This window comes from Manduca sexta, chromosome 9 (genome assembly GCF_014839805.1).
Source record: "Manduca sexta isolate Smith_Timp_Sample1 chromosome 9, JHU_Msex_v1.0, whole genome shotgun sequence".
Lineage (NCBI taxonomy): Eukaryota > Metazoa > Arthropoda > Insecta > Lepidoptera > Sphingidae > Manduca > Manduca sexta.
The window spans coordinates 11497720-11550499 of record NC_051123.1 but is presented as its reverse complement, the minus strand read 5'-3'; the positions used below and the strand labels follow the sequence as shown (position 1 = coordinate 11550499).

Sequence of the window (52780 nt, the reverse complement as noted above, 5' to 3'; positions counted from 1 at the left end):
GGCACAAATTCCAACTTCGAACTTATACTGAATAGAAAAAGCCAACATGACTGTTCGACGCGGGGATTGAACCCGAGACCTCACCACTGCAATGATGCTGGAATACAATTATGCCATCGAGGCAGTGATTACCTACATATTTATTATTATGATTCTTAAATAAATCCAACCAAAAGTTACAAAGTATGTACCAATAGTCCTGGCTGTCCTCATTGCTTACTTTGGTCATTCCGTCAAAAAACTTGCAACGAAAATAAGCCTTAATCCGCAGCTTCACAATCGCGTAGAAATTCAAAAGTACACAATATGTATACAAATAATACAAAGATGAATGACAGTGTTTTGGAGTAATGACGGTTCGTCAGCAATCCCGCTGGAACCACAAAGAGTCGCTTGAAACAAAAATATCCGTTTCGCGACTCACTGGGCTGTGTTGGCATTACTTGATGTGGTGTTAGTTCAAAGAGCAAGCGATTTTGACTCTTATTGGATGGTAATACCGAACTTTATTGAAACCGCATTGCAGTCCCCGTGACACATCATATAAATCTCACTATAGTTAGTGGCTACAAAGCGTATGCAAATTGCTTGAGGACGAAAAAATAGAAAGAGGTTGTGCCTACGCGAAATTCGCTTTCACAAGAAATGTGCTGCCTAGTATATGGAAACAGATTCTGGTTTCATACCTTTATGTCCATATCAACAATAGTTTCTTCTTCAATAAAATATATTTTGCTTGCTAATACATGCTTTATTTTATTCTAGATAAAGAAATAGCATATTTTGATGGAACTTAACGTGTAGAAGTTTTTAGTTGATTCATCTACTTTGGTATACTATCCCAGAGCCCTACATCCCGGAACAATGAACCTGTAGACGAACGGAGCTGTAAATAAACACCAGAAACGTAAATCAACATTAAGGAATGACAAAGGTAAGGAATAATTTTCCATAAACCTACATCAATAGGAAGACTACCTCGTCTATAACTTGGACCGCGTTAAGCATTATTTCATCTGACTTGAAATTCGTGGCAAAAGTTGACAATTTCACAACGGGGCGCGGTGACCGTGCCTTTGACGAGTATTGATTTCGAATTACAACGTTCCGGTGCTCGGGGTTGCGGTCTATGAAACTTTAATCCGGTCATTAGTGAAAAACTTTCACTGGCCTTTACTGATGGTATTTTAACTAATCATTGCTTTGCTTATTCATTATCTTCCCACTGTTCTTATCAGACGCCGACAGTAAGCGCTAAAAATTTTCCACGTATGCTATCAGCGATTTGCCTGTCGTCAAATATGGGAGATCTAGTCTCGGGAAAAGTGAAGTGTATTTTCAAACCAAAAAATCTACATCAAATATCGCTTAAGGTAAGAAACGAAAGACCATGCGTTTATAATCTCAATGGTACTATTGAAGCAAAAATACGTTGTTGAAAATAATAAGACATGACGATTTCTGTTGAAGTGTTACTAAGTTCAAACGCCGTTCAACACAGACACATTCAAGAGCAATTGTTAGAAATAATAAAAAGATACAGCTCTTGTTCCAGAGTATTTTGCTGACTTCAACGTCGTCGCCCTTTATAGTAATACGTTAACTTTTATCTAAACTGGAAGAAAAACCGATCTTAATAATTTCCAATGTATCTTGAACAAGACAAAGTAACTTAAGCGATGATCCAGTAGATGTCTTATGTGTGAAAGTCGAGGTAGTAGATACAATTTTAATAGCTATTTCTGGAATAAGCAGCAGTATGGAAACCTTAACGATGATGTCCAAACATGTATACATATTTTGTGACAGTTTTAACAAAAGATTTCTTTTGATTATTTTTAATTACTAAAGATGTAATTGATAATCAATGGCAAAAAACTAAGCCTGGAAGCTGGTTCGTTTAGTAACAATATGCTTTGCTTTTTAATTTTACACAACTCTAACACAAAATGTCTTTAAACGTCCATAGTTATACTAACCTGTCATAAATGTTGACGTTGAAATTATTTTGTTATTTGTGTGTTGCTCTTTAAGACCCTTATTTTTTTACGAGACATTGTGAAACTTGAGCACAGTACAGTGCTACGCAGTGTTTTATACTTCAAGTTCAGTCGGTGTTGCTACTGTTTATGTCCTGTCGCTTTCTATCAGGCGAGTGGCTTGTTCGGCTCGTCTTTTAGTTATATAAATATGGTAGCCTATCGCAAAACGTTATGAATGGAGAAACAAGAGAGGTGATGTTCCATAAATAGGAACTTATCTGTAAAATTTTAGGAAAAATCTGACTTAAATAACATTTAGGTCGATACCTGTGATAATCACAAGACCAGTTTTATCCCTTATCAACCCATTTTATCGAACCTCTTATAAATATTACAAATAATAGAAGCCTTAAGATCAAGATATTAATAATACAATTTCGTTTCTAATTCCAAAATGTCAATTGATAAAGATCGTAAAAAACGCAAATCCGAAGATACAAGGCTTGGAATACGCGATCTTGTTTGTGTTTATTTTGCATGTTTGTAAACGGCTGACGAGGCTCGATATACTGCGGCCGTCTCAGCGGAAAAAAGAGATTCAAATAAATGTGAACCGCTGTCAGAAAATAAATCTCATGCCTAATGTTGGGAGGAATTTTTCTTTTTTAAGTTTTTGTCTGTCTGGCTAATATTACAATAATTATATTGTATTCTAAATTGTGTGTTTTTTAGAATTGAACACATGAATCGTTGAATAGATATCGCGCAAATACTCAATGGCGCTATTATTCCGGAAGAGGACTATCACCTGTGCGAAGTCATTGCAAATCCCTAACATAAGCATCTTAGGCGAATCATGTGTTTTTCACAGTTGTTTTTTTATTTCTGTTCTATAATGAGACGAGCATTTCGCTTGCCTGGTAAGAAGCGATATGACCCATAAACAGTAACACCATATAGAATTTAGATTTATAAAGTACTGCACACCACTGCTCTCGTTACCTTGATCCATTAGATGATTTCATCATCAACTATATGAAATCCACTGTTGAACATAGGCCTCCCCAAAGACAAATGGACCAGTCAAAAGTCAGTAATAATGTCCAGTAATTACAGTGCCTAGAATATCCTTCAAACCGGAACACAACAGTGCATGGATATTGTTGACGACATTACGATGGTACCAGACGTCCCCTCGCATACCAGAGACCTACCACCAGTTAAACGACTTCCCAACCTTCATTCAATTTACAGTATTACCCAATAAGGTATTAGGTAGCCGTATACTACGTTTATGTTAAATAGTTTCGCTTTATTTTCAGTTATTTCCGCAAAAGATTCTGAACCTCGCTACCGACGCGTATTGCTACAATGTTGCAAATAAGCATTACGACCTACTAAATTGTTATTTATTGACCTAGCTGTTTAAAATTTATTGTGCTATCTTTGTATTTATATTATTTATGCGATTGCATTCTTCTGTAGAAACTGGCAAGTAGGTCATTTCATAAATAATATTTATTACAAAGTATCTCTGTGGAATCGATTTTAATTACAAAGATAAAGATTGCAAGAAGTCGGTGGATGCAGTTAGATCAGTCAGACTGGATTTTTTTAAGGCCTTTGTTTAGCAGTGGACTACCTCTAGGTGATGACGATGATTATGATGACAATTATGAAATAATCTATTATTTTGTCATTCTCAAAAGTATGAAAATAGCTAAATTATTCCTAATAACTAAATACATTACAAATCTCACTCCGGTACCATTCAAGTGCATTGAGGCCGCGATGCGAGTGTGGTTTGCTAACGACGCGCTTTCATCAGAGCCTTTTCAGTAAGCGAGGGTTGCCGGACCACGACCGCTGCGGGGTAGGCAGAACAAATAATTACTGCACTCTGAATTGTAGTTAAGCTTCAATGCGAATGTGTAGGTATTTAGGTTATGTTTATGATGACGTACACAAAGCCTAATGGTATAGCGTAGTCCAAACAAATTGATCAAAGATAGATTACATTTAGAGTTGATATTGGAAGATTATATTGATACTTATTGTATGTATCCCCCCAGCTCAGAAACGGGTCGTTGATATATTCTTAATAGCTTTCAACGGAAACCCCACACAAAATTTTGCACCAAAAAGAAATAATCCGCCCATAATGAATATGCTGGAAATCTAAAAACCTTTAAAAGCAATTTAAAATATAAATAATTTACTTTGAATATGTCCGATGCATTACACTCATCACTAATCATAGCACAGGCGGGAATGGGGAAATATGTCCTCGTTTGTAACAGTGGCGAAGAGTGGGATGTTCCCAAAGGGAACGCGACACAACTTATAGATACTAATAATATGTATAAACTAGCTTTTGCCCGCGGCTCCGCCCGCGTTATAAAGTTTTTCAGGCTAAAGTTTTCCGTTATAAAAGTAGTAGTTTCCCGGGAGCCTATGTTCTTCCCGGGGTCTCAAACTGTCTCCATACCAAATTTCATCTTAATACGTTGGGTAGTTTTTGAGTTTAACACGTTCAGGCAGACAGATGTAGCGTGGGACTTTGTTTTATAATATATTTTTTAGGACTTTTTAAGAGGAACAATCTCGTCATACTTCATTGTTGCATAACTTTAACCGTTTACGCAGCGCACGCAACGGAAGCTCTCAAAACTAATAAATTGTCCCCGTTTTTGCAACATGTTTCATTACTGCTCCGCTCCTATTGGTCATAGTGTGATGATATATAGCCTATAGCACTCCACAAATAAAGGGCTATCCAACACAAAAAGATTTTTTCAGTTTGGACCGGTAGTTCCTGAGATTAGCGCGTTCAAACAAACAAACAAACAAACTCTTCTGCTTTATATAATAGTATAGATGTGGATTGCAAAACGTTCCAATGATAATTACATTTTACTTCAATTACGAAAGGGAAGCCGGCAGGAATCGGGTTATATGGACCCTTCGCCACTGGTTTGTAACCTAAGATAAAGTAAAAATTACTAACAAAGATATTGCGGGGTTTTCGGTTGTAAGTAAAAACCGTGCTCGTGTACCAGCCACGACCACCCAAAACGAAAAAAAATGGCGAAGCGTGAGTCGCACTCACACATAGACTTTTCTATAACACTGCAATATAATAATAGTTCACACATTTATTTATTTATTAAAATCCACGAGCGTTAATACCAGAGTGAAAGAATCTTATAAACCAGAGGTGCCCAAAAATTTTTTTCTCATAGACCATTTTTACATTCTGTTTACATAATTAAATAGTAAGATAAAAATTGTAAAATGTTGATAATTACCTCAAGTTTGTAAACTGCACGTTACCTAATATGGAAAACATATTTTTTGTATAAGGACTAAGAATGATACTTTTCAACATTTTTCTAAATTGGTTATTTATAAACAGCTACAAAAATACTTAATCCATAAACATTCTAACTACTAGATCAATACTAGAACTCGAAAGACTGAACAATCCACCTCAGACTTGGTTTCCATGAACACCTACCGGAACTAAAATCAAATTCAGAATCCACTTTAATCCCGGTTTTGGCGTCGATGACAAAGTTCGTTGTTTGCCTCACTGTTTGCACGCCAGCTCGTAACGACTCGTAACGTGAGAACGTTGCATTTAAATCCTTTGAAGGAATGAAGGCAAATCAGGGGAAAAGGCTTTAAAAGTGAATTTGAATTCATACTAAACACTTAAATAGGAAATGGTAAGTTAAAAGTGGCAATTATACGGTTTTTTTGGGATATCCAGCAGTCAACACCGGGGGAAACCAAGGAACGAGATACTGAAGTCCCTTCGCTAAGCGACTGCAGGGTCCTGGAGGAACGTTGGGAGAGGATAGTTGGGAAGGAAATGTAGGGGAAGTGCAAGGATTTGTCTTACAATGGTAGGAGGGGCCAGGAAATGTGCGCGAGCCCTTATAGGCCTCAATATTAATTGCAACCATGAGGTATACACAGTTAACTTTGTGCCTAGGCCCGCGACATATGTCCTTAATGGGGGTGCATTCGGTGTGCAGAACGAGCGCACAAGAATTGTCTCGAGGGTATTTGAATTAAGATTGTGAGCAGTATGATTGAAAGGACTCGACTCGATGATACAGGTTTCAAGTAGCTACAAAAGACTTTTATACAGACAAAGCAGCAAACAAAGTCTAGTTAATAAAACATCCAAAACACAAAGTAGCGAAAATGTAGACAATATCTGTGAAAATATAAATCTTCATAGACCCGCTTTGTAAATTGGAAATGCATTGCTGAAACACCCGACGTTGAAACTTTAAAAATAAAATTTTATCTCAGCTCCGTACAAGTTTTCCGAGGCGGTCTCCAATTATGTTCCCGTTTCGTCAATTTGATGAGTTTTTCTTCTGAGGAAATTTCCTCAATCGTCGGGAAACGTTTGCGTTTCCTCTATAGAGGCTGAGGTACGTAATTGGACGTAAATTATCTTCCCGTGACCTTTTTATGGCAGCAATTCTATTTGTTTGGTAATCGTTTGAATGGAGAAATTAAGTTCTGATATTTCTTTTGAGATGTCTACGAATGGGGTCGTTGATTTCTCTATTTTAATTGCAAATATAACCTAAGTTTTAATGTATTGAATCTTTATTGAGAATTTATGATTCAATTTACTTGAATTTATAATACGGTAGTCTTATGTTTTATTTTGTACATTAATATTTACCATAAAATAATATGAAAATGATTTTCTTCTGTAAAATTTGCTTCAAAATAAGTAAATAATTAATATTTTCATATTATTTAAAATTCTGTTGTGATCAAAAGTGGGAGCGTTGTAGAGTTATCGCGCTATCTCTTTTTAACGCACGAAGCGTTATAACCGTTGACACTTGGTGACGACATAGTTTGTTATTACTATTATTATTGTTGACAACAACCCCTTCCGCCAAATTTAAAACTTTTATATCTTTTTTATAATTGCGTGGATTTGAAAAATTCTTTATTTGTAAATTTTTGGATGACACATTTTTGAGAAATGTGTTTAAAAAAGTAGTCAAGTACCAATTGTTGGCATCAAGAAAGATGATCCTAAATCAAACAGTGTAATAACAAGCGTATAAAATTTTATTGTGCCAACCCCACACGAAAGTAAAACCCGGTAAAAGAAGAATATCATTTTGAATTTCATAATTAACATTGCTATACTAACTCGAAAATGTTATATATTACAATGTAAGCAGCATCAAACCCAGCGAACTTTTAATAAAAATAAACATAAAAGAACAATATTATGATACATTAAGATAAACCCAGTTCCAACCCTAACGTACCCTTTTTTCTGGATAAAAAATTGTGACCCATTTATTTTAGAATTCGTGAGTGCAAAACAGCCTAACTATATTCAAGAATGAGAAGATTGTCACCATTCTTTATAAATATCCCGCCTAATTTGACGCCACTGCACCTTCAGTTAGCCAGGTTCGATAATAGCGTAGTAAAGCGTAATATTATACAACTAATCAAGTACGAAGTTATTTCTAAACTTAATTTTAATAACATTTACAAGTGAAAAAAGCAGATGTAAAACATCAATCCACGTATAAAATTAAAAAGATCGAGTCATTTTCAATCCAATAAATTCGAATCCAATAGTAGATACAGCAAAAACGAAAAACACAGTAATTCAGATCGTTCTTATATTCACAAGCCTTCAAAGTATAGTACATTATCTTATCTTTCAACATAATTTTATAAAAATGTACATAGGCCGTTCTGCTTCTAGAGGCGTCGTTTGTAAATACAAAAAATATTATTTAACACCGGTCCCTGGTCCCTATTTAACTCTACGGAAACAATCTAAAGTTAGAATCATAACAGATTCTGTAATTTGCTAATAATTTGGAAATTCTAATTTCCAAGAGTGGAATTAATGTAGAAATTTTGGGGAACAAATTGATCCGCGCCTTTGTGCAGATGCTTTTGATTAGGAAGGAGCAAATCAAAGAAATTTCGATGTGCTGGCTTGGCTTTGAGAGCTTGAGAATGCTTACCGGACCGCAGACTTATAGTAAGACGAGAGGGTTGAGGAGCCCTTTTCAGTCAGTCGAGGAATTGGAATCCCAACTTGTGCCATGATAGCATTTATTTCCAGACTGTTCTTACAACTGAAGCAACTGGAGCGTGATTACACAAAAACAATAAAATTTATAATTAAAATTAACATTTTAAACTGTCACAAACAAGAAAATATCTCAGAAATTGAATATGAAATATTATGAAATGAAATAATTCATTTGAACCTTTAAATTTTATTTCGATTCCAACAATATTAACTCTACGAACAACTCGGAAAGCAGTTCTCACCAGAGAAGAACGGGCAAGAAACTATAGTTAAATAGAAATTATAACAGGTAAAAACGAATTATGACATACATACAAAATTTAAAAAATAGGCTAAGGAACATTCCTTACTGACTCCAACAGGAGTAAGTTACTACAGAGTACAGACATACTGGCTTGACAACATTACAAACAATACAAAATACACACAGTCCCATAGCAACGCGACCCATAGAACATTAATCTAGCTGTTAATTAAAACTTTGTCGATCACAGTGGGAGCAATAAAACTGATTACGGAGGACGGATTAATGATTTGTTCCAATGTTGGAATGGTCTTGGGTCCAATGTGGGACGTTTATGGGAACAACGTGTTGATACATTTTGTGACATAACTTTAAGTTTTATTATACAACTAAGGTTAACTGTTCGCGTGGAAGACCCTTCCCTGAATGAAATATCCACTGTGCCCTTTTTCTAAATAAAATTTCTTTCTTAATAAAAACTAGATCTAAGCAGATATTAAATTTATATAGAACATGGTGTAGTTCTATGTATTCAATTCTATACAAATCGTTGTGCGGTTTCCGCATTTTTAACTTTTTCATATATTAAGAATATATATTTTCAGTAAGAAGTCGATTTCTAACTTTAGGCATTCAGTTGTACAAAATTTGATTCGTCAAAGTAAATTTGACTGCTTTGTCTATTTTTAGCCCTGAGTAGTATTGAAATAACGTCGTGTTTTATTTTAAAGGGAATATATTACCAGTGTAATAAGGCAGTTGACTACTAGTTTTTTTTAAATAGATACAAATATCTAAAATATAACGCAATAAAAAATTTCTAAATCCACGAGATAATAAATAATTTCTATAGTATTGGTATTTGTTGGAATGGAAAGCTGTCAAATAACTGTAATAGTAAATTATGACGTCACCGAGTGTCACTCGCTACAATGAAATCATGTGCGTAAGAAAGAGATAGCGTGGTATCCCAACAACGCCTCCACTTTAACTCACAACCATATTTCAATTAGAATAACTACTTTATTTGTCAACCAATTATGATGCTAATTTCACAGCAGAATATTTTGTTTCGTATTATATTATATAACATATTACTTAGTATAAAAAAATACAAAATTAAAAATAGGTATCTACCCTATTACCGGGCATTACAATCAAAGGGAATATAAACTGCTATTTTCTGTTACTAAGTGAAATATAAAATGAATTTTCAATTGTAATGTCATTTCGGTTGTTATGCAGTGGACACGGGGTCGGTAAGTAGGTCGCCGCTTCATCTCGGCGGAGGCAGACGGCGCGACAGCTCTGGCGCCAGGCGCCGAAAACATGCAAAGATTAGGTGAGGTAGACAGATGGGGGAAAAGGTGGAAATCAAATGTACGTGTACCCAGAATAATACTGTGCATTATCAGACTTAATATATTTCACATAGTATCGAACGCACTGCCATGCAGTGCTTTGTAAACAAAAATTTGGGTATTGTTATTTATGAGCAGTTGTGATGACCATTGGGCGAGCAACCTACTTTCGTCTTCTCTTTCAGTCACAAAAAAAATATACCTTTTAATTTATAACATAAGCTCAAACCCTTATAGAAATGATAGTAGGTATATTAACCATTGAATTTATTTTTCTAATCTATGACAGAGCTACTGTACCGCATCAACCCTCGTTCATGGTTTCACTCTATTGGTCTACGATATTCAATCCACCAATCACGACGCACACTATATTATTTTAACCAATCAGCATCAAGAAAAATGTTTAAATACTCCAATAGGAGTAATGCTTGAGATTTCCCATAGAAACACCATGGCATTCGGAAATATTTGCGATTTAATTTAAAAAGTGTATTATAGTGTAAATATGGAATAGTTTTAAGTGTTAAGTGGAATTTCTGGAAAATGATCATTATTTACATAGATATTGTGCTTCTTATTATTCTAGTAAGTAATTTATTATTCTGTTTGAAAGAACGTAGCTTAAATGAAGTTCCAAATATAACATAGTTACTTTTCCTTATTATTTGTTGAAAAAATAAATAAGTAAGTTTGCATATTTGCCATTAATTTGTGGCAAGATGTAATGAGGCACGAGATGGTATTTGGTCTGATTTATTCTATGTACAAATAGTGCTTATATACTAATGTGGTACGTGTCGTACGTGAGTTAACACTCATCCAAGCATCAACGTGATACTATGTGCGACGCTGTCGCTACACATATTTATCCCAAAAATGTATATAAAAATAACCTTGTATTATAGTATACTGCTGACCAAGTACCTCTTCTACTACTGAGAGGGTGTAGGCTTTGCCACCACGCTGGCCTAGTGCTGGTTGTCAGAATTCGCTAACCATCGAACTTTGACTATTCCTAAGTTGACATAAAGCTTATATTTCCTCACCATGTTTTCCTTTATTTTAACTTTGAAAAGTCAGGACAGTGGAAGGATATACCTCTGTGCAATCGTTGCACCTAGAATTTCCTGAGTTTCTGTCCATGTAATGATTCGAAAAATATTTATCATATATTTATTTTCTCGGTGGCATAGTTGTATGACAATACTGCCACCGTGCCGAGATCTCGGCTTCGATTCCCAAGTCGGATAAATGACATTGAGTTTTTTAACTCAGTATTAGCTCGAAATATGTAATTATCTTCGGGAAATGCTATAGCTAGTTATATGTATGTGATTACACCTCTGCCTCTCTGTGATAATAGAAAAAGGCATGCAGGGCCCACATTCTGTATAATAGTGTAAACGCGTAACGCGGCCGTGTCATGTTATCTTCGAGAAATGTGCTTGGAATGGTATTCTGTAAACCAAAGGAGAATGCCCATTTTTGTATGAGAGTTAGGCTACGCTTGCGTCTGTACAAAACCTTCACAAAACTATAGGGAATATATCCTATTTTTTATACAAATTGAAAACAATTAGATATTCGATGGGAGTTCGGAGTAATCAGAATTTTTATAGCGCGGTTATTTTGAGGTTAAGTATGGACTGCAATAATGTAAGGTAGAAAGTACCTACGTGCCTGATTAAGTTCAATATTGCAGTAACTACTTGTTCTTGCTATAAGCGATTAGTGGACGGTCTTTTCGCCTAGCTTCAATTGCCCTCATAAGAAACTGATAGGTACTAACATACTTATCTGATAAGACGAAACTCCAATAAAACTTCTAACATAGTATGGCGGAATATTAGTTTTTCACGGAGCATAAATATGTTACCTAACCTTTTGTGTATATGTTTTTCTGACTTACTACTTATTCTATTACATGGATTACCTAATCTTTATTTCCACCTACCATTATCTCACTCCAATATGGCGTCAACACATATTGTAGAATAGATTCAGCTTAGTTTTTATGACCGGCCTTATACCTGACGCCAACCCTATTTGGAGGATTCCGATCCCAGGCAACTCATGTTAAAAATACCGAAATAAAATGTTGCTTGGCCTGGAAATCGAACTCAGGTATTCACTTCACAGCCTTATTAGGCTAATAGTTAATTATCATAGGGAAAGAAAAATAAAACCAGAAATACGAAATCCGATGCATATTTTTATATAGATGTATATTTTTAATAGAGGTATATATTCTTGGCTTCCCAAAATAAAAACAAGAATTTGATATAGCTGCAGCACTTTTATATATACTCCTGAAGTGAGTGAATGACTTCTTGCAGCGCTGGTCGGGTCATGTCATATTGTTGTTTGTAAACTTCTCTATTAGCTGATCTCCAGCAGGCAGCATAAACTCATTCCAGCCTTGAAACCTAAAATATAATGTAGAAGTTGAGTAAACATGCTCAGATTATTATTATTGTTAAACTGTATTCTTTAACTTTGGCAAAATATTTCCCACATTGTGGGTATGTTAATAATAATCTACATAACTTACAAACTGGACAGCTCGTCCAAGGAATATACTTGTCGTTGCTGTGGCGCCGCAAAGGTGCAGTCAATACACCGCCGGGATATGCCGTCTCGATTAACTGTCCTGGGTCTAGGCTCTAGACGACATTGTGTTGCTTACTAAAAGCCTTCCGTCTCAAAGTTCGAAACGCACACTATAAACGTTGTTTTTGAACAGAGGATTTTTCGACTCAACATTAAAATACATAAGAAAAACACTCCAATCTTGAGTAAGATAAAATATATTAAAATATTTTAATGATTTACCATTCAAACAAATCTGAAGTGTCAAAATGTCATTAATTTCAGTTGCCAGTGTAATAAAAATCTGTACCCATATATTCATTAATTAAAAATAAAGTCCAGACATGTTTTAGCTGACTATTGTATTTCTGTCAATGCAAGTACAATTCGCTATTTGTTTGTTTTTGGAACAATTAATATTTTCTCTTCTTTTACCAGCTATTTGGAGTTTGGTCATAATTATTAAGTAAAATATATTATTTTATGACAATATATTTGAGATGAATAATATTTTTAATACATATATTATAGATTAAAGTACGGGCACATTTATTGTACATAATATTTACTTTTTTATTCCTTTTAAAAAGGGTATTTGTTATGAATTGGTATCAATTCGCCATATTAGCAGTACATTATCCGGTGTTTCATTTGCAACAATTAAACAACTTTTTTTTTCATATCTTTTAAACCCCCATTCGCTTATGACTGAAATAAATACGAATGAAGTAATAATTAAAATGATGATTTTTCATGGATATTTGGTTAAGACGCATGACTGACGCAAAGATAGCCTGGTTTTGGGCATTGTCCTTTCTATAGTCCTAAACATGATGCATTGTGTTATGTGCTTGTTACGCACTGTTAAAATGCGGGATAGAGAAGAAGGTCCCTCGCCTGTGTGCAAAATATGTTTAAAGATATCTTAATATTTCAGCTATGCTTGACGGTGTTTACGTGCGGTTACTGCTTCTACAGAGTTCACAGGCTACAGCAGAATGGACAGGTATAACAATAATAGCGTATATCTCCATACCCCAGTGACGAAGGGTCCATATAATCCGATATAAATAATATAATATCAACCCTGTATATCCTGTCCCATTGCTGGGCACTGGCCTCCTCCACTACTGAAAGCGATTAGGTCTTAGTGCACCACGCTGGCCTAGTGCGGTTTGATTGATTCACACATCTTTGAAATTCATTCACAAATTCACGATGTTTCCTTCACCGTTGAAGCAAACGATAATTAACAAATATAATCCGATGCCTGCGGGCTTTTCTTTATGTAGAATCTAATTATCATCAGAAGGATTTGCAAACCGCTTTTATGGATATTAGTACCTATATTATGTTGTGTCGGGTTCTCTTTAGGAAAATTTCATCTTTTGTCACTGACATACCCACAAAGGTATGGCGGACGCATATTAGTGTTGTTAGTCATGCTTATTTTCGTCTTATGTGCTTGTAGCGAAATTATGGGTATCGCCATCAGAAATTCAGAACAATTTACGTGTCTTTGAAAATTTAATGACACAAATTTGGCCAGCATAATTGTGTCGACTGCCGTGGGGTAATCATCTCTCGTCAGTCGACATTCTATGACCCCACTCCAGTTACCATCAGGTGCATTGAGGTCAATAAGCTGAGCACGTGTAAAAAAAAAATCAAAAGCACAAAGTTTACAAACGAAATATCTATGGTACCAATATTAATATTTAAATTTAGAACGAATGTTTTTCAAACTAAATTAATAAAAACAATTTATTCAAATTTAGAACATATAACCTAATTGCAGAACTGGGTTGATGTTCTGGTAATATTAAAATATGAATTTTCGTCTCAAAGTTTCCATCGATATTAATAGTAATTGCCCAGTCATTAGCCGCATAACTTTTAAATGATCGCTAATTCTGCCGTTAAATATTAAACTGAAACTTTTTCAATTGGAATAATGAGTTTGACAAGTGTTTTAAAGTAGGTAGCTTTATAGAAACTGTCAGTCTTGTGCTGGATAATATTTAATTACTTTTTGTTCGCGACTCTGCCCGCGTTTAAGCCCGCAGGAAAATGGACTCAGATGAATATAGCTTGCTGTTAATCAAAAAATATCTCAGCATCAGTATTTTATCGCTTTGAATGACGAGACGCGTTTGCCGTTCAACAATGGTAAGTGATACGACCGCCCTAAACAGTAGAAACACCATCTAACACCTAGAATTACAAAGTATTGTTTGGTATTTGACTACGCTTGCTATCCTGAGACATGAGATGTTAAGTCTTATTATGTATAACCCATATTTTAATATGAACCCATAATTTTTGTCATTTAAAAAAATATATAAACAAATTATAGCTCGGGATTTTTGTATTCCATTCTGCTCTTGTATCGGTTTGATTCTGCCATTGTACATGTGCTCTTTGAACAGATAAATTAAAATATTGCCTATATAATTGATTAACAAACTACCCGTCATTGCGCTAGTCGCCCTAAAATATATGTTTCTAAGGTTCAATACTCAAAATACAGTAACACATATTCTATTTCTATCTATATAAAAACTATCCAAAATGAGAGATACCATTTTAAACTTTATTGACACAGATCTTTTGTTCTAGATTGCTATCTTGTTACGGCCGACGAAGGTGCTCTTCTCACATAAGAAAGAGGGCAGGACAGACGAAGAACTAAGGTAATGGGCTATCTTATTGCCTTGATGATAAGTATCTGATTACCTTAAATAAAAGGGTTGGGCAACGCTGGACTCGATGCTTTAGTTATTTCAAAACTTTGATCGAGGCTTACTTTATCTTCAAGCTGGTATCAAAAGTTAGTAGGCACGGGTAAAAGTGGACGTATGGAGCGATATAGTCGTGAAATAACGGCCAAGCTCCTTAAAGATTAAAAAAACAGGAGATTCTCTGGAATCTCATCAATCTGTATTAGACCAGGACAGCGAATCCACTTCTCTAGTCGGGAGTAATGCTATCTTGTAGTGAGCTGTGGGACAAAAATTTTCATAAAATATTTTTTTTCATTCGTATAAAGTAGTATAAAATTCAGTATTATCATACCATAATCATCGTAGAGGCTCACCAATCCTAAATTTTATACAAAATGTTATTATTTTATACCCCCTTATATAACGATCATCAAATATGGTGGATAGTTCATAATAACTAGATCACACTGTAGGATCAGTTACTGTTAATTACTCTTTAAAATTATTACCTTTAATATCTTATGTTCCTTTTTGTTCTTAAAACGCGAAATATATGTCATCAGGAGTGGTGAATTGTATATTGTGTTTCTTTTTTTTCAAAAAACGGGAAATACATGTCATCAGGAGTAGTCAATTGACTGCGCTAAGATAAAACTTACTAGTGGCGAAGAAACCATACTGGCTTCCTTTTCGTAATTTATATAAAATCTAATTATCATTACAATGATTTGCAGACCGCATTTATGCATATTAGTACGTTTATCATACCTTTCGGAAAATTTTACCTTTCGCCAATGAACTTACATACAAGTTTTACACTAAAAATTAAAATGCAGTGAATCTGAACATAACACAGTTAAAACTGAAAGCAGTAAAAACACGACTGCAAAGTGAACTGAAAATGGAAAGATGAGAGTTGAATCAAATGATAACATACAGTTGGAAGCATCCGATATTTCTGCTCAACTTGTTACTCTTCTTCGTCGAGTAGAAATAAAATGTAAAAGACTAAATGTAAAGTAACAATTCGACGTTTGTGGAAACGGATGGAATAATGGATTCTTGATACGATGCGAGTGAGTTAGTGTTGGGAGTTGTTTATGAAGCAATAGATATATCCTTAAAAAGAATAGGTAGAATAGGTATAGGAAATAATTAATTATCGAGATTATTATTGAAAACTAATAAATGATAAACAAAATATGTAACCGCTTGTTAATTACTGGTGTAATAGGTGTCATAGGACTTAAAAGTTTTATTTGAAACGAAGGCATACTTTATTTAAATATTCTTCCTTCTTTAAATATGGCATAAGAAATAAACCTAATTCACTCTTGATTTCAGGACGGTCGTGGCCTACCAGAATCCTTTTACGGGAGACTACTGCATCCACAAGAGCCGCGTGGGACCCAAAGGGTACATGAATGAGGTCCACGTCCCCGATTCTCCTGATAGTGGAGTATCAGATGAGTACGAGCCTCTGAACTTGGACCCAATAGGGCCTCAGCAACCAGCGCCGAAGATCGTCACTGAGATCCCAAGTGCGATTCCTCAGGGATTGTCGAGTTCTATGCCTCATGTAAGATTAACTTCTCTAATATTTTATATTTAGCATTCGATCTTGTTCATGAGACTGATGGAAATCTGAAAGTTTGAAGTCTGATACTGTCAGGCAGCCTATAATTGCTGTATTTTATCCTAGTTGGCAGTATGATAAAAAAGATATGACTGATAAACAGCTAAAAACAATTGCAAACATTATTTTTATATTGAAATTTCAATAAAAATTAACATAAATTAAACATCTAAACTTTACCTTTACTCCTCAATTTAAAGTCACTATATAAACATTATACGTTAATAATTTTGAAACATTTCATAGAAATGACATTTCATCGATAAAACATTCTCATCCCTACGGATTTCAAGGGGTCTTGGCGGAATTTTTTGTTCGCAAATTTAAATTTCAAATAAGAAGGATTAGTTTTAAATGGAAGCAAAGTGCTTGAGTTTTTGTTAACAAAATTGACTTTTAAACAGATTACTCAGGTACTACTGCGCTGCCTGAACATATTTTATTCAGTAAAAATAATATTTTAAGTTCTCCAGTTCTCTTGTGCTTTTGTTTTTACTTTTAAAGCAATCTTTTAAATTCTCTGGGATTTATGTCAGGATGCTGAGGTAGTGTAACGTCATGTATTAGTAGCGTTATTAGGTACATTAATATTATTTAACTAATTACATCTCTGATATCCTATTTTATATCTTAGTAAAGAAAAAATCCTGCTTTGGGGGCACCACTACAGTTCCTTTTTAACTAATTACATCTCGGACATGTAATTTCATTTCATCTCGGACATCCTAATCAGAGAAATAAAAAAATCCTGCTTTGTAGTCACCACTTTAGTTACTTCATTTTAAAGTTGACGTTGTCAGTTTCCTGTAATGATTTAGTTCTAAATTTTATTACAACACAGCGAGGTGTTCTTTTGTTTACACAACAGTGGTTTCTCTAGTTTTGAAACAGCTGTTCTAGTTTTGAAATAACATAATATTCAACTTAAAAAAACTGTTTAATATTATCATCGATTTATATACAGAGTTCGCTTGCCAAATTACTCCTGGCAAAATTATTTTGCAAATTATTAGATTTTTAAAATATCATAATGCCAATACCAGTTTGAATGTCAGTTAACTTATGATTTCGTAACAAATGATCTCTTACTTCTTATCATTTCAGCTTCAAGACACAGCATTGAAGGTGGCAGTGACACCGCAATACAGTGACAACAGCGTCAACAAATCTTGGAATTGGAACTACACTGAGTATCAGATATAAATCTTTGTGAAAGAGATAATAATCCAAAGGTCTTTTCTAAGAATAATTCATATAAAATAACGTAAACTGCATTTAACAAAAGTACAGTTACATCAATGTGTTAAATTTGGCCTGGCTCTTGAACTTGTGGACGGCAAACAAAGTACCTCTAACTACGATCTTGATTGAAGATATGTATTTTTGATCCAGTGTCTGTCTTAATTACATTGGATAGCAAGTACAGTGTAATTCAAATACAGTTAAAGAACAATTCAATGTTAGCTTTTGACCTTCAACCGGCAAGCTGTCATTAATATTATCAAGAAAAAAAAATCATATAAAAATACATACCATAACATCGCTAAAATTTTAAGAAATTGTCAATGCTCAAATTTTAAATTACAGCTACTTATTTACATATAAATAAAATTTATTAATCTACACGATAAAAAGAACTCCGTAAGGCTTCTGTCTAGTAAGTTACGCGTAAATAAAATATTTTATGGAAAAATCTCACAACGGTGCAAAATGGGAATCTCTCCATTATTTCTTGGAAAACCAATTATCTATTTATTAGTAAATATTTTTATATTTATGTCTTACGCCTAGATTATTTATTCTAATGGCAGCTTGTATTGGGCATTTCTTATGTTTTTGGGGGAAAGGCTGTAATGTCTAGTAACCACTATCATATAGTGGGAGAGGCGTCTACATTGGGTCACCGGTCACACAACCCAATGTTCAATCTGGAGACGTGGAATATATATAGAGTGGCTTTTGGTGGATTCATTAACTCTTTTCATAGGGTTTCGTCAAAGTAGCCCCACTCAACTTGATGGTAAGTGGAATAGAGCCCAAATAGTGTCTGCAAGTAGTGATTACTCCTCTCCAATGGACACAATTATGCCGCCCTATTCGAAAAAAAGTATACCTGCTCACCAAGACCCTGCAGTAGCTATCTTCAGCGTATGAGAAACGGTTCTAGATTCTTCTAGCAATATATGCTTAGACAGTAGACCCAAGTTTACCTATATGGTGTTTCCTTGATGCCGTCCAGTTGATTTTACACATTTATCATATTCGAAACAAATACTTATTGATGATATTCGTCTTGCGATGGAAATCGAATCTGTAGCTTGCTCGTCTTACCAGTCTCCGCACTACGAAAGGAGAAATATGATAATGAAATAAACATTCCACGTATTAGAACCGAAGCCTTACAAAGTTAGAGAAAAATCGTCCAATTTAAACTTATTGAATGTGAAAAAAGTTTTATCTCGTGACAAAACGAACGTTGAGCTTGTAAATTCTATATTGTTGTTCAATAGAAATGTTTATTGCTAGATTTATCTAAAATAAAGTATTTATTAAATATTATTAAGATTTTTATTGCCCTGTGAAATGAGAAAATGAATGTGCATATTTCTTCTTTAATGATCTTAGCATGATTGCTAAATAGGATACTAAACAGTTTCGCTAGTCATACATACCCAAATATAAATGTAAATAATATGGACGCAAAGTATACCTTGAAGAAAAATAATTGGAAAAAGGACAACAAATGTGTTTGCACCTCTATATAATATATTGCACAAGAAACAACAACTAGAAGTTTTTACTTTACTTTATGATTGAAATAGTGCTACTACTGCTATTAATGCGGTAATGTGTAGACTAATCAGTCCACAGCATTTCTCCACTACCTTAACATAAAACAAACAAACGAACAATGCTTATAGCTAAAAGTAAATGTTCAAATAATCAGTATACCCCGTAAAGCAAATTGCTAAAACCCAACTCTACTATGAGACTTTTTTTTAGAAAACTCATAAAATCATATTCCAAATATACCAAAATATGTTTGCTACTGAAAACTTATTTGAATAAATCAGATAGCGGAGATGCTGTGAACACAAAACTTAAGAGCGTACGTGACTGCTCCCAGATATTCAATTCATTTTCTTGATTCGACTCTTGAACCAAGGCGATGTGATGTGCAGTAAATCATCTCTAATTTTATTACAGCGAAACAAAATTCATAATTGTCTAACAGTATACCTATGTAGATTAACAATGAAGTCTCTCAACAATTATGTAGAAAATGCTTAATTTATGAATTACTTGCTAAATTGGCTGTTCTGTTTTGCGATTCCGCCGCTTTGATTCTTCAACTTAAATTATCTCTTTAATAGAGCTTAAAATTCATTTTACTTAAATTAATTTATAGAATTCTCTCACGCTACTACTTCTTGCATTTTTTTTCTCTCCATTTTGACTGTTCTGATCCTGACAAACTTTTGAAGTACTAATAACAATTATCGTTGTAAACTAAATTTTGGAGAATGGTTAGTTTTTACTAATATTGACACTACTACCATCGCAGTACAAATAAATCCAAAAAACGAACTAATAGAATCCTGAAATAACGAAACACACTTTATAGCTAATCCTTCACATATTAGATAATTAGCTTTTGCTCACGACTTCGTCTGCTTGATTTTTTTCCGGGATAAAAGTCTAGCTATATGTTTTTCCGCGATAAAAAGTAGCCTATAAACTTCCCAGGGTCTTAAACTATTTCCATACCAAAATTCATAAAAATCCGTTCATTAATTTTGAGAAAATCGATAGCATACGGACAGCTAGAAAAGGGAATTTTGTTTTATAATATCTATACCTTTATACATCTTAAATATAACAAATTAAAATTGCCGGTTTTATAAATAAAATACTTGAACTTCACTTTTGAATTCAGATAGATTGTAATTTATTTAATAAAGAAATTTGCCTGATAATTCAAATATTAGCATTTGTCCTACTGTCTTCCCAGCTCGTCGTAGTACCAAGCTTTCGACCGGATTGCGGCTGCGTCAACAGTTGCAATTCAAATGCAAGCAAAACATAGAAATCGCGACGCCGCGCCATCTCAATATTGGATTTAAATAGGTTTTATTTTCATTTGAAGTATTCAGAAGTCTATAAGTTTATTGGCTTAAAATTAGCTGTTAAGCAAAGTTATTTTAACCTGAAGTATGCTTGAATAATGAATTAATTTAAAAAGTTGACTTTTTGATGAGTTATTCAATTTATCGTTTCGTAAATGTACTATCCTTACTGACTCAGTGTACTTAGCGGTATCAGTTTACTGATTAATTTAAGTTGTATAAACAAATACTAATTTTCAGCAGTGTCAACAGGGTATTTTACTATATAAGGTACAAAAATAAAGTACTTATTACCTTTAACATTTAAAATAGTTTACGTTTGATTCATAAAAATAAGAGGTAAGTAAGTTATTTATTATTTCTATACATTTCCTTTTTTTCCTGTTTTACAAATGTGTGTAATGGTATTCGCCATTATTGTGTTGTCACTATACAGTTAAAATATTATATACTTTACGCAGTCTTTTTCCGATAAACGATCTTTCTAATAATTATTTATTAATTGAGTTGTATATTGTTTTATTTATAAGTGTCGTACAATAAACGGCAGTTTTGTGTAAGCAGAAAGTACAAATCAATATCACATTTCACAAAATATCATACTTGACAACTATTGTTCAATATTGAGTGACGTCACTGTTTTTGCTTGGAACAGTTAAATACCTGAATTTTGAAATCCGTGATGAATTCGTGTGATATATTATTTTTAGTTTTGTGTCCTGTTGGACAAATTAAAGGAAAAAAAAACGTTATAGTCCAACTATTTATTTCAAATTTCATTAACTTCTGATTCGTAATATGGTGATATAAAAGACATTATATTAAGATCTATCTAATGACAACTGTCATCTTCTCTCATTCTGATCCAGAAAAATCTGCTGACCAACATTTAAGTCGTAGTTTTTCTCAATAAACTCTATACAGCCGCAGAAATGGGGCCATAACAAGGTAATAAAGTCTCCAGATCGTCCCCAATGTCCGAAATAACGGATGTGGTAGATGCTCATCCATCAGATTGCGGCCATCGATCAGCGCCGCGACAGATGTGGGAATGGGCTGGAGGTGGGCGGGTAACTGTTCTTTTAATGTCATTTGATGAACGGATACGTTTTGAAGTAATAGCGATAGAGCTGCTAACATACAAACAATGAAAGACAGTGTATTTTTAGAAATGTGAAAATTATAAAGATATATATAAAGTTGGGATAAAAATATTTTTGTGTCAAACGCTGTAAAAACATAGCGTTTGACAGACCGAGGCTGTTGGTCGTTGATAGTCGTAGTAGTGAGTTGGTTGGTGAAATATGTGTGTGTGTGATGGTTCTTTTATTTTAATCAAAATTGCTTCAATATCCTAACAATAATATAACTTGAGTCTACCCATAAATTGGGTAATATGTTAAAAGTTTATACTTTAAAATGACAAACAAAATGCAGTGCCGCTCAATGCTTTGTAATACAAGATTTTGGTATAGTTGCTGCCAAGAGCGTCGCCAGCCGATAGCCTAGGGGGGGCAAGTTGAATGAGAAAAGTATGAATTGTAGGTTAAGTCTAGAACACATGTTCCATCCCCGCTTTAACATAGAGCTGAACGTAATTGAGTGTACAGAATATTAAGAATGGAATTGGTGAATTCATTCGAGTTTCGACGTACAGGAATGATCGATCAAGGTCAAGTCAAGTCAAAGACTTAGGACTTTAGTTACTTTATCGTTAGACAAAAGTATAACTAGTAGATGAACGACTTACTAGTATCATCAGTCAATGAAGTAAAAAATAAATAATATAATGTGCACAGTCGCATTTGTAACTCCATGTATCCGTACTACGAGCGCTCCCGTAATCGCAGGCTTCCTGAAAGAGTCAAATGGAATTATATTCTACTGCTTTCAATTTCAGCGCAATATTCAGGATCTTACGTTTATTTACAAAATTATTTTCCTGGCGCGACAAAAAATAAATCTTATCTTACTAGGCCCGATTGTGCAATATAGTATAAATGTAATGTTTATTTCATTTATTTGAATGAGTAGCTTAATAAAATTTTTGGAGTACGATTAAAGAACCTTCATTTTCTACATAGTTTATAAATGCTAACAAAGCCAAGAGAAGTATTTCATCCAAAATACATCTGTTCAACAACTTACCTTGTTTTGCAAAATGTGAAAAATTACAATGGACTCGCATAAACTACAACCCACTTAAAACATGGAGGTCTTACACCACTGCTTACCCCCCAAAATGAGAAAAAAGGCGTGATGCTATGTACTCAGAAATACGAACAACACACTACAATTAAGATTATGCCCATTTGTTAATTAACAAAAGACCAAATCTTGTGATTTCCAACAATTACTGTTTATCGTAACCGAAACTAAAAAGAATAATGTTGGCAGTGCTCCAACCGTAAATTCGCCAACAAAGAGATAAAAGCGAAAAAGTCCAAATTCAATTAATCCAGTACAGATAATGTCTGTTACATTAATGAGTCCGGCGGACCAGTTGTAACATTTCTGTAATAAAATGTCGAATTAGTGGCATTGTTCAATTTGAGAAGATCACTAACTATTTATGGTAGTCACAGTTTGCTAAGTCTTTCTTGGTCTAATCCCAGGGTATAATGATGGTGGATTGTACTCCAATTCCTTCTTGTCACCTTTTTCCTTATTTTGAATATATCAACCGTCTCTCCACATGTTTAACATTTATGTATGTTCAAATATCCTGTTTTTCCCCCGAGGCAATTCTTGTTGATCGGTCTCCACACTGAATATACGACCATCTACGGTAAGACATTTGTCGCGGCTCTAGGCACACAGTTCAGTGTGTATACCTCTTGGTTGTCACTACACACTGAGGTTTATGAGGGCTCGGGAACATTTCCTGGCCTTCTCTCCCCTCCCCTCCCCCGCCGATCCTAAGAGGGTACCTTTCCTTCCTCCACACTTCCTTACCCCAGATATCCCCAACTTACCTCGAGGTCTCTACAGACGCTAAGCCAGGATTCCAGTATCGCATTCGCAAGTTTCCCATTGCGTAGAATGCGTGGTCCGATGACAAAAAAAATCCTGTTTTGAATACTATACCAACCATCTTACTATATTTTCTCAAAAAACTCTTAACTTCCCTTCAAACATCAACCAAAAATATTGTTTAAAATGCAAACAACATTTACCACAAACACTCGAGTAAAGTTTAACGCAGTTCCTTATCTCCACAAAAGATGTCGCTGTAGCATTAGACTTGGAAATTGGAATTAACATCTTTCCAACGCTAGCCATCCATTAGGTGACCTCGCTGCGACGTTACAAAGTGTTATTAAGATTACAGGACGTCGGTGCAAAGTTAAGCGTTTCATGGACAGCTGGGAGTAAAGTGCAATAATTTATAAGGTTCTTTGAGTGAGGTCTTACTATTAACAAAGTAAAACTTAGTGGAGATGTTGAGATGTTTCTTTGAAATAAACTATTAGACGTAATAGCATGAAATTTTATACACATAAACATCATGTCCTGGATTATCATAATATTATTAAAGGATAATATATACACATACTTTAACACCTTTTGTCTCCAAAGGGGTAAACGGGGCAACTAATACACCCCCAACTAGTCACCCTATGCACTTGATGGTAGATAGAGTGGAGTCCAATAGAATGTCGAATGACGAGAGATGATTACCCCTCGACAGTTGACACAATTATGCCGGCCTGTTGGAACCTGATATACACATTACACAGGCTGATCTCGGAACGCGACACACTTACATAGCTAACCTATTATTATTATTAATATCAAGTACTCATGATTTGAGTAAATTTGACTTACTTTCTAAGGATCAGCTGCAAATGTCAGAAGAAAAATGACAGAATCTCTTAATATCGGTTCTTTTATACATGTTCCGAAACGGTGGTTGATACATAACGAGTCGCAATAGCTAGTGAAAGACTACTTAAAAAATAATATTGAATTGGAGTTATAACATGCTGGTGGACGAAACGTAATATAACGATTAATGTCTCGATCTCATGAACTTCAATCACGCATTTCTGACTTTTGAAAGTTATTACTGAGAATTGTTACTTATATTAATTTCCAACAATTCATAGAGAAACAAGGGGTGGTAGAGCTACGCTTCATTTATTACTTCTCTAACATCATATGTCTACAAAGATATGGTTGTTTAAAACGTTTATGTTTTGATATACTTGCTCGTTTACTGTGAAACATTTACCCGTTTTACAATCCAGTCTGAAAACACCCTGTTTCAATATTTTCGTATGCACACGAGCGCCACTGGACGCTCTTAGTTCCATGTTCTGCCGACAGCCGGCGTTACTGTAGAATTACATCGCGCTATCGTTTCGTTACCTCTCGTGAATAAAGCTAAAATGTTTTATATCCATTTCATTCTTGTATTGACGGATATAATATACTTCATATTATCTGTATTTTTGCAAGGAACCCGTCTTTATTTAAAGTATGCGAATAAAGCTGTGGTCCTAGTAATAATATAAATCTTTGGGCCTCTATCCCAATCTCTTTCTAGTGTGGGCTCAGCGCAACAAGTAAACTCAAACATACTGTACATGGGAGTTAAACTTCGCAACCTTCAGTAGTTATATTTTTTATTTCTAAACTTCTGTCTAAAAGTAAGCAATGCAAGTTTCAGCTATTCTTAATCCTCATAATAAACCGATGAAGACTGAAAGCAAGCTTTTAACACGTGTTTTATTTAGTTGCAAGTTTTATTGTAGTTACCACTGGATGTCCTAATAAATTACAATATTCAAAATGTGAGAGCCAATACATAAACCGACTTGAAATGGTAGTACCAGGCTTACAGAAAACCAACGTAAAGAGACCACTTTTATTTTAAGCTAAAGTGATTTAAGGAGGTCCAATTCCCACGTCCTTACTCATCAATGGATAGTGATGACGGCCTTGGAAGATGGTGAACAGGGCCTCGCACTAGCAAGAAGCACAAAGCAAAAACACATTACACTCCCTCGACAATCGGATAAAAACCTCTCAAAGACCGCTAGTTATCTATACCTCTAAGCCCAGTAGGACGTTTTAACCGACATATCGAACCAGAAACCTCAGCACACTTGTTCTTCATACGCAGTACTACTACAGCAGTGGCGATGGGTCCATATAACCAAATTCCTACCGGCTTCTCTTTCGTAATTTAAGTAAAATCTAATGAATTAGAACGATTTTCAGATCGCATTTATGCACATTATTAGTACCGATATGTTGTGTCATATTCCCTTTCAGAAAATTTCACTCTTCGCCACAGCGCCACAGACACCCAATTACGTTGAATGTTATTGTTTATTCACTATATCGATTACAAACTCGATAGCTCGATTGGTTCCAATCGTTTCGAGTTATTTGAGGCGCTATCCACTCCAGGGCTACGCTATACATTATTATATAATAATACGATTCAGTAAAGGTATACTTGGGTTGTGAAGATTAACAATCTGACTACAATTCCCAAAATAGGTAAATAAAATGTATTTACCAAAGGGAAAAGTTCAATCACCAGATTAGGCCTTAGTCCACCACGCTGACTTAGTGCTGATTGGTAGTTTTCACAAACACGCAAAATTCTTATAAATTTAAGGTATACAGGTTTCCTCACCAATTTTTCCTTCACCGTTAAAGCAAGCGACAATTCACAAAGAAAACACACATGATTTTCAGAAAAGTTACAGGTATGCGCCCTTGGGTTTTGAACCTGCGGACATTCGTCTTGGCAGTCCGTTCCACAACTAACTACGCTATCGCCGCATAGCTATCGCATCGCTTGCAGTATACCAACGCCCAGGTACTAGTTATTGGCTTCGCGTCGAGTACATATTGGCTGCCAAATCGTATAATTCCAGATCCATTTGATCCGCTGTGTAAACGTTGTGTTTGATCTCAATTGACACCAATATAACATAAATACAATTATAGAGTATTATAGAGAACTTTGAGTCGTAGGTCTTACTCATTAAGGTTCTGGTTACAAACGCACATTATAATTTTGATTTGTACTTAAAGTAATAAAACAAATAGATAATAAAAGAATAAGGCGTGAAGTTCTTAATGCCCTTCTTCGGTTTGTAGTTACTACGCTGGTATGATAGCTTGGCTAGGACATGGTGAGGTGAGGTGAAGATCGTGGCCCGTTTGCCTGTGTTATGAAATATATATCATCTCTCGTCAGTCGACAATCTATTGGAGTCTACTCCACTAACAGTGTGGCGTAGTGTGGCGTCATTTTACTGAGCCCTTATAACAAAATGTGTAAGAAATATGTACGTAAACCCTAATTGAGAAAACCAGATCCTATATCGATGTTCTAGAATAATTGCAGTTAACCAGTGCTTCTTGGTTGATTAATTGATTGATTCCTTCCTAACTAAATTTTGGCTACGGCGGCCAATCTCAACAGAAATCAGCCAAGTACACAGGAGATATTATAATTCACGGGTGAGTGCGCAATACACAGTTGCACTCTCTGTTCCTTCACTCTCATAGTTCGGTGAGACGGCAAGCCGATATTACCGGAGAGAGATTAGGCGCAGGACCAACGGTTTTACATGTTTTCCAAGACACCGCCAATTTCGTAACTGCGAGCTGCGATTGAGTTATATTTTTAAGATTGAAAAACCCAGTCACAATTATTTTAGCTCGACCCGGGAATCGAACCCAGGACCTCAGCGCGATAGTCGTACTCGTACAATGTATAACTACAACTACGCCACCGAAGCAGTCTCCAGTACCTCTTGTAAATCAGACAACTTAATATGCTCCTAATCAGATCAATAGTCGCTTCTGCTTCCCCAGGGTATACGTCACAGGTCATAAAACTAGTGCTCTAATTGATGGACGTCTTTGGTTATAACATATGACCTGTCCAAAGGCAAGTTCGACCAACTTTATTGACTTAGTTAGGCTTCTGGGAATCGCGTACGCACTGGGTTGGCAAACAGCTCGCTTACACTAATGACACTAGTCGAGTTTCGGATTATTTATAATTTTATTTAATAAATTGGTATAAACTAGCTTTTGGTCGTAGTTTCGCCCGTTTGAAATGTTTTTCCGTTATAAACGTCCTGTTATATATTTTCCCGGAATAAAAGGCAGCTTATGTCCTTCCCAGGGTTTTAAACTATCTTCATAACGAAATTCATCGAAATCCTTGCGGTAGTTTTTGAGTCTGTGGCGTTTATGTAGTATGCATGAGCATTGAGTAAGTACTTATAATTAATGTATTTAATAATTATAATTATGTGCAAAGAATAACGTGGGTTTGATAGATCTCTGTCTATAGATTTTGCAGTATGCTCATATTGCCATACCATTTTGGTGCGATACAGGCTTAGATATTTTTCTTTTATTCTAATGTATAACTTAAAATTTAAGTCCATCAAAATCGTAAAAAGTGAAACAAAACTTGTTCACAACTTATCTAAATAAACACATATTTTAACATAAAAAAACAATCCGTTACGAATGCTGTAATTTATATTCCTAACTAAATCTTTTTGCTTCACTCAAATATAATTTTTTAATACTTAAATATATTTGCTCTCTAAATCTACTTTACGCATATTTATATTAAAATTATGCTGATACTAGGCTTAAATTTAACGTTACTGAGGTGTGAAATAACTATTTGGTAGCTTATTGCATTTATATGGAAATAAAAATTAATCCTCAAAGTAATTCGTTTCAGTTAATAACAATTTTAATAATTATTGTGCGTATATTTTATTATAATAAACCTATTAGGGTCTATTCACACCCCATTCGTATAAAAGTTTTTACAGCCTAGATTATTTTTTAAAACTCATGTACTTGACAATAAAAAAGCAAATAAAACTACGCCTTTGGCTTTAAAGGGCTAGGCAGATGTGCAACTAGGGCACCACTTTTTGCCTGTGTCTTCCACCCTGTAATATGATTGGGAGCAAACCCATCGAACTTGTACTAAGAAGAAAATGCAATATTACTTTTTCACCGACAATGAAAGCTTTATCAAAATCGATTTAGCGTGTTTAGATGTAAATAAACATTACTTTAAATGATGTTAAACGTACAATAAGCGTTTAAAAACCCGCCGCGTTTCCCTGCTCAGTGCGATGTCACAACTCAAACTATGTACTTAGCGGCAGTTAACTCGCGCGAGACGGCGCGGCGTCCCGCGGGAGAGTCCAAGTTACTTGTATCGGCAGTTAGCATGTTAACTGGCTAACTATCTAACTTGCAGGACTCGGTGACAGCCGATGGTGTTATCCTGTGTTTAGACTTTGGACCACTTGGCCTATTAATAGTATCCTATGAAACTTAAATGTTTATGTTCGTGAACATTTTGGAAAAATCGATGCCTTTGTTATATTATACCTAATTGTAATAATGAATACATTTGTGAGTTTGTTAAGGGATTGAGATGAAATTTGGTTATCAAAAATCAATTAAGGCCGGGTCATTGAACTCGACACAAAAGATCAATTCGTGATCAGGCGCCTAATTAATTGTTAATAACTTTGCATTGGTAACCGTGCCTAACATTAAAGCTGAAACGATTCAAATGATTTTGTAAATGGAACCCAACACACCAACACCCGAAACACAGTCTAAACTGTTTTAGAAACACATTAAGGAAAGAAAAAGAAAATATTCCTCCGACGTTATTGTGATGCTGAGCGATCACGGCATCAAGAACACGTTAAGATAAAAATAATGCACACCTCCCGGTACTTGGAAATTATTTAAGAATTTCGTACTTAAGGTGGTAGCTCAAGGTCCATTTTCATACATTTTGTTTCGGCTTTAATCTGGGTAACTAAAAATTTCGTCATATTAAATTTTAAAGGCCGAAATATCCATGATTATTAATTATTTTTACGTTTTTCTTTCAACTGCGAGAACTAATCACTAACTAGACGTGAATTTAAATTCTTTACTTGCCAATACTTGTTTAGTTACCCAGATTAAAGCCGAAACAAAATGTATGAAAATGGACCTTGAGCTACCACCTTAATGCACTCGATGGTGACAGCAGCATAAACACCAGGGGATTCTATTTTTAAATTTTATTTTTTTATTTATAGCACTCTTAGAGCCAGTAACTTTCCTTTATTTCATTTTTTTTTGCAACCCCGTAGATAGATCTCCAGCCAGTGACAACCGTCAGGTAATTATTCCTCATTATGTTTAGTTACTGCCTTAGTGGCACAGTTGTACTGCATGCGCGGTACAGCAACGCTCTGAGGTTCTGGGTTCGAGTCCCAGGTCGGGCAAAATGATATTTGGGTTTTTCTGCTCAGTATCAGCCTGGAATTTGTTCCCATTATGGGGACAGGCCCGCCGCCATCGCATTATGAGATGGAAAACACTGTGCGAAAAGTGGATGCCCTGGTTGTGCCTCTGCATACCCCTCTGGGGATAAATGCGTGATGTGTATGTGTTATGTTTAGTTAGTTTATGCCAGAATTTAAAAAAGGTAAGCAACTTATGGCATCAAAGAGTCTTCATCCGTTAATACAAATCTCGCATTAAAGTTTTATGTACAAATTTAAGATCGGAAAGATCTTGTAAATCTCCCAAAAAAAAAAACAAGGAAGTTTGCTTTAATGCCGCAAGTTTAAAATATACCAGGGGAGCATGAATTTAAAATGGGTTATGTTATTCTGCAGTGATTCATTCTTGTTAAACCAGAATTGACGCCACAGTTCTTTCATCTAGTTTAACAGGTCATATTATCAGTTCAAGGTAAGAAAAAAATAAGAAAGGTATAGTTTCATGAGATAAACCACAATAAAATAAGATAAACTACTGCCATGATCATAAAAGGATGATAAAGATAGTCACTTCAATAGAGATTAACAATGTTAAATTAAATTATAATAAAAGCTGAATATAAATTACATTAAAAAATAAGACATAATTTTTGAAAACTCACAAGTTTCAAAAATAAGAGAACACTAGCTTTTGCCCGCGGCTCCGCCCGCGTTATAAAGTTTTTCAGGCTAAAGTTTTCCGTTATAAAAGTAGTAGTTTCCCGGGAGCCTTTGTTCTTCCCAGGGTCTCAAACTGTCTCCATACCAAATTTCATCTTAATATGTTGGGTAGTTTTTGAGTTTAACACGTTCAGGCAGACAGATGCAGCGGGGGACTTTTGTTTTTATAATATTTTTTAGAACTTTATAAGAGGAATAATCCCGTCATACATCATTGTTGCATAACTTTAATCGTTTACGCAGCGCACGCAACGGAAGCTCTCAAAACTAATAATTTTTCCCCGTTTTTGCAACATGTTTCATTACTGCTCCGCTCCGATTGGTCATAGCGTCATGATATATAGCCTATAGCACTCCAAGGAACAAAGGGCTATCCAACACAAAAAGATTTTTTTCAGTTCGAACCGGTAGTTCCTGAGATTAGTCATTACTGCTCCGCTCCTATTGGTGATAGCGTGATGATATATAGCCTATAGCACTCCACGAACAAAGGGCTATCCAACACAAAAATATTTTTTCAGTTTGAACCGGTAGTTCCTGAGATTAGCCATTACTGCTCCGCTCCTATTGGTCATAGCGTGATGATATATAGCCTATAGCACTACACTAATAAAGAGCTATCCAACACAAAAATAATTTTTCAGTTCGAACCGGTAGTTCCTGAGATTAGTCACAACTGCTCCGCTCCTATTGGTCATAGAGTGATGATATATAGCCTATAGCACTACACTAATAAAGAGCTATCCAACACAAAAAGATTTTTTCAGTTCGAACCGGTAGTTCCTGAGATTAGTCATTACTGCTCCGCTCCTATTGGTGATAGCGTGATGATATATAGCCTATAGCACTCCACGAACAAAGGGCTATCCAACACAAAAATAATTTTTCAGTTTGGACCGGTAGTTCCTGAGATTAGCCATTACTGCCCCGCTCCTATTGGGTATAGCGTGATGATATATAGCCTATAGCACTCCACGAACAAAGGGCTATCCAACGCAAAAAGATTTTTTCGATTTGGACTGGTAGTTCCTGAGATTAGCGCGTTCAAACAAACAAACAAACTCTTCAGCTTTATATAATAGTATAGATTACTTATATTTTATAATTTTGTCATATAATGGCAAGTTTTTGCGTATTTTAGAATTTGAAGGCCAACGAAATTAGTAGGTATATTTAAAATTGACATGAACATAATATATACACTCATACACTAACAAAAAACATTGCAAACCCCTAAAGTGGAAATGGGCTGGCCATATTGCGCGTATGAGTGATGAGAGATGGGCAAAAAAGATAACTACTTGGAAAGGGCCAGCGGAAAAGAGAAACAAAGGTAGACCTGTGGAGAAATGGCTCGATGAAATTCTAAAAGTTGCAGGAAAAAATTGGTTACAAAAGGCAAAGGACAGAAATATGTGGAGAAACATGGAGGAGGCCTTTACTCTTTAGGAAGTTCCTTAAAAAAATATAAATAAAAAAAAAATTCATTCTTTCAAAAAAAAAGGAGTAAAACAAAAAATTACTTTAAAAACAGAAACTCAGTCACACATTCACGATAAAAGTTCCCACAAATCTTTATCACCGCTGCCTCATGCCTTTCCTCTCACGTAATCCTAAAGCCAATTAGGATCTAGTCTAGATCCCAGTTTAGACCGGATTCCGTCCATTACAGTATAGTTAACTTGATTACGGGCTTTGAACTAACTACCAGTGTGAAAGAGTATGAAAACGAAGGTGTCGACTTTGCACCGCTCTGCTTACAGATGGGTTAAAAACTCATATATTTTTTATTCAAGATGGATGTTGAAATTACTAGTGAACTGTTATTTCACAAAGCTTATATTCGTCATATTTTGTGATAGAGGATGAACCTCTTATAATATCAGCCCTGAATTATATACTTGCCCACTGCTGAGCACAGGCCTCTTCTACTACTGAGAGGGATTACGCCTTAGTCCACCACGCTGGCCTAGTGCGGATTAGTAGACTTCACACAACTTCGAAATTCCTATAGAGAACTTCTCAGATGTGCAGGTTTCCTCACGATGTTTTCCTTCACCGTTAAAGCGAACGATAAATTCACAAAGAATACACATAATTTTAGAAAATTCAGAGGTGTATGCCTTTGGGATTTGAACCTGAGGATATTCGTCTTGGCAGTCCGTTCCACACCCAACTAGGCTATCGCCGCTTGAACCTGAACCTCTTACATTAGGTATATTATATTAAACTTCTCTACTCACCAATTTTGATATCTCTATGAACACGAAGTTGTAGTTTCTTTAAATATAGTTTTTAATTCAGTGCAATAATCATAAACTATAATTAAATAGGTGGTACAGAACTTGATTTGTGAGTGAAGATCATTCAAGCCCATCGAGCGTGTGTACTTTAATTTCTAATTCTAAAACCTACAAATAACTTCATAAAGGTCCATATTTTTTTTATTAATGGGAATTAAAATAGCAAGATTGCGGATTTTCAGTTAACACGTGAGAAGATCGACAAGCCATGTTTGCTTGTAGAGGTGAAGTTTTCCGTGCCAGACAATAACCTGGAGAAGCAAGGCAGCCGCAGCTGCTAGTAGTGCCATGTGGTTGTGTCAACTTGCTTAGCTAGACCCCTGTCACGCGCCTTGTGCACGATCCCGAAAAAATGTGTTTTTGTGTACTCCGAATAATTTATCAAAGGTATCACTATTGACAATTTGCTATACTGCCGCGCTAAGCTCAAAAGCGGTATCTCAAAAAAAACTTGATTTTAATGTCGTCAGATCTTAATGAAATACCCATCCAATAAGCTTACCTAAATAACGATATCTTGTTTAGAACTTGTTAAAAAAACCTTACATGAGTGTTTCTATCTCAGTTTTACATACAAAACTATAAAACTATATTTACAAAACTTCGATTATCTCGAAATAAAGTTTCCCTGACATACCGCTTATGCGCTTAGCACGGCAATATAGTAGAGTAAAAGATAAATAAGTTCAATTTAAGTATAATAAAGCATAATTAGTACAAATAGATTAACACTTCTGTAGGACCCCTGTTAAAGTAGTCGTTAAACAAATAGGGTACCGGACTCATTTTTGTTCTTTACTATTATCAAATATTTACATAATATAAATTATAACACGGAAGGAATTATTGAAATCCGATAAAAAATCAACAAGTTATAAGTCTTTGAATTTCGGTGGAAGGGGTAATTAACAAGAAACAGAAAAGAGACGAAATACTCACATGTGACGTCATCGGGAATTACGACGCGTGCAAAAGAAAGATATGAAACGATATCCCCACATCGCGCCCACTTCTGCACATTACAATATTTTAAATATGAATTACTCGCTCATTTTTTAACCAATATTTATGCAGTTTTCGCAGGAGTGCTTCTTTTTCGTATTATTAACCATTACATATAGAATAATGTACGAAATCAAGCATAGGCCGGTCCCCTATTATTAAATAAATTTAGTCATTCTCACAAATCTCTTCGGTTTAGTAACAGTATTCTTAGCGATATCTAGACGTATCCGTGAAGTATGAATTCCCTGGAACGAGACTAGCATTTTTAACTACCTAATGTTGGTAAGTGGTGCTGGGAGCTGTAAGAATGGATGCTTTCTCGCGGAGTAATTGTAAGTACTGCTTGCGGAACAGTGGGGGACTCAACGCTGGCTTTGTGCACAATAAATGCAGCAGGTCATTTTTTGGCTGAAAATGTGAAGTAATGTTTTTACTCCTAGATATTTTATTCGACTTTGAAATATCTTAGTCGTTCATTATGTATACTGGGAAATTACTACGACAATTATAAATTACCTGTTTAGAATGTTTAGTAATTTTTGCTTAATTTACTTACCTAGAATTAATATTTATTACGTCATATTACATGACAATGTAAAATTTGGTATTGTTTTGCGTATACAATGGAAAAATGTGCATTAGTCTGTTATATTTAAACCAAGATTCATTAAAGGAATTTCTTAAATAGAAAATAGTATAGCAGTAGAAAATGTGATTTGAACCGAGAATTTCATTTTGGAGAAGAATAATTTCTTGGTTCCATTGTTCAGCGCAGATGTGAGAATTATACTGTATAATGTGAATTTAGATTCCACCTCATCAAAATAGAAAGCGGTAGTTTTCTAGATATTTGCACATTTTCTTAAACTTAATTAACATGAATCACTTCTAGGAAGACGTCATTAAAATTTATTAAAACGTCGGAAAATTTAAATGTTAGTTTCCAATTGGAAACGGCTATTTTTATCATATTATTTATTTGTTTGCTCTGTAGCTTTACAAGGCACAGAATGCAATCTCACTATCTCCCTCGCACTTAAACACTGTCATGATGATGACGTCATAGCGCATCGTTTATTAACTTATAAGAATAAAAAATTATAATGTAGATAGATTATCTACTATGCTTATACATTTTCTTACGATTAGCAACTAATATTTTTTGTTTTTTGATATAATCTATTTTGTTGACTATAATAATTCCTGACGGGTCCTGCCCTCTTAATCCCTCCCAGCACCTTATAACATATAAATAAGTGCAGTAAACGGCACAAAGAAATATTTCAGCGGACGAAACATCTCCATTTGTTTAACCTCTACAAAAATACATGAGGCGCCCGTTATTAACATAAGTGTACTCTTTAGACTAACTGCAATGCTTTGTCTACGTGCTACTCAATGGTAATGTAGAGAATAGATTTAAACCTTTTATAGAAGTTATGAGCTGGTGAATTATTTGGTGTGTATATTAAAAATATGAAAGGAATTGTGTATAGTAGAAGGAAGAGCTTGTTTGTGTTTTTGGTTGGTTATTTATATGAGGGCTTTTTTCGTATTATTCTGGGTCGGCAGACTCTTCTCCTGTGCCTGGTGGTGCCTGACGAGATAATTATCCCTCGCCAGTCAACACAATTATCCCGGTCTGTTTGAAACCAGATATACACAGCTGATCCCGGAACGCAATACACTCACTAGGCCCTTCTAGTGGGTTTTATACCTTGTGTACATACATACAAATATCCAACCACCAGCGAACCTTGTACTATGAAGTGAAAGTGATAGAGTTGTGCTATGTCTTTGATTTATAGTCGGACCTAGCGGAGAACTTTCACAGCCCTATGAAAAACCACATGTAGCGACAAAATTTATTATGTTTTGTGAAGTAATAGAAATGAAATATCCAGAAGTCCACATAGCCACCTACCCTTTTGCAATCCCTATTTATTTGCTAAGAATTATCAGCATCACTGAATATTAAATCCTGTGAACTTATAAATAAAGTACAAGTTACAATAATAAGTCTTTATTAGTTGTTTGTGAAGTGGGAGCAACATATCGTATACGTAGTGCAGCGGTCGGAGCGTGCGTCACCTCTTGCAGCGACAGACGCGCTTCAGCGCTCTCTTCAGCCCGGCGAAGTAGTGTATCACTTGTTCCTGGAAAACGAGGTTCAATAGATTCATATTGTGTAGTACTTATAAGTAAATTATTAATGATGAAAAGAAATCGACAGCTCAATAAACAACACACTGAGTGACAGAGACAACAATCTACGAAGCTAACTAATCATCTATTGTTAAAGCCAATGTGTCATAGTAAATCGACAGATGAACTGGGGTGAATGTGAATAGAGAAGGGATGGTCTTGTTTAATTGTTTAAGAAAAAGGTATGTCTATCTAGATTCAAGGAGGAGGATATCTGATGTTAAGCACATCGCACGCATGAAGGACTGCGAGATTTGGCTTGAGAAAAGTTCATATAAAGAAGTGCTGAAAAAAATATGTGTTATAGGTGTTACATATATATCTCATTCTCCTGTCACCCTAGTCTCTGGAAACAATATCCAATAGACGACTGGTAACTAACTTCAGAGCGGCAAAGTTATACTACGCTAATAATACTACTTGTAGCAAAGCTGATGACTCCTACCTGCATTAGGTTGAAACACATGGCGACAAGCGCCATGCCCAGCATCAGGTACAACGAGCACACGATAAACGACGTCTCGATGCGCGGCGTATATACACGTTCGCCAGGAACGAAGTCACCGAACCCGATGCTGTAACACCAGGAGACAAGGTATAAGGCGCTAATGAGTAGCACCAGGTTTTATTATGCCATTATAATATAGAGTTAATAACACCCGAGGGGTGTAAGATAGTGCTTCATGGCAAGTGGCACTACGGCTTTATATTTTACTGCCCTTGCACCAAGTTGCAGTAACTACTTAGTCGAAGTCCAATCTTTCGCAGTCATGTATTGATTGTCATTCAATTTAACTGTTAAGGAAAACACTGTAAAGAAATCTTCATACCTTAGAGTTATTCATAAGAAATGGATTCCAAATAAATAGACGCGGCTCAGCAATTTGACAGTAACAATACATAACTAATAGTACCAAAGTCCTACGAACCTGCTAAGCGATATGAAGCAGAAGTAGGCGCCGTCGAGCTGGTCCCACTTCTCCCACATGCCGAATATCATCGAGCCGAACATTATGTAACTGGAGATTAAGAAAAACAATACCTTATTTGAGTATTTAAATTAAAAAAAATTAAAGTGATAGTGTAACAGTAAAACCTATGAGACCACTGATGTCCATATCCTGTAAGAAGTTAAGTCAGTGGTTTCAAACAACAAACCAACGTACTCCGGCGATTATCCATAAACCAAAATCAGATCATCAATAATTACTAAGCTTCATTCCACAACTACAAAATGAGAATCCTATGACAAGCATTATTCCGACATACCCAACCATAATTGAGACGCAGACGGATATGGGCACGGTGATGGTCTGCGCGTCGAAGGTGACGTAGCTAAAGTCGCTGCCGGCGTCGCTCTCTGAACGCGACCAGCGCCGCGCGCGGTCCGCCCGCGGCCACGCGCTCCTCGGCGACTCTGCTCTTCTAGTACACAACGAATTCTTTTGCATTTTGCATAAAACAAACTTATGTTAAGTTTCTATTACTTCGACATAAATCGGTTAAATAAAGAAGTCTAAAACAAAGTTTATTTTATTTTTTTATATGAAATAGATCGGAAAAATAAAAAAAAATCAAATACAGATGAATGCTTGATTGCAATCTTCATATTATAATATTATCTTGGTTCGTATATGTTATTAATTTCAAGATATCAATCCAAATTGATAATTATTAAATTTGGTTCTAAAGTTATATTTTATAAGATGAATTAAAGCGTTTTTGGTTTTGGGTACTACAATATGTCGGAAATCCTTAAATCTACCCAATCACTTATGCCATACCTATATACCAACGTAATGTTATTTTTTACCTCCAAACAATATCACTACTATATTATGGTTTAAAGGATACATCTATTCCGCGATGGTATCATTTACCACACGACGTATGAGGCCTACCGGTGGGACTACTTAGTATTACTTACCTTTGGATTCCACGTAAATAAGGGTCTCTAAACTCCGGAGTTCCCTCAGAGTCTGAGTACCGAGACCTCCACGCCTGAGGTCTCTCTATGCTTTCAGCATCACTTACTTCTAACTGAAAATAAAAGATGTTTTCCTCTCTTTTACATGAACGTAAGCTTTATTTAATATATAAATATAGCATTGTAGTTTGTATATTTTGATATTGATAAAGAATTTGCAGCTTTCATTGCAAAAGTGCAAGAAAATAATAATTTTAAGTTTTATATCATTCCCAAAATATAAGCTAAAATTTTTGTTTTTTGATTCCGTTTTTAATCTACTTGAAAAAAGAAAATTTTGAATACCGCACATAATGTTAATACATCTGATTCATAAAACATTATTATAAAACAATTTTCTCACCGGTGGTCTAAACCTGGCAACCCTTCGTCTAGTAAATCCGGGACACCCTCTACAGAGGCAAATCAACGCGTAGATGCATTTAAACCAGCGCGCCAGGAGCTCGCCTGAAAAATTATACATAATTTAACAGCATTACCAGGTGAGCTAGCCAGGCGTAAATGAACGCTTTCATATTTTATTTCCTCGTCATTTTCACAATAAGTTTTGAGGAAATGGTAGAGTTCAGTCAACATGCTTTATAATTTGACGTAAAAAACCTTTCGGATAATAATGATGACTTCAGAATGCGTATTTGTATTTATTTTTTAATGGAATGTATTACCAAAAAGATTAAAATGACTCGCAGCTTCCCTCGCGTGAAGGCGTTTTCCGGGATAAAAGTCCTGCTATATATTTTCCGGGATAGTAAGTAGCTTATAACCTTCCCAGGGTCTTCAACTATCTCCATACCAAATTTCATAAAAATCCGTTCTGTAGATTTTGATAAAATCCATTACATACAGACAGACAGCTTTTGGGTACTTTGTTTTGTAATATGTATGGATGTTAAGACTTATAAGGCATAGCAATGTATATATAGAAATAGCCACAATGTGCTCTAAGCGCAAAATTACAATGTTGTTACACTGCGGCAGAAACACGGAGCGGTATTGTGAATATAGAAGGATAATCTTATATAGAAAGACCTGTGATTTTTTTGTTACTATTCCAACAATTACTGAATATACATGAGGTTAATCCTTTGGAAAATAAATTCACCATATACCAGTCAAAGGAAAGTCAAAAACTATAACTTACCAACATTACTCAGATACAGCAGAAAGAGAGGCATCCCCAACAACGCGTAGAATATTGTTATCACCTTGCCCCAGTTTGTTCTGGGAGACAAATGGCCGTACCCTTGAAAAAGAATAACAAAGTCTGTCTTAAGTGATCTTAGTTACTAGCTATTGATCTACAACGGGAGAATTATTAACCTCAACTCGTATCTTACACTATCAAGTATTCGGGCATTGATTAAAAATACAAAGCAAATCAATGTAAAGTACCAATTAATAATGGGACGTTCCAAATTCTATAAATTTCTTCCATCCCTCTTTTTCTACTTTTCCATCCCTCTTTCATTCTCCGTGTCTTTGTTTTATTGAACGCCTAAGGATCACCAGCATCTCACTAGATAAGACTCGTAATTCACACAGCATATATACAAATTCATGATTACACTATGCTTATAACAGCATTGTAGTGTACCTTACATTGACGTATATTTAGACACGTACGTCCATATAACTATTTGCTCAAAATCTGAACTGAAATGGCAACCAAACGTTACTGTTATAACCTATTCATTCACTTAAACAATAAATAATTTTACTTATTTGACTAATATTTGTTATCCAAATCCAGGTTTACACTTAGATTCGAGTTCTTATATCATTTGCGCCACTCCGTACACAACCACAAGCTGTCAATATTGACCATACTGAGATCAGTTTGAATGGATTGCAGTTCAATTCAGTTGGACACAGTGATTGTTCGGAACACCATATCTAGTACGTACTACATAATATGATGAAGGTACACACCTATAGTAGTAATCACAGTGAGTGAATAGAGAAATGCTGAAGAAAAACTCCACTGCCGCGAGGACCTGCTTCCATCCCACCCGTGGCGCACCGCCACTACAATGGTATTCTGATAGTCTGTTAGCTTTATGCTTATCCTGGAAATTAAATGAATAATACTTTTTATAGCATGAGTCATTTTGATTTTCAATGATTACCTCTGATCATAAATCATCCAACAAGTCCTCATTGATATACTGTGGATCTGTATACACATAAGATTATTAGGGAAGTTTTGAGGACTTCGGAAATTATATTCGCGTAGATTTTCTCACAGACGGTATTTATTTGTTTTCTGTTTTCCTGGATCTAGCCGACCTATTGACGCCGTTGACATAAATTACAATTTGGCTTTACCCTGCAAAGTTTAACATACATACACACCGCTATTCTTTTTTGCCTTTGTAGGGATGGATATCTATAACACCCACATTTTACGAGCTATTTTAAGGCGGCGTTCCATTTACAGAACATTTCAGTAATGTAGATTTCCTTCACCGATAAAGCAAGCGATCATTTAAAAAGAATACAATAGAAAGAATAAATTAAAAATGCGTGGCTTTAGGTTGTCAACCTGTGGACATTCGTCTCGGCAGTCCGTTTCACTCCCAACTAGGCTATTGCTACTAATCCTTAACTCTTACCTCTCCTTAACAGCCGTTTCGTTGAAGAGGTTGAGGGCCAGAGTGACGTTCTGCCATAGGTACTCGGCGGTGTTGTTCCGCTCGGTCTCCATGTGAGTGACTCGGTCCCTCTCGCTCGCGCCCTCTATTGCTTTGAACATGAAGGCACCTGCAAGAATAGATTCATTTTGAACAACAGATTGCTAGCGGTTTCATAAGAGTGTAATGGGATGCCATTCTACTTTTTTCTTAGATATTAAATAGATATTAATTTATACATATTATGCTAATGAAGGAAATGGTCCATATCTGAAGTTTTTTTTACCATTACAGGCATTTTTCTTAATCTACGCACTTTTTAGTCTATAGCCTCTGTTAATTCGAATAATTATAATAATATTGACACGAACGAACTTGATCACCCACTATATTCCATTTAATAATAATTATGTTGGATATTAAATTATTTACCCGCTATTCTATGTTCTGCGATAAAAATCTGTCACATATGGGCACCTTATCACTCTTTCTACCAAATAATTTCCGTATTATATCCCTCTCACTTTACTAAAATATGTAAACACATTGGAAATCATATTTTACACAAATTGTTGACAGTTGCTTTTTACGTAAAAATATGTGCGTAATATTTTAGAAACTTACGCATAAATCAATCTATTCTTCTAGTATAATTTATGTTTGATTTTCGTACTGGCCGCAATGTTTATGCGTATTTTGTGTTCCTAGTATAAAAATAATATGTTGCTTTAGGGAAAAATATTTTAGGTACAAGTGGAATCACGATTACAACTCGTTGGTAGGTACCTAAATCAAGAGACAAAAACACTACAGATAAGGAAAATCTTATACTAAAGTACTAAATTTTGCCCATGGATCTGGTCGGTTTTCCCAGGACAAAAGTTCTACTATGGGTTATTTTGTTATTAATTAAATGTAGCTCATATCCCAGAATTCAATATAGTACTACGTAGATCTACTTACACTATGTCTATATTCAAACTTTTTAAACATTGGTCTATATAATACATGGTATGATAGGCTCGCCCCCTACCACTGGTTCTACCGTTGTCTACCCCTTCTGGGATAAAGGTGTGATGTGTGTAATAAAAACATCTTAGGTGATGTGTGTTTTATTTCGTTTTCGTTCTAATTTTTTAACATGGCCCTACGTTTGCTAAACTGGCAAACGCCGACTTAGCGCTTTAGCCAGTCGCAATCCTTGAAAATGAAGCGACCATGCTGAGGGCAGGCCACTACAAATTACGAACCTCGGCTTAGGACGGCCACTAGGAGAGGATATCAGCGATTATGAAGTGTTTGTTCTAAATATTTACTGCACATAGCCAGTCATGACAATTATTATTTATTTATTTATTGCACTTAATATACAAATGTATACAGGCGGACTTAATGCCAAAGGCATTCTCTACCAGTCAACCTTAGGGTGGTGCAGAGATAATCAAGGTAGGTGCATCACGGTTATATGACACTGAGAAGGAAGATAAATAAATAAAATACATACCTATAATAACTATAAACATAATATAAGTGACCTAGCAAGAATCAAAATACATAAAATACATATTATAATTACATAGATATTTATATATAAGTATACATATATACATTAGAATATAAAGTAATATTATAAGTTAAGGTGGTAGCTCAAGGTCCATTTTCATACATTTTGTTTCGGCTTTAATCTGGGTAACTAAACAAGTATTGGCAAGTAAAGAATTTAAATTCACGTCTAGTTAGTGATTAGTTCTCGCAGTTGAAGAAAAACGTAAAATAATTAATAATCATGGATATTTCTGCCTTTAAAATTTTGTCATATTAAATTTTAAAGGCCGAAATATCCATGATTATTAATTATTTTTACGTTTTCTTCAACTGCGAGAACTAATCACTAACTAGACGTGAATTTAAATTCTTTACTTGCCAATACTTGTTTAGTTACCCAGATTAAAGCCGAAACAAAATGTATGAAAATGGACCTTGAGCTACCACCTTAAGGTGGTTAATATTATTACCATCATGCGGCTCGCTCGGTTCGTCATTCATTTCAACATAAAAGAAAGTTGTTTGAAATACGGGAGACCATCGCCTAATATACAATTTACATTACTTTTTTTTATCTTAGAGTTTGACATTTTAATGAATAGATGTCTTACATAAATTACTCATAATGTCTCAGACTCGTTTTAACAAAATGGCTTTTTTTACTTTGATGTAAGTATACCGTGTACTGTCAAGCTTATTTGACAAGCATATCAGTTCAAACGCTGTTGTAATCTTTGATATATAAAGCATATGAAGGAATGTCTATACATTTTGTGAAATTTAAACGAATAATTAAATTATTTTATCTTTGATGTCGGCTTTCATTGCGGGCTGTATGCAGGCTTGACAGGCACGTGTACGTCAAATATATTTAAGGGTAATTTACACCTTTTGATGTATATTCTTAGATCATGTTCCAACTGTAAGACCGTCTAAAGAGCTTCAGTCCAACTAACGTCGAGCAACAATAACGCCATGACAATACAGATGATGGTTCGTTGCCGAGGTTCTTTTGAGATTTTGAATACAGTAATAAACAATTAAACAAAATGTTAACAAGGAAGACTATAGGATCTTTTGCTTAGTAAACCCGATTTTCGAGAAGGTTTATTGAGTCTGAGGGTCGTTTCCAAGTCGAGTTTATACTCAGGCTATACTTTTGCTTCGATGGGGCATGTGACTGTCGCGTGTATACACCTTTTATAAAACGCTCTGACTTGCTAATACATCGATAAAACGAATCACATTTATTCCAATAACATTTGAAGAAACATCTTAACCTCCACCCCGCGCTAAAATGTCATTCCGCAAATCACCGAATCAAATTTACTCAACAATCAAATCTTCCATCAAACCGCCATCAACACACGCATGAACGTGTGAATCGGGCCTAACGACCGCTAATGGCTTTAGGCCTATTCTCACCGAAGATTCACGAAGAATATAGCCGTGTTAAATTTAAAAAGAACCATCAGACCGTAAGCGCCTTTCATTGTCTCTAATGACGCGAACGACACACCTAATTCTATTGGAAATCACAATGTTGATAGGAATAATGTAATTCTTGGAGATTAGAGTGGGTGTGATCGTCTAAAGAAGGCTTCTATTTAGATTGGATTTAGAGTATCATTTTTCCCATCTTTGTGATAGTCGGGAGCGTGACAGCTATTTTGCTTTACGTTATGGGTCTAATTTCCTTAGCTCATAAGCACTCACGACAGTCTTAAACGGAATAAATAGGGATTGGTAATCCCTATATCCTTTTCTTGTGAGATAACGTCTGCTGATATTATTTAAAACATGAATCAAACAGTGTTTCACAAAATAGCAAACATCAAAAACCAATCCACAACAAATTGAAAACAAATTGAACATTTAAACTAACAAACTATAACTAATAAGTGTTTAAATAAAACGAATTGGACTATCTGGAGTTAAAACAACCCACATTTTTGCCTGTTCTGCGAATTGTATTACTTTAAACAAATACTAGACCATAAATAACTAACAGATTGTGAGCAATCAACACTTAGAATTAGAGAATTGCGTTTTATCGTATCTAACCACTTAGCTTGTGAATATATGGATATTTTGGGCAATGAGCATGAACATTTAAATATTTCGTTCAAGCACAATATGGTTTGTCTTCCCGTAATATTGTGATCAAAGATTTTAAATTTAAAGCTTATATTATATTGTCTTACCTTAACTCAAAAATGATAGTTGATTATAATTACTCTTTCATTGGAACAAAAAAAAATTGCCACAAAATAATTTGAATAAAAAAAAATTATACGATTTCTACATAAACTAAGAGGAGAGCAAAAAGTAGATATAGGGCAGATTTTACAATCGTGTTCTTAATATTATTGTCGTATTATTTTCTATAGAGAATTGCTTTTGCTTGCGGCTTCGCCCGCGTAAAAGGATAGTTTTTGAGTTTATTGCATTCACACAGGCAGATAGACGCGGCGGGGAACATTATCTCATAATTTTTTTCGGAACTTTTGAAGTAAAACAATTTCGTCGTACAAAATTGTTGTGTAACTTTAACCGTTTACACAACGCACAAAAAACTATCAAAAGGGATACATTTTCCCTGTTTTTGCAACATTTTTAATAGCTGCTCCACCCCTATTGATCATTGCGTGATGTTATATAGCCTATACAAGAGTAGGTATATCTATATCTATATATTATCAAGGAAGACCTCGATAAATGAGTTATCCAACACTAAAAGAATTTTCCAATTCGAGCCAGTCCTTCATGAAATCGCGTTACGATACGCGAAACGCGTTTAAACAAACAAACTCTTCAGCTTTCTATAATAGGATAGATATATCCAAAAATATCAACGGTAAGCCACAAATAATCCTTGAAATAAGAGATACGATATCGCATACCATCCATTCTACCTCCAAATGATCTGATAGTAATACGTTTATACACCTGGTAATTGAAAGGGCGTTTCCAACCTATCAGACTGTTGGATTGAATTACATAGTTAATTTATTTATTCGGGCCTCAGTAATATTAGCATTGTTAGCAAACCTCAATTAATGGATTCAGATATTACCGAATTAATTGATTTATTGTTTGTAATCCGAGTAAATGAAATGGAGTTTGAACATCTATGAATGGTATCTTAGACAATAAATAAGGAATAAGCTTTGATTTAATTAAGCAAAGCGCATTTTAATTGTATTTCGCGAGGCGTTCCTTCGGCACCCAGCTCAGGCAATAAAAAGTAACAGTCCGCAAATTCTATAATGAAAGCGGCGATTTCCTTGTTGAGTATGGTACGCAGTGGGGGTGTAATCCTTCTCAGTAGTAGAGGAGGCTCGTGTCCAGCAGTGGGACATTATATAATACAGCGCTAATAATAATCTAATATATAAAATTCTCGTGTCACAATGTTTGTCTCCGTACTCCTCCGAAACGGCTTTACCGATTTTAACCAAATTTTGCATGCATATTCAGTAGGTCTGAGAATCGGCTAACATCTATTTTTCATACCCGTAAGTGTTAAGGGTTGTCCACCCTTAACATATTTTTTATAATTCTATACAAATTTTTATTTTTTTTATTATGCCGCATTAAAAAATACATTCAACCCTAAATTTATACCCTTCTATCACCAACCCCTATTTTTTGTAAAAAAAAAATGTTAAGGGTGGACAACCCTTAACACTTAGGGGTATGAAAAATAGATCGGGTTAAAATCGGTAAAGCCGTTTCGGAGGAGTACGGAGACAAACATTGTGACACGAGAATTTTATATATTAGATAAAACAAAGTCCCCCGCTGCATCTGTCTGCCTGAACGTGTTAAACTCAAAAACTACCCAACGTATTAAGATGAAATTTGGTATGGAACAGTTTGAGGCCTGGGAAGAACATAGGCTCCCGGGAAACTACTACTTTTATAACGGAAAACTTTAGCCTGAAAAACTTTATAACGCGGGCGGAGCCGCGGGCAAAAGCTAGTAATATTATATTATTGTAAGGTTGTCTGGAATTCTTCTTCAAGTTTTATGTCGCGTCGTGAAGAAAGAGTATTTTTCCATTACATTAGTCGGTAAATGGACGGTTGGCTCATTTTATGTCAAGTGATCTCTAACACCCATGAATAAATCCAAAGTAATCACGGATGCGCTTCCGGCGGTAAAGTAAAGGAATAAGGACTAAGGAAAGTGTCACTTGGGTTCAATTAGAGAAGGAGTCAATTGAGCTTCCTGATAAGATTATTATTAATTACAAGAAATGCATATAGACTGCCTCAGTATCATAGTTGTATTGTGTGCCTAGTACACAGTCGCACTTCTGCCTACGCCTTCAAGGATTAAGGCGTGATATATAGGTATACATAATTATAGTTGTTACCAGCGATGGTATAAGCGACGACAAGCACGATGACGCCCACGTTGCTGAAGAGGAAGGCGAGGAGAGCGCGGAGGTAGGCGCGCGCGCGTGACGCCAGCCTGCGCTTGCGCCGCGGCATGGTCTCATCGCTGCCGCGCGCCGCCGCGCCACCACGGCCTGCTCACCATCACGGTGCCTGAAACGTGGAACAAGTTTATGATACAAGAAAATATAATTCAAAACTGACTTTTGATAAAGGTTTCCCTAGATAAAAGTAACGATTTATATTTTACTAAGATAAAAAGTAACCTGCCTCTCCCAGGATCTCAAACTACCTGCATACCAAAATTTATCGAAATTGGTGCAGGGGCACAACCGTGAAAGCGTAACAGACAGACAGTTACGTTCGAATTTAGTAATAACTATGGATGCAGACATATTTGCCAGTACCCTGAAAAGGACAACTACCCAGCAATTTCACTCTATTTATCTATACTATCTATCTTTACTATCAAGCGTGGTGGACTAAGGGCTAATCCCTCTCAGTAGTAGAGGAGGCCCGTGCTCAGCAGTGGGCAAGTATATAATACAGGGCTGATATTATTATTACCTATACTATTAAAAACGCAGTTAAATGAAGAATAATTAAGAAATCATAACAGTAAACACTGTAAGTAAAGTTTGATGACTAATATAGATTATCTGTACTTTTATTTGCAACATTTTGAACTTCATGTGGCGACATTACAAAGAATATTCAATTTATGAATTCAATAATTATCAGAACGCATGATCCCCACAAAAGTATCAATAAGGTCTATTATTAAATGTTGAGTTGAGAAGTTAATGCCATTAGTCCTATTGTAATAGAACTTATAAATACCAAAGTATATATGACAAGTTTGCTATTTGAGATATTGGATGTTAATTTCAACACAAAGTCTATCGATTCACATTAATGTTTTGGCAGAAATATATTCTCAGACGGCCTAGAGTCCTATTTTGTAAGTCGATACGAATGCAACCCAACGCCTTCCAAATCAAACGTGGTGTTAATCCCAATCGTCTGCGGAATCCAACTCCGCCTTGAAACGAAAACCAATTGAAATATGAAGATTAATGTTATTCGTTTTCTTGTACATTTGGCAAATTGTTTGTGTCTGGAAAGTTTTGCTTTGACATTAGTTTGTACTTCGTGGAATATTATGTTTTAATTTCTGTTTTTATATTTGGGGTAACATAGATTTTTATCTTTAAGACAAAATAAACAATCACATACGGCATCATATATTATTCCTTTTCAGATGTAAACAGGTGCAAAACAAACATTATTACGTCAACTATAGTAAGCTTCATGTATAGCTTGACCAGTACAATAAAAAACCTCGCCATGTGGTAAAATATGGAATTAACTTCTTGTACTACCAGCGCCAATTAAACCAGAAAGCAAAAGTGGCGTCTCGAAAATACGTTTGAATTTCCTGGTCAGACTATAGTAGAGTTGACATTTCATCCTCATCCTCGCATCGTAATTCTCATTACTGAGGGTCGTGATCCTCTGAACATGGAGTAATCTTTGTTTTGATTAAGTTGCGCCACCTAACCTTATCTTTAGCATTGTGGAGCACAACATGTAGTTTGGTGCCAAACGTGTAGCGGATTTGGTCCGACCATCTGATGGACACGACCTCTCAGACGTTTGCTCTCGACTTTGCCAGTGACCATTAGTTGTTCGAGGTTATGTCCTTTAGAGTAGACGTTTCATAATGTCCAACATTACACCAACCACGACATCTACGTCATTCAAGCCATAATAAATCACTATACGAGGTGAAACAGCCGTCTTGGCTCGTTTCAATGAGACGCGTTCCGGGATCAGTCGACGGAATTCGGGCGACCTTTGCGAGACGCAACGTCTTTCGTTAGCCTACACATTATGGTAAAATTAGATCACTCATTATTATTAGTTTTTTTATACGCATTACACAGCAAATTGACACCTATCTACTTAATGGTAAGAGACTGTGCGGAATACACGTACACCCTACACGGTACTGTTTGTAGAGACTAGATGGAATTTCCGTGCTTTCCGGCGTTTATGCCATGCCTACTGTAATCAAATGTAACAGCTCATATCATAGGAGTCTTGCTTTTAATATTATCCGTGGTGCTTTACAACTAGCTTATCTAGTTGTAAACGTCCCTATCCTTGGGATTAAAATGCCTATGCCAATGAGTTCATTATTTTGTCTCCCGCTTTGCTATAGAAGGGAGTAGTCAATTAATATATCCAACTCCTCCTTATCTTTCTATTTCATTAATAACGTTGCGGGATAATGACAAATTAGTTTTCCCTGAGACTCGCCGAGCTTCACCGCTCGGTGTCATAAAATGCGTGGTCCTGCTGATCCTGGCTTACAGGAGTTGTAGTGGTGGGTGCGAGGGCGGGAAAGTTCCTTGCTTGAAGGTAAGTAGAGTGGGATCTAGAAAGAGTGACGACTAACGAGAGATGTTTCGCACGCACACCATGACGTTCAGGATGATGCACTAGTGTGTTTGCGTTTTGTTATATTTTCATCTATTTGTTTGTGTGTGCGTTTTATTTAATTATTTTTTTTATTACAATTTTTTTTCTTCTCTTTGTTTTGTTTGTAAATTGATTATGCCATGATGTTGTGCGAATAAATGTTTTTGTATTTGTATTTATATTTGTTAGATTATCATTCCTTACGAGTTGAAAAATAATGTACATATATGTGTGTGTAGGGTCGCCGGCATCCAGCCAGATTCTTATATACTACGATTAGCAGATGTACTTACTTTATCGTAGTAGACTATAAAGAAAACTATGATTGGGCTTTGGGCTTGGAATTTTGCCTAATATAGTGTTTTGTAGTAAAGGTAAGGTTTCTATATCAATGATAACAGCCTTCTATGGTTTTTTTTTAAACTTTATAGAGAAAAAATACGCATATAAAAATGAAATAATATTTTTACAGCCAGTATCATGGAGAGGTACTATGACAATTTCTGCTGCTCATATTTTCTCTTCTAATACAATGGAATGTTTCCTCAATACAACTAAAGTAATAAGCATGAAAAATTATAATCGATTTCACTCGTTTTTATGGACTACCCTCGCTGAACCAAAAAAATTACCTTGTCAAAAGTGTTTTCATTATAACGACCTAATAGTTTCTAAAAAAGTGTTCTTGCACCTTCTATGATTTTGAATTTCCTCATATTGTCCCAGTTATAAACACACTGGTCATTTTGACAGATCGTGTTGCTGAGGCAGTTTCTTACGCCATTTTTTCACAGCATTTTTCACAGCATGTCGACTCAATAGCTTCGAAAGACCATTTGAATAAACAAAATTTTGTGTTCGACTTTTAAAAAGTGATTTAAAAACACATTTAATAAATAAAAGAACATTAACAATCAATGTTTGCATTTAGCAAGGCTCGGCCCGCCCACAATTTGTTTCATTGTAAATATGCACGCTCTGTTTATATAAACCTGTTTAATTTAAATGTATTTATTATAGCCCACATTACCACCTGTGTAAATATTACTAACGATTACATGATGCACGTATTTATCTGGCTTTTATATTAATGTTACCATCGAGTGTGCGATGAAACTTCTTAGTATTAATAACGTACATCGTAATTACTATATTTTGAAGGGTAATATATAAGCATGATTAAGATAATAGCTCTTAACTCATGACTATTATTAAAGTGTTTATAGGTGATTCATATAATGTTATATCTCTTCCCGCTGCCTTTCATATTATAAAACAGTCCCCCACCGCGTCTAACTGTCGGAACGCGATAAATTCTATAACTACTGAACTGATTTTGATTATTTTTTTTATAGAGATTCTTTGACATGCTTGAAACGAGATAGATTACTTTTTATCAAGGGAAAATACTTAACAGGACTTTTATTTCGAAAGAAATGTCGGGCAGGCAAAGCCGCAGGCAACAGCTAGTATATTATAAAATAACGCATACGCAATACAGAAAAAAAAACATCTTTATACAGGGTAAGTTTTACATTACAATATTCATCGTTACCTCTGAAAACATTGTGCCAAAAACCATTCATAAATAACAAATATTTTCGCAACAAATCCCGGTGTTGGTTTTCTGATATTTTGACCATTTTATAGTTTAGTGCGAATATGGTGCGTGTAAGTAGTCCAGTCAAATTAATATTTAAGTTAAGAAAAATTCGCATAGAGTTGAAAATAGTATAGACGTTAAATATGTCATCTATATATATATAAAAATGAATCCCTATTTCCCTTGGTCACGCCATCACGCGTGAACGGCTGGACCGATTTCACATTTTTTTTGTTGTGTTTGTTATTGTCAGGAGAAGGTTCTAATGAAAGATAAAATTCAAAAAATTGGGCGGAAAATTAGCAATTTAACGAAAATACTAATTTTATATAACTATCGATTGTTTGAAATAACTGTCAGCGATTGACCGAATGCGCGCTGCAAATTCATATTTAAGAAGGGACATCGTCTGTCGGGTCTACTAGTTACCAATAAAATGTCAAAAGTCCCTATCAAGTTTACAAGTATTTCTGACTAAAAAGCATGATGACGTGGCCGCTCTGAAAAATTCTCTTCATGTTGTAGTAATAGCCTCAGGGCATGTAAAGAGACTATTCCGCCTTCACACCCACCACTACAACTCCTGTAAGCCAGGATCAGCAGTGGCACGCATGACACCGAGCAGTGAAGCTCGGCGAGTCTCAGGGAAAACTAATTTGTCATTATCCCGCAACGACATTAATCAAATAGAAAGATAAGGAGGAGTTGGAAATATTAATTGTCCACTAGAACAATTAAAAATTATAGTAAGAACATGTAAAGTTAAAATTACTTTGTATTAATATTTGTTTGTGCGAATAAAAATTAACGTTTGCCTTTTTTTTTATTTGCGTCTATGGTTAGTATAACATATGAGAATCCGCCTAGGTAGGTACCACCGCAATGTCTATATCTGCCGCTAAGCAGCAGTGTGTAGTCACTGTTGTAATCCGGTTTGAAGGACATTGTAGCCAGTGTAACTACGGGGCATAATAAGACTTAACATGTCATGTCTCAGGATGGCGAGCGACGTGGAATACCAAACAATACTTTGTAATTCAAGGTTTTGGATGGTGTTTCTAATGTTTATGGGCGTTCGTGTTGCTTACTATCAGGCGCACGGCAAGCTCATCTCATCATTCAAAGCTGGTGCCAATTCAACTAGTTGATTATCGCAATATTAAAAGGGGCGAAGATATCACATAACTGAACACAATTGAAGCGATTCATCAATAAAAAACTACACAAAGACCACAATTAAATTCAAATAAAAAGAAAACCTGTTAACCAGAAGCGTTAAACACAATCGTGCGACTCGACCGCAGACAACTGGCGACCGCTGCCATTGTTTTTATTACATTTAAATAACTCCACAGTTTGTCAGCAGAGTGATTTCTTATTTCTGCGAATGTTTGACATGGAATTAAAACTATTTCTAGGGTTTTATCGCGGTTTTGTTATGTTATAGTTTCGAAGAATTTGCACCGTTTATGATCACGGGGCGCACTGAGGTGTTGGTCGTCCAAAAAGTCACCCTTACAATGTCTACCTATATTTAACAACTACAAAAATTTCTCAAAAGAAAATTTAAAAATAAAATATTTTAGTTATAATATAAAAAACCGCGATAAAGTCCGTACAGTTTTATTTCGTTGTTAGAAGGATTTATTTCATTATATTCAAAAATATATTTTAATGGTTTTATGGCTATAGCAGAAGACACTAGCAGAAATGTCACCTGAAGATTGACCTTATTGATAATGTCCCATCTAATGTACTAATTATAAATGGGAATTCTGTTGCGTTTTCATACCTAAACTACCAAACCGATTCCAACTAAAT

The 52780-nt window shown here is 35.3% G+C and overlaps 2 protein-coding genes across 4 annotated transcripts in view; one reads left to right on the top strand and one right to left on the bottom strand.

Moving 5' to 3' along the window:
* Positions 1 to 777: 777 nt before the first annotated feature.
* Positions 778 to 19203, top strand: LOC115442410. 2 transcript variants are annotated; one of them, XM_037436627.1, is made up of 5 exons: positions 778 to 934; positions 13223 to 13291; positions 14905 to 14978; positions 16353 to 16587; positions 17749 to 19203. In XM_037436627.1, the coding sequence occupies exons 1-5, from the start codon at positions 926 to 928 to the stop codon at positions 17845 to 17847; spliced, it is 486 nt and encodes a 161-aa protein (XP_037292524.1). In that variant the 5' UTR covers positions 778 to 925; the 3' UTR covers positions 17848 to 19203. The 2 variants fall into 2 exon arrangements, with proteins under 2 accessions (XP_037292524.1, XP_037292523.1); XM_037436626.1 differs by lacking the exon at positions 778 to 934 and adding an exon at positions 10155 to 10281.
* A 16905-nt stretch (positions 19204 to 36108) lies between these two features.
* LOC115442415 (potassium channel subfamily K member 15) overlaps positions 36109 to 52780 on the bottom strand; it is a 22911-nt gene continuing 6239 nt past the window's right edge. The window contains exons 2-11 of one of the 2 annotated variants that reach the window (XM_030167448.2): positions 46851 to 47025; positions 40906 to 41053; positions 40223 to 40359; positions 39435 to 39536; positions 38637 to 38740; positions 38234 to 38346; positions 37576 to 37731; positions 37236 to 37325; positions 36752 to 36881; positions 36109 to 36257 (exon numbers count right to left, since the gene is read on the bottom strand). In XM_030167448.2, the coding sequence (XP_030023308.2) occupies positions 36189 to 36257; positions 36752 to 36881; positions 37236 to 37325; positions 37576 to 37731; positions 38234 to 38346; positions 38637 to 38740; positions 39435 to 39536; positions 40223 to 40359; positions 40906 to 41053; positions 46851 to 46968 (1167 nt within the window). In that variant the 5' untranslated portion in view covers positions 46969 to 47025 and the 3' untranslated portion in view covers positions 36109 to 36188. The remainder of the gene's footprint in view (positions 36258 to 36751; positions 36882 to 37235; positions 37326 to 37575; positions 37732 to 38233; positions 38347 to 38636; positions 38741 to 39434; positions 39537 to 40222; positions 40360 to 40905; positions 41054 to 46850; positions 47026 to 52780) is intronic. The other variant, XM_037436989.1, reaches the window with a different exon arrangement.

Coding starts and splice junctions, on each gene's coding strand:
- LOC115442410 (XM_037436626.1), top strand. CDS start 10,240: ATGATCATTATTTACATAGATATTGTGCTTCTTATTATTCTA. Junction 14,979..16,352: donor AGGACAGACGAAGAACTAAG/GTAATGGGCTAT, acceptor TCTTGATTTCAG/GACGGTCGTGGCCTACCAGA. Junction 16,588..17,748: donor TGTCGAGTTCTATGCCTCAT/GTAAGATTAACT, acceptor TTATCATTTCAG/CTTCAAGACACAGCATTGAA.